The sequence below is a fragment of the Canis lupus genome, chromosome 23 (genome assembly GCF_003254725.2).
Source record: "Canis lupus dingo isolate Sandy chromosome 23, ASM325472v2, whole genome shotgun sequence".
Classification (NCBI taxonomy): Eukaryota; Metazoa; Chordata; class Mammalia; order Carnivora; family Canidae; genus Canis; species Canis lupus.
Genome location: NC_064265.1, coordinates 21,037,840 through 21,109,928, shown reverse-complemented (window position 1 = coordinate 21,109,928; position 72,089 = coordinate 21,037,840).

Genomic DNA, 72,089 nt, shown 5'->3' with positions numbered 1-72,089 from the left:
GGATATTGGTCTGTAATTCTCCTTTTTGGCGGGGTCTTTGTCTGGCTTTGGAATTAAGGTGATGCTGGCTTCATAGAATGAATTTGGAAGTACTCCATCTCTTTCTATCTTTCCAAACAGCTTTAGGAGAATAGGTATGATTTCTTCTTTAAACGTTTGATAAAATTCTCCTGGGAAGCCATCTGGCCCTGGACTCTTGTGTCTTGGGAGGTTTTTGATGACTGCTTCAATTTCCTCCCTGGTTATTGGCCTGTTCAGGTTTTCTATTTCTTCCTGTTCCAGTTTTGGTAGTTTGTGGCTTTCCAGGAATGCGTCCATTTCTTCTAGATTGCCTAATTTATTGGCGTATAGCTGTTCATAATATGTTTTTAAAATCGTTTGTATTTCCTTGGTGTTGGTAGTGAACTCTCCTTTCTCATTCATGATTTTATTAATTTGAGTCTTCTCTCTCTTCTTTTTAATAAGGCTGGCTAATGGTTTATCTATCTTATTAATTCTTTCAAAGAACCAACTCCTGGTTCTGTTGATCTGTTCCACAGTTCTTCTGGTCTCGATTTCGTTGAGTTCTGCTCGAATCTTTATTAACTCCCTTCTTCTCTTGGGTGTAGGATCTATTTGCTGTTTTTTCTCTAGCTCCTTTATGTGTAAGGTTAGCTTTTGTATTTGAGTTCTTTCCAGTTTTTGAATGGATGCTTGTATTGCGATGTATTTCCCCCTTAGGACTGCTTTTGCTGCATCCCAAAGATTTTGAACGGTTGTATCTTCATTCTCATTAGTTTCCATGAATCTTTTTAATTCTTCCTTAATTTCCTGGTTGACCCTTTTATCTTTTAGCAGGATGGTCCTTAACCTCCATGTGTTTGAGGTCCTTCCAAACTTCTTGTTGTGATTTAGTTCTAATTTCAAGGCATTATGGTCCGAGAATATGCAGGGGACAATCCCAATCTTTTGGTATCGGTTCAGACCCGATTTGTGACCCAATATGTGGTCTATTCTGGAGAAAGTTCCATGTGCGCTTGAGAAGAATGTGTATTCAGTTGAGTTTGGATGTAAAGTTCTGTAGATATCTGTGAAATCCATCTGGTCCAGTGTATCATTTAAAGCTCTCGTTTCTTTGGAGATGTTTTGCTTAGAAGACCTATCGAGTATAGAAAGAGCTAGATTGAAGTCACCAAGTATAAGTGTATTATTATCTAAGTATTTCTTCACTTTGGTTAATAATTGATTTATATATTTGGCAGCTCCCACATTTGGAGCATATATATTGAGGATTGTTAAGTCCTCTTGTTGAATAGATCCTTTAAGTATGATATAGTGTCCCTCTTCATCTCTCACTACAGTCTTTGGGGTAAATTTTAGTTTATCTGATATAAGGATGGCTACCCCTGCTTTCTTTTGAGGACCATTCGAATGGTAAATGGTTCTCCAACCTTTTATTTTCAGGCTGTAGGTGTCCTTCTGTCTAAAATGAGTCTCTTGTAGACAGCAAATAGATGGGTCCTGCTTTTTTATCCAGTCTGAAACCCTGCGCCTTTTGATGGGGTCATTAAGCCCGTTCACATTCAGAGTTACTATTGAGAGATATAAGTTTAGTGTCATCATGATATCTATTCAGTCTTTGTTTTTGTGGACTGTTCCACTGAACTTCTTCTTAAAGGGGAATTTTAAGAGGCCCCCTTAAAATTTCTTGCAGAGCTGGTTTGGAGGTCACATATTCTTTCAGTTGCTGCCTGTCTTGGAAGCTCTTTATCTCTCCTTCCATTTTGAATGAGAGCCTTGCTGGATAAAGTATTCTTGGTTGCATGTTCTTCTCATTTAGGACCCTGAATATATCCTGCCAGCCCTTTCTGGCCTGCCAGGTCTCTGTGGAGAGGTCTGCTGTTACCCTAATACTCCTCCCCATAAAAGTCAGGGATTCTTGTCTCTTGCTGCTTTAAGGATCTTCTCCTTATCTTTGGAATTTGCAAGCTTCACAATTAAATGTCGAGGTGTTGAACGGTTTTTATTGATTTTAGGGGGGGATCTCTCTATTTCCTGGATCTGAATGCCTGTTTCCCTTCCCAGATTAGGAAAGTTTTCAGCTAGAATTTGTTCAAATACATATTCTGGCCCTCTGTCCCTTTCGGCGCCCTCGGGAACCCCAATTAAACGTAGGTTTTTCTTCCTCAGGCTGTCGTTTATTTCCCTTAATCTATCTTCATGGTCTTTTAATTGTTTGTCTCTTTTTTCCTCAGTTTCCCTCTTTGCTATCAACTTGTCTTCTAGGTCACTCACTAGTTCTTCCACCTCGTTAACCCTCGTCGTTAGGACTTCTAGTTTGGATTGCATCTCATTCAATTGATTTTTAATTTCTGCCTGATTAGCTCTAAATTCTGCAGTCATGAAGTCTCTTGAGTCCTTTATACTTTTTTCTAGAGCCACCAGTAGCTGTATAATAGTGCTTCTGAATTGGCTTTCTGACATTGAATTGTAATCCAGATTTTGTAACTCTGTGGGAGAGAGGACTGTTTCTGATTCTTTCTTTTGAGGTGATGTTTTCCTTCTAGTCATTTTGCTCAGTGCAGAGTGGCCAAAAGCAAGTTGTATTGGGAAAAAGAGAAAAAGAGAGAGAGAAAGAAGGAAAGAAAAGAGAAAGAGAAAAAAAAGGGAAGAAAAAGAAAAAAAAAAAAACGAAAAAAAAAAAAAAAAGAAGAAAAAGAGGAAGAAAAAGAAAGGAGAAAAAAGGGGGTGGGGGAAGGAAACAAATCAAAAAAGCAAAACAAAACAAAAACAAAAACAAACAAAAAAAGAACCACCGGGGAGTATCTTCTGATTCTGTGTACTTTAAGTCCCTTGGCTTCTCCTGGAAGTTGTCCGTCTAGCTGGTGTTCTGGGGGAGGGCCTGTTGTGCTGATTTTCAGGTGTTAGCAGTTGGGGGAGCTGCTGTGCCCCTGCCTGGTGCAGGGCTCGGTGGGGGTGTTTACCCCGTGAGGCCGCAGGAGGAACAGCCCCAGTGGCGGGGCAGCTCTGGAACCTGGATTCAGCTCCGGCAGGAACTCCGTCTGCAGGGCCTGGAGGCTCCGGGGCGGGGCCGCTGATGTGCTCAGCTGGGGCAGGAGCGTCCTTGCTGTCCTGGGCCCTCCCGGCCTCTGCCTGTCCCGGGGGAGGCGGGATCCTGGGCTGTGTCCCGGCGCCCTGTGCTCCGGAGCCTGCGCTGTTGGGTTCGCGCTCCCGGGCCGCGCAGCCCCCTCCGCGGAGCCGCCGCCCAAGTCCCTCCGAGCTGCTCCTGGAACCGCGCAGCCCCCTCCGCACGGAGCCTCCTCCTCTGCCCGAGCCCCTCCGAGCTGCTCCCGGGGCCGCGCAGCCCCCTCCGCGGAGCCGCCGCCCGAGCCCCTTCAGCTGCTCCGGGTCCCGCCGGGTCCCGCCGTGCGCGCTGCAGCCCTTAGGGAGCTCGGCGCACTCTCCTGGGCGCGCAGTTGCTGTTACTGTCCCCGGGAGCCCGAGGGCATCCCCGCCCTCCTGGGTCCTGCTCCAACTCCCCGCGAGCCCCTTTCCCCCGGGAAGGTCGGTGCAGCTCCTGCTCCTCCGGGACGGGGCTCTCCTGTCCTGGGGACACTCGCCCCGGCCTCAGCCCGGCTCCTCGCGGGGCCCCTCCCCCTTGGAGGCCTTTTTTCCTTTACTTTTTTCCCCGTCTTCCTACCTTGATAGATGCGCGAACTCTTCTCACTGTAGCATTCCAGCTGGTCTCTCTTTAAATCTCAGGCCGAATTCATAGATTTTCAGGATAATTTGAAGGTTTTCTAGGTGGTTTGGTGGAGACAGGTGATTTGGAGACCCTACTCTTCCGCCATCTTGCTCCTCCCCCGAAAAGAATCATTTGAAAGGAATAAATGGAACAGTGCCTGGCACTCACATGGAATAGAAACAGTGCCTGCTTCTGCTCCCAACAGGCAGGTTGGAAAAATTCATCATGTGTAGGTAGCATGTTCAGGAAAGTCTTCCATCAACAGTGGGAAATACCTCATTCTAGTTGAGCATTAATTCAAATACATTTAACAAATCATAAAGCAAACCAGAAAGGATAAGACTGTTTCCAAGTCATTTATCTTAGCCTAGAAAAAAAGCATAAGGGTATTAATAAGAATATAAACATATCCACTCCACAGTCAACTAATCTTCAAAAATCATATCAACTCTATGGTCAACTAATCTTCAACAAAGTAGAAAAGAATATCCAATGGAAAAAAGACAGTCTGTTCAACAAATGGTGTTGGGAAAATTGGGCAGCCACATGCAGAGAAATGAAACTGGACCATTTCCTCACACATACACAAAAGTAAACTCAAAATGTATGAAAGACCTAAGTGTGAGATGGGAATCCATCAAAATCCTAGAAGAGAACATGGCAACTTTTGTGACCTCGGCCACAGTAACTTCTTATTAGACACATCTCCAAAGGCAAGGGAAGCAAAGGCAAAAATGAACTATTGGGACTTTATTGGGATAAAAAGCTTTTGCACAGCAAAGGAAATAGTCAACAAAAACAAAATACAATTGACAGAATAAGATAAGATATTTGCAAATGACATATCAGATAAAGGGCTAATATCCAAAGTCTATAAAGAATTTATCAAACTCAACATCCAAACAACAAATAATCCAGCAAAAATGGGCAAAAGACATGAACAGATATTTCTCCAAAGAAGACACACAAATGAGCCAACTGACACATGAAAAAAGTGCTCAACATCACTTGGCATCAGGGAAATACAAATCAAAGCCACAATGAGATACCATCTCACACTGGTCAGAATGACTAAAATGAACAAGTCAGGAAATTGAAGATGCAGAGAAAAGGGAACCCTCTTACACAGTTGGTGGGAATGCAAGCTGCTACAGAAAACAGTATGGAGGCTCCACGAAAAGTTGAAAACAGAGCTACCCTACAACCCAGCAATTGCACTACTGAATATTGACCCCAAACATACAAATGTAGTGATCTGAAGAGGCACGTGCACCCCAATGTTTATAGCAGCAATGTTCACAATAGCCAAACCATGGAAAGAACCCAGATGTCCACTGAGAGATGAATGGGTAAAGATGTGGTATATATGGAATTCTACTCAGCCATCAAAAAAATGAAATCTTGGCATATGCAAAAACGTGGATGGAACTAGAGGGTATTTTGCTAAACTGAAATAATCAGAGAAAGACAATGATCATATGATCTCACTCATATGTGGAATTTAAGGAAACAGAGATCACAGGGGAAGAGAGGAAAATATTGTTTTATCAGAGAGGAAGATAAACCATAAGAGACTCTTAATCATAGGAAACAAACCCAGAGTTGCTGGAGGGGAGGAAGGTGGGGGGATGGGGTAACTGTGTGATGGACATTCAGAATGGCACATGAGATGTAATGAACACTGGGTATTACACAAGCTAGATGAATCACTGAAACCAATAATACAGTATATGTTAATTAATTGAATTTAAATAAAACTTTAAAAGAGGAAAAAAACAAAAATAACTAAATGCAACAAGTTAAAATTCATAATATCTGCCATCTAATCAAAGACTACTAGGCAGGCAAAGAAGCTGAGACACATGACCCACTGTGAGGGAAGTAAATAAAAATGACTCAGTATTGTCACAAGTGTTATAATTGACAGATGAGATTTAAATATTATAATTGTACTCCCTATGTTCTAAGCATTAAATAAAGAAATGGAAGATATTTTTAAGAAACAAATAGAGCTTCTTGGAGGCACAGACTGCAATATTTGATATAAAACATATATTGGGTGGAATTAACAGCAGGTTAAACATTCCTAAAGAGAACAATAGGAAACTTGGAAACATAGTAATAAAGCTATCTAAACTGAACTGAGAAAAAAAAGAGAAAATTAAAAAAAAAACACGCATGACTTCAACAGAGTGGGGGATAACTTTAAGCAGACTAATTTATATGTAATTGGGAATTCTCAAAGGAGACAAGAACAGAAAAAATATCTGAGGGACTAATGGCTGAAAATTTTCCAAAATTGGTAAATATATATATATAAATGTGAATTTCTAAGGGGTTTGACCAATTCCAAGCAAAAGAAACATAAAAGCTCTTCATAATCATATTGCTCAAGACCAGTGAAAAAGAGAAAAACTTACAAGCAGCTGGAATAAAACAATGTTATGTACATAGGAGAGACAAAGATGTTACACATTTGTCATCAGAAACAACACAAGCAAGAGAAAAGCAATGAAGCAATTTTAAACTACTAAGTACTAAGTAAGAAAAGAGCCTAAAACATCATGCTAACACTAGTCAAGAGAAAGCTGCTGTGGCTGTTCATAAAAGACAAAGCTGATTTGTTGCAAAGTCTGTTATTAGGGATATCAGAAGGTCAATTCATCAAAAGGTCATGGCATTCCTGAATATTTATGTTTTAATAACAGAACTTCAAAACACATGAAACAAAAATGAACTGCAAAAATAGACAAATCTACAGTTATAGTCAGACATTTCAATCTCATCACTCAATAACTGATAGAAAAAGTAGGAAAAAAAGCAATATATACTTGAGCAACATTATCAAGCAACTTAATCTGACTCTAAATAAACTTTCTACCCAACAGCAAAATACATATTTTTTCTGATAAATATGTAACATTTGCCAGCACATTCTGATTCATAATGTCAATTTTACTAAGTCTTAAAAGAGTCAAGCCAAAGGCATGTTCTTTGACTAAAGTGTAACAAATTAGATATCAATAACAAAAAATGATGGGAAAATATCAAATATTTGGAAATTAAAAAACACATTTAAATAACTAATAGGTAAGAAAGGTATTCAAAAAGCAAATTGGAAAACTCTGAAGTGAACAAAAATAAAATACAATATGTCACAATTTGTGGAATGCCACTAAAGCTGTAGAGGAAACCATAAAGCAATAAACCCATATATCCAGAAAGAAAAAAAGAGCTCAGGTGAGTGACCTTATTTTATACCTTAAGGTAGTATAAAAAATAAGAGCAAATGATACTCAAAATGAACAAAAGAAAGAAAATAATGAAGATAAAAGTAGAAATCAGTGAACTAAAAAATTAAAAAAAATAATAACAGAGAAATCAATGAAATTTAAAGCTGGTTCTTTCGGATTGGTAACATTGATAAACCACCAGACATACTAACTAGAGGGACAGGGGGATGCAAATTACCAATATCAGAAATGAGAAAGGTGACAGCTCTCAGATTCTAAAGACATTATTAGAAGGGTAATAAGTAAGTATTTGTAACAACTCCATGCTTACCAATTTGACAATTTAGATGAAATGGACACATCCTTTGGAAGACATAGTTATCACTACTCTCAAGGAGAAACAGATAACTAAATAGTCCTCTATCTACTAAAGAAATTCATATTGTACTCTATTGTATTTAAAGACTTTATTTATTTGAGAGTGAGAGAGCAGAGGGACAAAGGGGGAAGTGAAAGGAACAAGCAGACTCCCAACTCAGCACAGGATCAACCCAGGGCTTAATCTCAGGACCCCGAGATCATGACCTGAGCCAAAATCAAGTCCCATGCTCAACTGACTGAATCACCAGGCCACTCCCAAACTATAATTTAGAAGCCTTCCCAAACACAGAACTCCAGATTAATATGCCTTTATTTAATATGGAAATATTACCAAGTCTATACAATTTTTTTCCAGAAAATTGTAGATTTTCTGGTACATTTCCTAATACATTTTATAAGATCAGCATTACCCTGATATCTGATATCAAAATGAAAGACATTGCAAATAAGATGATAGACCAAAATCCCTCCTGAATATTGACATAAAAATCTTTTAAAAATTTTAGCAATTTGAATGTAACACTCTACAAAATATAACATAACCAAGTGCTGTTTATCTTGAGAATTTATATTAAGTTTCTAACATATAGAAATCAATGAATGTAATTTACCATATTAACAAGATGAAAAAAATCCAAACAAAACATATAATCATCTCTACAAGCTCACAAAAATAAAACACTTGACACATCTCAAATTCTTTCCTGAAAAATAAAAACAAAACTCAGCAAACTAGGAAAGGAGAGAACTGCCTTAATCTGAAAAATGGTTCTACAAAATCCTATGGTTTCCCCCTAATATTAGGCACAAGAAAAAATTTCTACTCTATTTCCATCCAACATTGCACTAGAGGTTCCAGCAAGTGCAGTCACACAAAAAATAAAAATAAGGAGAGTAAATTAAAAGGAGGAAAAAAAGAGAATAGGCCTCCAGATAAGGGGGAAAAAAGATATAAAGCAGACTTTCTTCATAGAAACATGATAATCTACATAGAAAACATAATGGAATCAACCAAAGATCAGTTATATTTTTATATACTATAACAAATAATAAGAAATTCTAATTAGAAAGTATTATTTATAAAGGCCTCAAAAATATTATGGATAAATATTATAAATAAATATTATAAGTCTATGTACTGAAAACTAAAACATTACTGAAAGAATTTAAAGAAGATCTAAATAAGAGTTATACCTTGTTCGTGGGTTAGTAGATCAGTATTGAATCTATAGATTCAATGTAATCCCAATCAAAATTGAAGCAGACTTTTCAAATATAAAACCTAAAGGTATGTGTGGGAACTCAGGAATCTTTAACGTATAAACTCTGGTTCCATGTAGTATATATTTTTCAGACACTGAGTAGAGATGGAGGAGGGTTATGTTTCTGGTTCCTTTTACTCAAAATAACAAATCTCGAGGACTTAAAAATGTTTTTTTTTTTCTTGCACAGAACACAGGTTATCTTAGTCAAGAGTAAGAGAACCAAGGTACAATATATGTGTGTTTTACAGAAATGTATACACACACATAGCAAGAATAGGTAAAAATAGAATATGCCCCCAGAATAAACTTCCTGGTGAAAAAAAGTACTTCCCAAGAACATCATCTATAAGGTAAGTTGTATGGATAACAATCCTGTTATTCAGTTAAGAATCTGTGCACCTATGATCCAGATCCTCAACAAACTCCACTTATCACCATCTTTGAAGCAGTTCTTCACAAATCTTCCATGTAATCTACTTACAAAAATCATTATGGAGGAATGAGAAAGATATCAAAGATTTCACAGGGTACCATAGAAAAGAGTTTACCAAAATGGAGCAAATCCCATACAAAATTCACTTTAGGAGTTATCAGATAAGGCAGGTATCCAAAGTTTCTTCATCACAAACCCTGCCACCTGAGATACTCATTCTCTGCCATTTTAGTGTCCCATGTTTCACCTTGGTTCCACACTCCCACACTTAACCTACCATATTCATATTGTTGTCTAGCAAAACAAATGCCCTCTAATTAATGGAGTATCTCCTCTTTCTTAAAAGATAAGCTATCACTGAGTGAGTTTGCTCTTTCAGAGTTTCACTTCCTACCTCAAATAAGCTAAAGTACTTCTTTTAACCATAAGCAAGTGCCTCCTTCAAAGAATTCTGCATATGTCATTCTATGCAATATAAATAATCCATGTGCTATTTATGTAAATACCCACTGACAAAGACATGCGAGCTTCAATGAGGCATACAGATATAGACAGCTAAATAGATGCCCAGCTATACACTGGAGGGGGTGCAGCACAGAGGTATTGATTCTGTTAGATTCACTCAGAAAGCCTAAATCAGGGAACACCTATGCATACTTTAGATGAACTTTGTAAATGGTAGGATCTTGACCATCTAACTCATAGAAATATCCTAGTTTCATTCTTAGTCCCTTTTGCTCACATCCTGGGCATTACAAGATTACTTATTTATTTCTCCACACAGCACATATACCCTATGGGAGAGCTATGCCCCAGGCTGTGTGTTTCTTAGACCTTGATTAGAGTAACTCACAACATGGACGAAACCCCTGATTCTCAGTTCCAGTTACAAAAGAAGAGAGGAGTTTGGTGATCTCTAAATCAAAAAACTCATACATTTCAATTTTTTAAATATTTCCTCAATTTCTATGTATTTTCCTCAAAATGGAACTAAGTACATATTGATTTTATTTAAATAGTAATTAAATAACTAAGATACTTGACTACTTTCCTTTTCCAAATACAACGAAGAAATAATCCCAAGGGGAAAAAAAAGAGCTTTTATCCAAACTTTGAGTGCATTTGGCATATGTAAGAGCATTAGCCTAGAAAATCATGCTTCTAATCTGAAGCAAACTGTTCCTTATCTGATTTTAACATATAGTCAGTGAAGCTAGTTTTTTATATAGAGAAAAAAAATATTAGAAGTAGAAAAAAGTCTTAACTCTGAATTTACCTCTAATTTTAAAGGATGTGAAACGACAATTAAATGCCCCTGAAAGACATATTATTCTCCCTATATTTATATCATGCTTCTAGTCTTCAAAAGATGATAAAATATGTTTAATAGCACCATTATATTGTTTCAGAAATAATTCATTAAAGTGAATTTTAGCAAGTCAAGATATTACAATAATAGTAGGAGCTCTTCAGGTAAAACCTTTATAATAACATTTATAGGAAGACGATCACTGCTTTCTAAAATAGCCATTTGGATAATAATATTCTATAATTTGATTGCATCTTTTATTCTGATATTTTGATCTTTTATATGCAGTGTTTTTCAATATGTGATAAAAAAATATATTCACTTAAAAAATAATTATATTTCATACATATATAGTTTGGAAATGTAGCTAATTTGGCCAAACTTGAACTCTTCAATTCAGTAGTCCTGATATCAAAATCTGCCTTGTATTTATCCAAGCTATTCACTCAATTATTTATTGACAAAATCCACACAAGCATTAACTTAGCAAATTGATATTGTTAATCTCAGTCACTGGGGGGGAAAACAATATCATTACTGTCAAATTACTGACAGCATGGTGTCTGGTCAAATTAAGTAAGTTTGCTGTTTCATAATAAATCAAGTTAATGGCATGCTATGCAAATGTAACTGTTAAAATTAATCTTTCAATGGTATAAAATCATCTCTTGAAATGACATACCTTAATGACCAAAAAGTATTCATTGGTTTTTACCTAAAATCATGATCTGAGCAAGTTAAAACAGATTATGAATTGTATTACTTAACATTTATACACACACACACATATATATCTGGGTTTAATTAAAATATTTTTTCATAATATGTCAATATATCAATAGTGTGTATATGTGTATAATTACAAGACAAGGGGAAGCAAAAAAGAACATATAACCAAATTCACATCCTCATGTGCATCAATTTGCTTATTGAGTGCTTACCATAGATCAGGAACTTCAAGAGAAGCTAGGGATTTAAAAATAAATGAACATAACAGATACTGTTTCTGCAAGTACAAAATAAAGTCTTTTAGACAATATAGAGATTGGGGAGAATGTTTAGAAAGAGAAAATGTCTTCTCCAGTTTGACCAGCGAGGTGAGTGTAAAAGTGCTGAAGCACTAAAGAGGAAGATGATGGAGAAATTCCTGAAGACAATGATGATGAAGCTGAATCCTTAGGATGAATAGTGTGTAAAGCAGGAAAAGAGTGTCTGGGTAGGACTGGATATGTGATAGGACTTGGGTGACCTTGTCCCAGGCAGGGTGAAGAGTTTGTGCAAAGGTTCCATGATAAACCATCATTGATTTCAAGATTTTTAGTATGGGGGCACCTGGATGGCTCAGTCATGAAAGCCTCTGACTCTTGATTTCAGCTCAAAATGTGATCTCAGGGTTATGAGATCGAACCCTGCATTGGGCTCACATGCAGGGTGTGGAGCCTGCTTAACATTCTCTCTCTCCCTCTGTCCCTCTCTCAATCTAATTAAAAAAAAAAAAAGTATGGAAAGGGCCTTGAGTACAATGAAGACATAGCAGGGAAAAGAAATAAAGCAAGGACTAAGTTTTTATATCCTATTATTATTTTCTACTACTATTTCTCTTACCAATAATTCTCACATTGCTATTAATCTTCAACCTACAGCTGAATGGATCCATGGGGTGGGATCCATCCCAAGTCCTCCAGACAGTCTCTTCATCTTTGGCTGCGTGAAGATCAATGGTTTCTTTGAGAAAGTTTGCATGATCAAAATTGTTTGTTGCCTTTATACTTGAATGCCCATTGGCTAATTATAAACTCTAGAATACATCATGTTTCATTTCCCTAAAGATTTTTAAGACATTTTATCACTATCTTCTTGTGTGGAAAATTTGAGGGCCAGACATATTTGTGTTGTCTGAAATGGTTGGTTGTCTTATCAAATTTTCTACCAAATATCAGGGGAAACTCCTATCGTGCTGGCAGACACTAAATTTATTGATAATATATTTTAAACAAAAGAGTATGAAAAAAGATTAAGGTTTCTAAGAAACAATCTTCAGTCAGAAGAATTTGGCAAAGTTCCACTATCCAGAAACCATAATTTTATGAGACACTACTCAATGTCTCTGTTGCAGTGATGCAAATTTACAAACAACATAAAGTGAAGAGAAAATATATTTCTTCACATTTCCTGAACTAATTTATCTTCTTCTGAACTCTTTATTTACTATTAGGGAAATATAAAGCTTCCAATTAATGATGTTTCTAATTAAATACTGTCCTTGTACCTTACAATTTTCCTTTCAGGAAAATGCTGTCAATTTCCAAAGGTTCACCCACTGTATTTTCCCTTCCTTAACAACACCTGTAAGTACAGCGGTAGGTTATTACATATTTCTGGAGCATGAATATGCTCTTAGATCCTATCATTTTTCATGCAGGTCTTTTGAAGTATCTCCTGTCTCCCTCCACAGGTGAACTTTGCCTTTCTCTCTTGGCCTCTGTTTCCTTAAACCCCAACACCACTGGTTGAAGTCTGGGGACTATAGATCAACAGGCAGAGAATTTACATATATAGGAAAATATATGAAAGGTAAAGAAACTAATCAGAAGTATGTTGTAACAGTCCAGGAAAGCATGGGAGATATTCTTTACTAAGGGAAGTGGTAGTAGGAATCCAGACACAGAAATTACAAATATTGTTTTACTTAACAATAAATGATAATAGGTTCAGAGAGACTTAATAAATTGTGCAAAATCTCAGAGTTGATACATTGATTTACCTGTTAATGAACATGTGCATAAATGAGTTTCTCTACTCGTCAATCCATGGATCAATGAAAGAACAAAAGACATGTGTGCCTGGGAACTCAGTAGAGAAGACCATTAGCATACGTGTGGTACCTGATTCTTGAAGCCCTGGTAGGCGATACCGTCCAGCAAATATTCGCAGAAAGAGCTAAGAACAAATTTTAAAAGGCTAATGTGAAAGGGCATGGGGAATGCTATTAGGATACTCAAATTCAAGCTATTTATATTATCATTTCTAAGCTTTTATTCTAAAGAAATTCTATGAGTGGAGCTTAACTTCAGTTTGTTTACTCATTAATGAGCTACAGGTCAAGATGAGCCTATATTCCCAGTCCTGTGAGAGAATTCAGTCGAATCCTACCATTTTAACCAGTCAGATTGCTTTGACTGTCCAGAGCCAGGTAGTTCTCAAGTGAAGCCTGGGTCTGAATTTTCCTGTCATTTAGTATTCTATTTGTTGGGTTTTAAAACTCTAAACAGTCTTACTGGATGTTTTGGTTTGTTTACTCAGTTTAATGATTTGGCTATTCTCTCCTACTTGTATGTTCAAATTTAATCTGAATTCCACTGCCACGCTTTGATTAAAAGATAATGACTTTAGGACCATGAGAAATTTAAAATGAATCAGGTGTTAACATCCTACAAACTATTTCAACTTTGATACTAAACATGAATGACTCTCAAAGAAAATAACAATTTTAAAAAATCCTTCTTATCTCACATTAAGCCTCTTTGAAGTCAAATTCTCTCTTATCCTAGCTTTTTATACCTATTGAAATCAAGATTTAGAAGGATGTTTGTTTTTATAAATTTCCTCCACTTAGCACTGTCCTAACAAAGTAGTAATCTGTATGTGTGGCTGGCCTATCTCTGTGCATGGCTTTTACATAACTCCCTAACATTGACGTTAAACGGAAGCACTCCTTTTCATAAAAATAATTTGTAACAAAAATTAAAAATACAAAGGAGAATTAACACAACAACGAGACACCACTACATGCTTAAAGGACGGTCAAAATCCAGAACAATAATAGCACCAAATACTGGTGACAACATGGAGCAATAGGAACTCTCATTCATCACTGTTGAAAATTTAAAACAGTACAGCCACTTTGGAAAACAGTTTGATGGTTTCTTAGAAAACTAAACATATTTGTACCATATGATCCAGTAATCATACTCGATATTCACCCTAAAAAGTTGAAAACCTACATCTGCACAAAAACCTGCCCATTTATAGCAGCTTTATTCATAATTTCCAAACTTATAAAGCAACCAAGATGTCTTCAATAGATGAATGTACAAACAAATTGTGGAATTCATACATTGGAATGTTAATCAGCACTAAAAAGAAATAAGATATCAAACCACAAGGAGACATGGAGGAAAATTAAATTACATATTGCTAAGTGAAATAAATCAATCTGAAAAGGCTATGGACTGTAAGATATGACGTTCTGGAAAAGACAAAATTACAGATGGCAAACCTGTGGTTTCAGTTTAGGAGGAGGAAGGGAAGGAGGGATAAGCAGGTGGACCACGTGGGATTTTTATGGCAGTGAAACCATTCTGTATAATATGATAATGATGGACCCATTTCTGTACACACTTTGTAAAACTCATAGAGGGGCACCTGGATGGCTCAGTCAGTAAGTGTCTGCCTTTGGCTCAGGTCATGATCTCAGGGTCTTAGGATCTAGCCCTGTGTCAAGGTCCCTGCTCAGTGGGGAGTCTCTCCCTCTCCTGCTGCCCTTCCCCCTCACTCATGTGCTTTCTCTCTCCCCCAGATAAATAAAATCTTTAAAAAAAACAAACAAACCTTATAGAATGTACCCAAAAAGAGTGAGACCAAATATCAACTATGGACTTTAGTTAATGATAATATATCAAATTTGGTTCATAAATTATAACAAATGCATCCACTACACTAATGCAAAATGCTAATAAGGGAAAATGGAAGAGGGTGACAGGCAACGTGGGAATTCTACTCTCCATTTATTTTTCTGTGAACTTAATACTTCTCTAAAACATAACATCTATTAATTTAAAAAATACATAGAGAAGACCCCATTTCCCATATAATTCCATCCACTAAGTATATCAGTGTTATTATTTTCTTTCAGTAAAGTTTAAAATAAAGATTTCTTTCTCACTCATTTCTTGACAATAGGTAGTTAAGATATGAAAAGAGGGGCAGCCCTGGTAGCTCAGTGGTTTAGCTCCGCCTTCAGCCCAGGGCCTGATCTTGGAGACCTGGGATCAAGTCCCATGTCGGGCTCCCTGCATGGAGCCTGCTTCTCCCTCTGCCTGTGTCTCTGCCTCTCTCTCTCTCTGTGTCTCTCATGAGTAAATAAATAAAATCTTTAAAAAAAAAAGATATGAAAAGAGTATATTGCAATGATTACTCACTAGCGAGATGTGTAACTTCTGTCATTTCTAGGCACTGGGACAGACCGTCCTATAAGACATAGCATAAAGAGTGTCCATGTCCATATGTCCATGGCTATCCACTGCTAAGAAAGTAAGGTAGCAGAACTTTTATGGGGAAAAAAATTTGTCCAACATAATAAAAACATTCCTGATCCAAATTCTCATCTCAGATGAATAGTACTACTCTTAAAAAAAAAACCCATGGTCCTGTAATAGATGTTTTGAGATACAAACATTCATGCCCTAAATATAAAATGAGTAGCAGACACTTTTGTTTAAGCTAAGAGGAAGGAAGGAAAGCCATTTTCTTTATCTTGCATGTTGCATAAATAAATTTTACACAACACTGATGATAATAAACACTAATTGTGTCATATTTTGTCTTCTCTTTTGACATTAAGTCCCACGAATTTTTTATTATATTTAGCAATGGTATGAGATGTCTGTCACACTGGGTGTTTATCTAGCACTTGCTGATGTTTGCAAACATTTTATACTGGAGGCTTTTGTTGATTAATCAAATACACATTGAATCATAGAGCAGAGAAATATATTAGGCTTACTGTTAGAATAATTAAAAGTAGGTTAGTCAAAGACATCATACAAGTTTTTCTTAGATACTGCTGATCCAAAGAGATCTCGACAATCCCAGAATAGGTTCAATTATTATCCAAAAATAGATGGGAAAATATATTTTTCTTTCTTATTCATGGGGCTACTGTATCCAACCCAGAAAGGTAGAAAACAGTTTCTAAATGTTATTTTTGTGAAATATAATTTATTACAAATAATATATAAAATCCAAAACATATGCAAATTACATGTACTATATATTTAAGTTTGATTTCTCTGTCATAGCCAAGTTTCTCTAAATAAATAAAATAATATAATTAATGAGTATTTCCTATATTCTAAGGGTTTCTTATGTACTACCTTGTTTAATCTTCACAAATACCTTATGAGATAGGTATGATTACTTGCTCTGCTTTATAGATGAGGAAACTGATTAACAGGAAGTTAAGTGAAATTTTCAAGGTCATGTCAAGTGACTTGAGAACCAGGATTCAAAACTGGGCAATTGGACTCCAATATTGGTACTCATACCCATTCATTATACTTACCTAAAATCTAAAACAAACAATTTGCAGGCATTCAGAGAACACCACTAAAAGACAGCAAAGTGATTTACAGCAAACTTTGCATAGCAATAGAAGAAATCTTATATTCCCATCAGGTAAAACATGATTTTTTTATCTACTTAAATTTTACGTTTTAAAGTTTTAATTTAAATTCCAGTTAGTTATCATACAGTGTAATATTAATTTCAGGTGTACAATACAGTGACTCAACACTTGCATTAAACACCCAGTGCTCATCACAATAAGTGCCCTCCTTAATCTCCTTCACCTATTTAACCCAATCCCCTCACCACCTTCTTTCTGGTAACCATCAGTTTATTTTCTATAGTTATGAGTCTGTTTCTTGATTTGCCCCTATTTCTTTCTCTCTCATTTCCCCTTTGCTTGTTTGTTTTGTTTCTTAAATTCCACATGAGTAAAATCATATGGTATTTATCTTTCTCTGACTTATTTTGCTTATATAATACTCTCTAGCTCCATCTCTGTCATTGCAAATAGCAAGATTTCATTTTTTATAGTTGAATAATATCCCATTTTGTGGGTATATATATATACCACATAATATTAAAGGGGACTCCGAGTTTAAAGGAGAGACCAAACGTGACAAGGACAAGAAAGGATCCAAGAAAAATCTCCAGAAAAAAATGACAAAACAAGTAATAAAATGGCAATAAGTATGTATCTATCAATAATTATATTTATGCAATTTTAAATTCAGAAGTTTCTAGAATCACTGATTCAAATACTTTGCTAATATGAAAAATATGCTTTTAACCAAGTGTTCCCACGTTGACGTCTACTAATGTAATAGAAATCTCAAGGAGAATATCCCTAAGGTCTTTTGAGATAAAACCCAGATCTCTATTTTCCTTTTTTTGAAGCTAAGTCAATGAAGTTTTCTAAAAAAGGAAACTATAAGAAAAGGAATACTGCTTGTAATTATATCAAATGCTGGTTATCCATTATTATTATTGTTGTTCTTATAAAACCATTATTTGAGCATTTATCATCTAGAGAGATACAGAAAAGAATATATAGAGATGAAGAGATATAGTTACAAGTAGACAGAGATATAGATAATAAGAAACACATAAGTGATAAACAATAGATTTAATAAACAGTTGGATACTCTAAACAACTCTGCGAGGAGGGTTTATCATTTCCACTTTACAGATGAGGAAGCACAGAAAAATAACTAACCTCCTTTGATATTTTTATTGCTAGCAAAGAAATAAAAAGAGGAACAGGCAACAGGTATAATAAAAGACCTAGCTCTTTGCCTCTCTCTTTAAGGTGCTATAGAGAATGATAAAAGTGAACGTGGGCACTCATAGATGCTAATGATGAATCTTTGGGTGTAGGTACACTGAGAATATAAATCAGAACACAGTCAGGCTGGGGATTTGCCTGTGAGAGGAAGCTGAAATAGGTACGCTAGCTTTGGGATAGAGGTGAAGGAACTAACTAGCAGGTGTTAGTGTTTTTCCTTTTCTTTGACACATATAAAAAGACCCCGAGATAAGTCTAAAAGTAAAGAGAGGGATTGAGAATTTAGCTTCAGCATTTGAAATGATTAAAGAAAAGGGAGAAGAAAACTGAAGGCCAACAAGGAATAATAGAATGAAAAGGTACTAACCCCCATGGCCACCCAGTGGAAGGAGAGAATGCCTTTTCATGGCAGAAAATTGACACACATGGTAGAGAGTGACTTTAAAATATTGGTTCTCAACTTGGGATGATTTTGTCCCCATCCCCACCCCCATCAAGAACATTTGAATATGTCTGGAGACATTTTTTGGGGTTGAGAATCAGGGAGGAATACTACTGGTATTTGTGCATAGATGGCAGAAATGCTGCTCAACATCCTACAATGCACTGGACAGCCCTTCAAAATAAAGAATTTTCCACCCCGTAATGTCAATGGTGTCACTGTTGAGGTGTTGTGGACTCTTATGTTAGGGAGTCTGTTACCAGTTTCTTTGCTTAACTAGCTACAGCACTCTCAGAAGGAAGTTTGGGAACTGATGGAAGGAATTAAACGGTATCTGTCCTCTCCCCAGTCTCTCAGATAAGTTTCTAGTTCCTGCATAGAAACTATTTGGGTCTAGAAGCTGAAACAGTGTTATTCTTAGGAGCAATGTGAGCCTGTGAGCCATAGAACTGCTATTTGAAGTTCTAGGAACAAAATGCAACCAAAGATTAGGGAAAGGGTTTTTTCTCCCCCTTCTACTTGGATCCTGATATGGATCTAGCATTTTGAGAATGTTTTTGGCCTATGCATTAGTAGTTTAAACATGGTAATTATCAACATACACAATCCCACAAATGACTTTGTGAAGAGGACAACTTCAGAAGGTAGCTGGGGCTGCAGATGGAAAGCAATGTGGGTGGGCAATACACAGTGATGATCACTGGTAGATGAGTGTATGCACATGTCATTAAACCCTAATCCTCTACCCTGTGACTGCCAGAAATACTTGAGGGGTGAGGGGTGGGGGCGGTGAGCAGTGGAGGTAGCTAGAGGACTTGTGTAAACAGACGGGAACAAAAATGGAATTTGAGTTTTCCAAGTTTTGGGGGCCACATTACCAGCACGCACTAGTAAAGAGTTGAAAACCCTTGTATTACACAAGACATGCAAAAGTGAAACATTGATATGTTGGGAATTTCTCATGTAGGATTTCCTTCAAACATCAAGACTAATGATAGATAAGGATATATATGAACAAAATACTTGTTCACTTAGAATATCAGCTAATAAGTATAGAAGGAAATAAAGAGTAAGAAAATACTTTGCAAACATCACAGTAAAAATTTAGCTTAGAATTTTCAATGGATTCTTAAACTAATGAATAAATTTGGAAAAAAAACCAGAATTTTTACATAGTCTCAAATTACATTCTCCAATAGTTAACAATTACAAAGAGAAAAAAAAAAACAACCCACCTTGTAATGGAGAAATCCAGCAGATAACATCTTTACTAAATGATCAAAATTCAAACTTCCTTCTCCCCATTAATGAGAGAACACAATATAATCTGCTTCCTGAAACAACAATGAGCTAATAAGGATACACCACCACTTCTGTGCCATTTCTGCCAAAAATATCTAAGCTGAAAGGAAGCATTGGAAAATAGCAAATGAAGTCAAATGTTAGGACCTTCTACAAAAGACTGGCAATTTCAGAATTCCTCTGAATTGATGACAAGCTATTTCAAGAATACTGGGGCTAAAAGACTTACCTTAAAGCTGTGCTTACATTTTTGTGGGTAGTTGTGTTGGAAGTGGGCTGAGAGACATTATAGAAAAGCTAATTCTCCCCCACCCTCACCCCCAATCATATCTTAATCTATAATTTTCTCTTTTAATTTCCATTTTGTAAATCTTTAATTGAGATATAGTCGACATATAATATTAGTTTCAGGTACTATAATGATTTGATAATTATATACATTTACAAAATGCTTACCATAATAAGTGTAGTTACCATCTGTCACTATACAAAGTTACTACAATCTTACTGACTGTATTCCCTATACTCTACTTTTTAACCTCATGATTTATTTATTTATAACTGGAAGTTTGTACCTTTTAAAGGAGGTTCCAAGTGCTAAAAGCATTCATTCTGAAATTAAGAAGAATAAACTGAAAAATACCTAATCGTCTCCCAGGATGGAGCTTTGGTTATCATTACTAAAATCTCTTTATAGCTAGAGATTTGATGGAAACTTCCTAACATTATTTCAGTGATATGAGGCCAAATTCAGTGCCCTTTTAAAATTCATAGTCTACTATTTAATAATCATCTTTCAAAACCTGACCCACTGAGTATTATATTTCTTTAGCTCATAAAGGATAACAGTTCTACAACTGCCATCTTTTCAAAAACTCCTTGGTACAAATTTAACATTATTAAAAAAATAATTTTCAAAATGTCCTTAGTAGTTTTTTCTTATGCTAATAAGTAAATTATTAAGTGAAGTCAACAGCTAGTATGGAGTAGTTTACTGTTTTATTATTTTCATGGAAATGATTATTGTTGGTTCAAAAATTTTAATCTTGACCACAGAGATATTCAAACTTTTCTATTGTTAATTTGTTTGACCATCATTGTATTGATAGCAGAAGATAAAAGAAATGGGATAATATTCCTTTAAGTTTTATTTGGAAGAACTCTTACCTTTAAACCTCAATAAATAGAGAAATGTAATTTTACATGCGCACACACACACACATTATACTAAGTGACAACTAAACTCTAGAGAGTATAGTCTGGGAATTTAAACTCTGGAAATGGTGAGTGAAATTGTAAGTATCATAAAATAATCTGACCTTTTTGGTAGGCGTAAAATTGCAAAGATATGTCTATTAGTCAAAGTTCTTATTTGCCAATAAAAAAAAAAAAATCTCTGGTGGCCTTAAGCAAAAAAAGGAATTGACTAGTTAGGAATTGGTTGACTCACAGAATCGGGAAACAACTGACTATGAGATTCAAAGTAGGCAGCAAATCCTTCAGTTAAAGATCATAGATTGAATATGTGTATATGCACATATGCATTTAACTATAATCTCACTTGAAACATTTCTAAAATTACAGGAAAGTACCTATACACACAACGAAAGCCTATAAATCCTAAGAAAATGATGGGAATAAATAATAGCAATCATATTTGGGAAGCCTAAATTCAGATGGATAAGCTGGTAACAAACTTCCTCTCAATAGATGCAGAAAAAAACATTTGGCAAAACAGAGCATTCTTTCTTGATTAAAAACCCTTCACCTTGCAGGAAATAGAGGGGAAATAATTCAAGATCATAAAAGCTGTACATGAACAACCATAATGAATATCATTTTCAGTGGGGGAAAACTGAGAGCTTTTCCCCTAAGATCAGGAACACAACAGGGATGTCCATGCTCAATCCTATTGTACAACATAGTGCTAGAAGTCCTAGCCTCTACAATAAGACAACAAAAATAAATAAAATACATCCAAACTGGAAAAGAAGTCAAACTTTCACTCTCTACAAGCAACATGATGTTCTATGTAGAAAAACTAAAAGACCACCAAAAAATTGCAAGAACTGATACAGGAATTTAGCAGAGCAGCATATAAAATCAATGCACAAAAGTCAGTTTCATTTCTAAACCCTAACAATGAAACAGCAGAAAGAGAAATCAAGGGATTGATGCCATTTACAATTGTACCAAAAACAGTAATATACCTAGGAACAAACCTAACCAAAGAGGTAAAAGATCTGTACTCTGAAAACTGTAGAACACTCATGAAAGAAATTGAAGAAGACACAAAGAAATGGAAAAACATTCCAAGCTCAGGGACTGGAAGAACAAATATTGTTAAAATGTCTAGTTACCCAAAGCAATCTACACATTCAATGCAATTCCTATTAAAATACAATCAGCATTTTTTATAGAGCTGGAACAATCTTAAAATTTGTATGGAACCACAAAAGACCCCAAACCAAAGGAATGTTGAAAAAGAATACCAAAGCTAGAGGCATCGCAATTCCAGAATTTGAGCTGTATTTCACCTTTAAGACAGTATGGCACAAAAACAGACACATATCAATGGAACAGAATACAGAGCCCAGAAATGGACCCTCAACTCTATGATCAACTAATCTTCGACAAAACAGGAAAGACTATCCAATGGAAAAAAGAGTCTTTTCAAAAAATGGTATTGGGAAAATTGGACAGCCACATGAAAAAGAATGAAACTGGATCACTTTCTTTTATCATACACAAAAATAAACTCAAAATGGATGAAAGACTTAAATGTGAAACAGGAATCCATCAAAATCCCCTAGAGGAAAACACAGGCAGCAACCTCTGTGACCTGGGTCGAAGCAACTTCTTGCTAGACACATCTACAAAGGCAAAGTAAACAAAAGCAAAAATGAACTATTGGGACTTCATCAAGATAAACTTTTGCACAGCAAAGGGAACAATCAATGAAACTAAAAGGTAACCTATAGAATGGGAGAAGTATTTGCAAATGACATATCAGATAAAAAGCTAATAACAAAAATGTATAATGTATCAAACTCAACACCCCCCAAAACAACAAAGAATCCAGTTAAGTGGGTAAAAGACATGAACAGACATTTCTCAAAAAAAAAAAAAAAAAAAACACACACGCAAATAGCTAAGAGACACACGAATAAATGTTCAACATCACTCAGCAACAGAGAAATACAAATCAAGACCACAATGAGATACCACTTTACACTGGTTAGAATGGCTAGAGCTAACAATAGAGAAAACAACAGATGTTGGTGAGGATGCAGGCAAAGGGGAACCCTCTTACACTGTTGGTGGGAATGCAAACTGGTACAGCCACTCTGGAAAATAGTATGAGTGTTTCTCAAAAAGTCAGAAGTAGAACTACCCTACAACACAGCCATTTACTATTAGGCATTTACCTGAAGGATACAAAAATAGTGATTTGAAGAGGCCCATGCATCCCAATGTTTATAACTTTGATGTCTACAAAACCAAACTATGGAAAGAGCCCAGGTGTCCATTGACAGATGAATGGATAAATAAAGTGTGTGTGTGTGTGTGTGTGTGTGTGTGTGTAAATAACAGAATATTACTCAGCCATCAAAAAGAATGAAACCTTGTCACTTGCAATGATGTGGTTAGAACTAGAGTGTATGATGCTAAGTGAAATAAGTCAGAAAAAGACAAACACCATATGATTTCACTCATATGTGGAATTTAAGCAATGAAACATTTGAACACAGGAAGGAAGGAAAAATAAAGTAAGATTAAAACAGAGACAAATATAACTGATTCTTAACTATAGGAAACAAACTAAGGGTCGTTGGAGGGGAGGAAGGGGGATAAGGTAACAGGGTAAGGGGTGATGGGCATTAAGGAAGGCACTTGATGTAATGAGCACTGGGTGTTATATACAACCGATGAATCACTAAGTTCTACCCCTAAAACTAATAATACACTATATGTTAACTAAATTGAATTTTAATGAAACAAAAATTGGGGGGCAGCCCTGGTGGCCCAGCAGTTTAGCCCCACCTTCGGCCCAGGGCGTGATCCTGGAGACCCAGGATCGAGTCAGGCTCCCTGCATGGAGCCTGCTTCTCCCTCTGCTTGTGGCTCTGCCTCTCTCTATGTGTGTCTCTCATGAATAAATATAAATCTTTAAAAGATTTTTTTAAATATCCCAAAGATTTTTCATCATGGATAACATATGATAACATATCTACTCATAAATATAGACAGGCAGGTTGATTACACATTTGAGAAAAATTTGAACATAAAAGGCAGGCACAAAGAAGAGAGAGAAAGAGAGAGATAAAGAAACAAAGATGAGCAACATAGGTAAAATAAAGACTTTACAGAGAGAAAAAAAAACTTCAAATAAAAATAGGATTAATTTAAAACTGAACAGAAATTTGTGTATTTGAAATTTTATTTGAAATTTGAAATTTGAAAAACATTCAACTAAAGAATTAGAAGATATTTTTGAGTTATATCCAGACTATAGGAAAAAAGTCAGAGATGAAAAATGGAGAAAAGATAAAATATTTCTGTATATTTCTACAGAAATATATCAGGAGACCCAAAACCAAGAGTCAGATGCTCAACCAACTAAGCCATCCAGGTCCCCTAGCACAAATATTTTTAATAACTATGTTTCTTAAACAAAACAAGTTTATTGAGAATAATACTATTTTACATTTAAAAAACTCTCTTCCATGTCTGACTTCATTAAAGACAGCTGGATTCTCTTGGCTTCTGCAGCAGTCTGCTGCAATATCACATCATGTGAACTCTAGAAAATTCCACTGTATGCTCATGATAAAAGCAGTGGGAAATAGGCAAATAACATGCTAATGCTAGTGTTATTATGAAATTAGTTTTGGTATTGTGAATCCTGTGATAGGGTTTTAGAGACCCACAGAGATTCTTGAACAATGCTCTGAGAACTCTCCTCTAGACCATTCCTATTTTTTATATTCTCATTCCTCAATTAAATTCCAGGCAAGAACATTTGTTTGGCTGACCTCTAGATGCCAGAGATCAAGAAAAGTAGGCATCTCACCTTTTTGTTTTTCAGGTAGAAATGGGAGGTAGAATTCTGCTTCCTATCATAATTTATGTAACTGTAGTTTTGCCATACACAAGAAAAGACTTCAGATGCTGGTCAGTCAAAAAAAAAAAATCATTGCAATATTGAGTTTTACCAGAATTCATCTGCCAGCCATGTCTGGCATTGTAAGGTTACACACAGAACTATTACTCATCTAACAGGGCACACTAGGTAAAAAGAAATCATGGCTGGTGAGGATCATTACATTACAATGATTCTTAATGTGGCAAAGAATTGGAGATATTCAAAACTAGGCCACTAAAACACCACCCATTATTCTCAGAATAACTGGTGGACAAATACATTTGCCATAAATCCTAATGTGAATATAAGACAATAGATGCTTCATTGAAGGGGAAAAGTTTTCTTACCCAAATATGAAGACTGAAGTTGTATTTTCTCATTCTCATCAGGATAAGAAATTCATTGATCACAACCTATCTACTTCATTACCTGTTTACAATTTTTCTTCTTTGAGAATGATCTAGAGACATATTTCTTTTTTAAGATTTTATTTATTTATTCATGAGAAACACAGAGAAAGAGGTGGAGACATAGGCAGAAGGAGAAGCAGGCTCCCTGTGGGGAGCCTGATGCAGGACTCGATTCCACGACCCTGGGATTATGACATAAGCCAAAGGCAGATGCTTGACCACTGAGCCATCCACACAGGTTCCCCCTAGAGACATATTTCATATGCATTTGTAGCACAGCTTATATTTTCAATGAGTTTAGAGCCTACTTTTAAAATGGTACACATTATACCGGATGTTTTTTGTATGTGAACTAGTTTTTCAAACAACTATTTCTTTTCTGACATGTCAGAGTTTGGTTAATACTGTTTATGCACTTCACTGTGTGGTAGTTAGAAGCTATCCTCAGATGCTATTGACAAAGTGCCTGAGATTTAATAGCATCTTAAATACTGGTGGTGCTATTTTAATGGAGTTATTGTTATAATTCTGAGCATCAGGTGAGTCAGGAAGAAACTTGGTCACAGAGCCACAGGATCAAGCAATTTTCCTTCAGGTATGTGGAGGTCACCCTAAAGAAGAATGCAAACTAGTAGAAAGCTTAATTTATGAGCTCTGTAAGTACAAAGCTATGGAAGTAATGGACTTAAAAATTGGACTCCTTTATACATTGTTTCATCAGCTAGCAACACTGTGCAAAAGAGCAGAAGGAAAAGACAAGACTATCTTTGGGAGAAAATAATGTGACATGTCACTGTATGACTACCTAATGATGAGAATCATATTTCACATGTAATGCCAAAAAAGAGGAAATGTGGGTGTTGAGCTACCTATTCTCTTTGGTATTTGTGCAGATATTAAATAGTAAACAGTATGCCATCTCTCAATTCAAAAACAAATTAGATAAAGAAAGCTCAACACAATGTTAGAAATTATAATATGCTGTATAATATGATGATAAAATATTGTTCTTCAGTGAAGATCATGTTTTGTCCACTTCATTTCTTGGATAATCACCCCATTTTAATAACTGAAAGACCTGAGGGGTCAGATTCTATGTCCTACAGGTGAATTAATTTTCCTTAGGCATTATAATTCTCTTACGTCAGTGTTAGTGTCTTAATAAAGAATATATTCCAGTCAAAACTTTGCTGTATGATCACAACAAGCCACTGAGGACCCAATATGGCACTGCTTTGCCTTCTCTGCAATTCCAGTGTCAGGTGATCTCCCAAAGCATTGGATTCAGTTCACAATATCTACCTGTGAAACTTACCTGCCAAAATTCTAGAAGTCTACAAAGATTCATATTCAGAAGATAAAATCTATAACAGATCATCAAGACAGAAATTTTAAAAAACAGAAAATTCCACAGAAGGGAATAAATGACAAGTAATGGTAAAAATCAGCTTGAACCAATTATGTCTACTTATAGAATTTCTTTTGTTCTGTGAACTAAGTTAGGAGCAGCTATATTCAGGAGTGATATGGGATGCACAAAAATATAATTCACATTTTCAAACAAATAGTTCAGGATAACAGGAGGAAAACAGAGGAGCATAAGGCAAGTCAGATCTCTGAAGAATATAGGATTATGTTGAAAGGCTAACTTCTAGAAACAGCTATAGAGCATAAGGAATGATCTTTGCAAAACACTACTATTTTCACCCATTTAACAGAATATCAGGTGGTGACTCTTAAGAGAGAACATGTGATGATAAAATGGAAGGGAAGGCAAGGATCTTCACTATACTAGGAGCTGCATATCTTTACTTTGGCTTTCATATGAAATCATAGCTCTTCAAGGTGAGGTCCATGTCCACATGTTCCTGACCACATGAATCCATGACACAAAGGTTTCAATAAATATGTTCTGGAACTAAAAAACTATCTTAAATGAGTCTTATGCACACATTTTTAATCTGCAACATAATTGCCCTTTCAAAGGCTATTTGTTTCTGGGAAGCCATAGAGAACAGAAACATTAATTTCTAGAAAAGTCATTAAATATAAACAAACAGTAACAGTTATTATCAAATAAAATTTACAGGTACAGGAGATATTTAATTTGAAATGTCAATTCATATAACAGGATTCACACGATGAAATCCTGCAGCTCATAAATTTGTTTTCAGTTTATAGGTTGGGCTCTGGAAGGCTCTGAAATTAGGTAGCTTGCAATTCATGCCAAGGACTGTCAGTGCAATCCAACAAAATAGGAACCACCCAAGTCTTAAGTCTCAAATATTCTAATACATGAATTCTTAATTACACTTTCCCTTTTGAAGTAAGACTCCACCAATAACAGTCATTTGGTGTTCACTTAAATAGATATTGGAGGGGCATCTGGATGACTCAGTGGTTGAGCGTCTACCTTTGGTTCATGTTGTGATCCTGGGGTCCTGCATCAGGCTCCCCACAAAGAGCCTGCTTTTCCCTCTGCCTATGTCTCTGCCTCTTTCTCTGTGTCTCTCATGAATAAATTAAAATTAAAAAAATATATATTGGAAAGCAGATAACGCAGGTATACCTGGGCACTTCTGAGTAGCCTGCTGTGCTTCTCCATTCTAACCTTAACCCAACACTGATTTTGCCTGGCTTAACTAGAGTACACTTTTTACTCACCCTAATCTTCTCATTTTGCCATTTGGGACTTGACTATGTCCTTCAAGGTCCCAAACAGCAAAGAATGGAAAACCCTCCACCAATGTTCCACTGCAGCCTTCTCTCCTGCACTCCAGGCCAAATTAGAACTTATCATGGGAAAAGATCCTTTTGCCTATCTGAGCTTTCTGTTCCTCCTTCTTAGGAGCCACAAAGTTAAAATAAGTAACTGGGAGCAAACATGCTGACCTATCTGACTCCATGATAACTGTCCCCCAAAAAGAAAACTCTTAGAATTGCTTTACTGATTCATTTTGGAGCACAGGTTTATTTGATTTATCCACATTCTACAAGGTAAACTGAAGCTAACACTCCTGTGTTAGATTCTAGCATTTAATTTTAAAAAATACAGCGTAAAAGAACATAGTAAGGGTCTACAGTATTTATTTTTCTAAAACATGGATATGAAGAAGCTTCCCCCACTGAATCACATATTTCTTCTAGAAATCAGAATAGAACTTCACTATCAACCTTGCCCTCAAGTGCCATTTGAAGCAACTCTCCTACTAGACAAGGTCTTAGATCCTCAGCCCCAATTCAGATACAATCCTTATCACTCTGTCACTTTTGATGCATCTAATGCTGTAAACAGTTCCTACCTACAGGTGTACATTAGGACATTAGGATTACTTACTGTCTGAATTGCCTCTAGCTAGGTGTATGGACCATGCTTGTTACAAAAAAATTTTTTTTAATTAATTTCAGGATAGCTCTTTCACTAAAGGGAGAAAAGTCTAAAATATTTTAGAACTCTAAAATATTCATAAGTACTGAAATATGCTCTGCTAAAATGAGAGAGAATTATAGCCCAGATAGATTTAATGTGAAACTACTTTTAAAGGTCAGTTGTCTCCGGTTTCACCTTGATTAGTCACATGATTTAATCAAAGTAGAGGGACCATGCAATGGGACACTTATAATTAATAGACCAAACATGTTCATCATTTTATGACAGCTAAATATTTTACAGCTTAACCCAGAAATCTTGAGCACAGATTACTCCAAACTATTACGTTTTGGTCTAAAAAAGTCTTACAGAATAACCACAAAGAAGAGTACCTCAAACTTTTCCACTCCTGAATTAATAACCATTTACCATTAGTTTGTGGGGGTGATTCCCATAGATAAATAACTGCACAGCTTCTGTTTGGTTGATCTTATCATATTAGCAAGCCTGTAGTAACAAACAGAAATAAGAATTAACTTTATAAAAGGAAAGCAACAAAAATTCTACAACAAAAACTCAGGCCTATTAAAGAAGATTTTCCTTTTATTTTTTTATTTTTTTATTTTTTTATTTTCTACCCTGACTTTGAATAGGCCTTGGGTTTGTTAGCCTGGCAAAAATGAACATGTCAGCTTTCATTGCAAATCACTGCCCAGCTAAAATGGGATTTTGAAAAGATGTGCCACCTGCTTCATTAATAATAACATCAAATTCTTTTTTTCCTGGTTTGCTTTATAGACATATCCTTCTCAGTTCCACAAATCATTTCTTTATGTGACTGTGGATCTAAAAAAAAAAAAAAAAAAAAAAAGACTGAAGAAGACTGAATTTTTTTCTGTCACCATGAATCACATAAATGTAAGATATAGCAAAATCTTTCTGCCTTAAATACCAGGAAATCTCTTTCAAAAATCTGCTTCCAAGAAAGCAAAAGAGAAAAAGAAAAGGAAGCAAGCAAACAAGGAAGAAAGGAAGGAGGGAAGAAAAGTGGGAGAGAGGAAGAGATGAAGACCCTCTATATGAATAAATCTAAACTTATAAAAGAAGTATTGGAAGCACGTATACCAAAAGACTTGATTTGCAAGGAAAACAAGTTGTTAATGTGAGCTGTTAATTTACAAGCACTTTTATTACTGATAATGCATGATTCAGAAATCAGAATAATATTAAAGCATAAAGATTTATGATTTTGCAATATGCCATGATGGGAAGTTGGTGCACTGTGGTACTTGCAAGGCACAGATGGGATGAACTTTAGTGTAACCCCAATAACAATTAGTTTATCTTATGATATGTGAGTTATCTATGGTTATTATGGATTGCCTTTTTTTTTCTCCATCAGCATATGTCTGCTGTTTACATGGACCGATTAATATACGGCATTTGTATTCACAGGCACAGTCATCAGACTGTCACTTCTCCCGCTAGGTAAACATATACGGTTTGAGGCAATTGTTCTTTATAATTTCCATACCAACCTCTGATTGATGGAATGCCAGAGCCATAAAATGTTTTAGTAAAACAGAAACGTGGCCCAGGTGTTTGTGATTTTTTATGATTTTGACTTTCAAGGTCAAAGCACTACCTTTGTAGTCATGCTTCATCACAGCTTAAGGGAAAAGTGGTGAAGTCCAATGGAAAATACCAGTCTGTCTTCTCAACTCATGAACCACAGAGCAACAGCCTCAGACCCCCTGCTAGACTAACAAAATCTCAGGCTGAGTCCCAGACCTGCCATATCAGAATCAATACGTTAGCAATTTCCAGGGATTCAGGATATATTTTAATGTTTAAAAAGTTGACTAGAAAGATTGCCCCCTAGTGTGCAGTATATTCCAGCAGTTCAAAGCCCTACAGGTGGACTTTAAGAATAGCCCCTCCCAACCTGAATCTTAGTTAAATGGTTTTAACTATTTCATTTGTACTGATGGATTAAATCTCTCATACACAATCCAATACAAAATGACTTTCTTGTGTGTGTGATTCTTAGAACTAGTCTGTCAGTTCATTATCCAGCCTGATTTTGATTTTGAAATTCTTTGACTTAATTTATAAAAATAACACTTTCACATTCAGAATATCTCATGAGCCAGCATATGTGGAAATAAAAACACTAATTAGGTGTGCCTTAAAGTAACTTAAAGGTATTATTATTTAATTATGTGTGCATTTAAATGAGGAGTTTACAATTTTTTCCTGTAAAGGGCCAGATGGTAAATATTTTAGGCTTTATGGGCCAAGCCAACAAGCAATATAACTTCATTTGTATCTAAATTTTGTATTCCTGCCATCAAAGTATAGAAGTCATTCTTAGGTCTTGGCCATACAGAAAAAGGTAGTGGTCAGGATTTGGCTTATAGGCTGTGGTTTGCAGATCCATTAGTTAAGTCAGCTATCTAAAATGTTGAGAATGGGTATCTTATAGCTAAGAGATACCATTCTGGAACAGGATCCAGGATCCATTCCTGTACTTCTTCTGTAAATACAGCAAGTCTAGTTGTCTTCGTGGCCCTAAGTCCTACTGAGGCTTTGGTTTGGTGAGGCCAAAACGCAATGTGACATATTTCCGATTCTGAAGAGAAAGGATAAGACAGATTTAGTTATCATGTATTATTGCATTAGAAATGTGTACCACTTTGATACTCAAAGGAAGTAAGGTTCACTAAACAAAAGAAAATGCTTCCTCTAGAACAGAGAGTAAACTTACTGGATTCTCTGCAATATGAAGTAACAAGGATGATTTTTTTAAAACACCACTTTAAATAATGGATAGAATAAAAGTGTCAAAGATCAGTGATTGAAATTTTGTTCAGTATTATAGCTAAGAAATTCATAATTTTGCATTTTCTTTTCTCCTAGGAAATGTTCTGCAACTTAACTAAAGAGACATCTTAAACAGGTTATGTTCAAGGTTCAAAGCGAGTGCTTTGCAACCACCCTTTATTATTTTTTAAAAGTTATTTTGTGTGTGCATGCACTTTTAACAATGCTGCTGTTTTATTACTACCAGCAGGATTATCTTTCATGGGGTGGTGGGGTGCTGGGCCCAGGCTGCGTTTGCAGTGAGGAGTAGAGGATGATTGGAAGGCTAGAAGGAAAGGAGATGGATGGTCTGGAGGCCAGGCCCAAGAGCCCCTCAGATTTACTTCCAGAAATGGACAGATATCATGAAGGAGTTCTGGTAAGCTATGGCCATGCCACCAATAAGATTAAGAAATTCTTAGAAACCCATCTCTCCATCAGAGTTAAGGTCCAGTTTCTTTATCATATAGTCAAGGACACTGGGATCCTTCTGGTTCTTTGTGAAGGCAACCAGTTGTGTATCATGAAGGTTAAGAACTTGCTCTTAAAGAGTTGGTAGCTGTTAACTTTCTATCCAGCATACTTCTGGAAGACAGCAGAGACTCGATGCCCCAGTCAGTCTCTGCATGGCTGAACATTTTTGCCAAGATGGGTCCCAACGGAGTGGGACACAGAATCTGTGACCTGAGACTGGCAATGTAATCTCTGTCCTTTAACTTTAGGTATTAGTTTTAGGGGCTACTGAAACTCACTTCCCCACCCATACCCCTGGCAAATATCGTTAATCCATTGCAGCAGCACAAACCCCTGAGTCAAAGTGCTCTCAGACTACAAATCAATTGATAAGCGATCAAGAGGAAGCCTATGGCCATCCTTACCTGTAGATATACTTTACCAAGCATGGAGCTTAGTACTGAAAGTAAAGACAATATGGTGGGCATTAGGAATGTGAATCAACTCTCCTGTCCTTTGTGTCAGTGATTTAAGATGAGTATAGGAGGAAACTACTATAATACCACAGATAATAATCCAGCTAAGAATGACCCAGCTTCCTCAGAAAATCCTGCCTTACGCTCCTGGGGTCCAGTGGTGTCCAGATGTCAGTACATGCTACTTCTAGCTTGTATTGCCTAATATCTGCTGAGAAGCAGTAAGTAGAGCCTATTCTAAAAGTACAGCATTATGTACAAAAACCTAATTTTTGCAAAAACTTTAGGTTCTATTAAGGTGTTCATTGCTTAAATAATCTTGGGAAAATTCCATTAGCAGATTTCTTGGCACTTAGTCTAAAAATTATTAATACCAAGATATATAACTTTGATATAAAGGAACAGGGCTCTCTTTTCCTACATATCTGAACTTACAAGCCTATTAATGGAATCTTTAGGTTTCATAGTGGAAGGAGATACAGAGAGGATGAATAAAAAAGGTTTAGGTTCTATTAAAATAAACCAACCTTCAAGTTTTTCAGGGGAGGTGGCAAGAAAAATGTCTGTGTTGGCTGTTATTTCAGTGAGGATAACATATTTTTTTCTTTCTGCTAGTCAAGATACTTTTTATTTGTTTAAGTCAATTTCTATGCATCTGATGTGAACATACAAAGTTGTACAGGAAACACACTAAAGTGCATTTTGCCTTTGCCTCAGAATTCCAGAGTCAGCTATTCTTCCCCTGGCCCAAATTATCTTCCCAACTCTGTCTTGTTGATAGTTGATTCCTAGATGTTCACCCAGTTTTGACTCTGTGCTTAGGTAGCTACTTCATTTCTAGCTGCTTGAATATTGTGATCTGGCTTTGGACTGTCTATTCTGTCTTCAACTGACATCCTTCAGAAAATTATTTTTAATGTTCTCAACAGCTCAAGTACCAATGTCCCAAAACCTATGCAAAAAAGTAACCACCTGGACCTCATTGCTAATCCCTTAACCAGACAGATGAGAAATGAAGGACATGAAGTACTAGAGGCTTTTGACTGAGTCCCTGAGTTCAGCGTCACCTCCATGAATCTCGGAAGGCTTCCAACACTTTCACTTCCAACACAAATGGAAAGGTTTCAGATTTCACTTTTTACTAGTAGAGCTAGGTAATTTCTACACTCAAGTGGATGGTGTCTTTCACAACTCCATTGCCATCTTTGGTTCTAAAACTTAAACAAGAATTATGGCCAATCTCTGGTTTCTTTGCAGATCTGCACTGAAACCCAGGTGTGAAGTCACAATACCTTGCCTGAACTCACTCAACAAAGGAAGTTCACCAACAAAATCCAGCTACCAGCAATGAGCACCAAGAAGGGGACTCTGCCATTAATGGGAAGTAAAGGCAGAGGAAATTATGTGTCAACAGATCCCTATGGCTCAAAGACAGATTTGGGATGATGGAAGCAAAGGAAAAACTCCTCAAATTGCCTTTCAGCTTTCTCTAAAAAAAGATAATGTTATTCAAAATCCAAGTTATATAAAAGAAAACAAACTGAACAGCTGTTCCTTCTCATTGCATAAAGATATCATTGTCAGTTATCTCAACCCCTAGCAGCAGGTAACACATACATTTCTAATACAATTTTGATCACCCTCAGATTTTGAAGATTATTTACTTTGGGCAGAATCCTCATACTTTTTGTACTTTTGTCTCCATTTTGAAACTAAAAATTTCATGACTACTTGGAAATTCAGTTATGCCTTCTAGGCAGTATTGTCCCAAGTAAGGTTATTAATATATTAAACTTGACAAATACTTATCAAGCTCTTACTATGTGCCAGGTATTATTCTAGATATATGGTATTTGCAATGAATAAAACAAATATCTCTGCCTGCATGAAGCTTAAATTCAAGTCAGAGGGAGGAAGAATGGAGATAGTAGAAAAAAAACTATAACCAGGAGAAATAATAAATTAATAACAAATGCAGGATGTTATAAGACAATCCAGACCAGAGTCAGGGTAAGAAGAGTACAAATGGTGGAGAAAAAGGCTTACAATGTTGGAAATTGTAGGAACCCATCGTTCCTCTGAACTCATTGTACCTTGCAGCTCTTATTTCTACCTACCTTACATTCCCCCCGCCCCCAAAATCCTTATTAAGTCAGTTAAGCAAGTAGCTAAGCACCTGAATTTGTAGTCAAACCTGTAATCAAATCCTTGGCCCACTATTTATTAGCTGTGAACTAATAAACTTGCCAACTAATTTTGGCAAGTTACTTAGCACGTCTAAACTGTAGCTTCTGTTAATCAGTTATGGGTTTTAAGAGAAGTAAAGGAAATTTTTAAAATTTGACCTAACATAATGCCTAGATATAATAAAAACTAAATACATGGTGTATAGTATTGCCTTCTGCATACAAAGTATTCTGCACTTTTAATATTTGTCCACCTGCCACTTCTTTCCTCCTCTCATAGATCCACAGAGTTCCTGAGAACAGGTCTGTATCCACTTCACCTAGCAATAGAAACCTGAGTTCATAAAAGAAGACACACATTCTAGCTCAAAATCTGGGTTTCAGATTTCTTAATCAGTAAAATGAAAACTTTATAATAAATATTTAACAAACTGATAAAACAAATTAAGGTATTAAAATTCTGTTATGTAAGATCCTTAAGAAATGTTTCCTGAATTGAGTCAGTAAAGACTCAATGACTACAATGGATTTGACTGGAGAGTATTTTCCTGATAAACAGCTAGAATTTGTTGAGTGTAGAGAAAAGAGGATTAGACATCGATAGTCTTCTCATCTTCTCTAGGATGACAGTGATTCTTTAAAGAAGTCTCTACGATAAGTCTTTGAAAGTGGCTCTTTTGCTACAGGGTATGGATATAAGTTGCCCTGTAATTTTCAGTAAAAGAGAAAGGAATAAGATGAATGCCCTTGCCAAAGTTCCTTTTCTCTAAACCCAAGGTTAGGCTCCAGGATGCTATGAGGTGCTAATTCCCCTTTGGGATTTTCAGAGAGAAAAGTGTTTGTATAAATATCAGTCTTTGCTCATATAATATTTCAAAATAAGATGGGATTTTATGGGTAACAGTGCTTCCTGTATGACTCTCTCTCCCCCTTTCCCTGGTAAACTAACTCTTTCTCTGCCTCCCAGATGGTACCTCTTGACTGTGTGTGTCTAAAAGCTACTTCCAGATAGACCTCCACAGTTCTTACCACTGCAACTGCTATTACTGGCTCACTGCTGCTGGCAAGTCAGAAAATAAAGATATGTTATAGAAGTTAATAATAGTCTGTCACTGTCCTAGTCGAGTAACAGCTGTGTAACATATCCAATAATGGACTAAAAGAGTACAAGCAGCTTTGTTGTCATGTAATTGAAAGGAAACAACATAGACAGGGCCAGAAATACATATCCAACCAGAAAAAATTCACAGGAAAAAATCACTATAGAACATGTAATTTAAAAATTGTTTTTTTTCCAGAGTGAGGCTGTAGTTTTGATTCTATTTGGGGGGAATACCAAAGTTTCCAATTAATATGTATCATTATGTATGGCTAATATTTTTAGCTGATGACCCAACTGTATATCTTGGTTTAATTCTTTGTTTTTATCATGCTTCCTAAGAGGACTCTTCATACATTTTCTGGTTTACCTTCTTTCCAGACATATGGAGGGATTGCATTTTCTTGACCCCTTTGAAGTTAGGCATGGCCATGGGACATGTTTGGTCAATGAAATATAAGCAAAAGTAATACATGTTACTTGTGAGAAGTTGTAGAAGCAAGCACAGGATTTTCTTGTTCCCTTTACCCCCTAGAGTAATCATGAAGACATATGTGAGACAAATTCTGTCATCCTTGGTTCCTGCATATTAACAATGAATGAGCTCTATCAATAGACATATAATAAGCTTGAGAAATAAGCTGTATTTAGTATTTGACCACTGAGATTTTGGGGTTGTGATCACAGCATGAGGTAATGAATACTGATTGATATAGAGGCTTAATCATTACTTTTTAAATGATTAATTTCAAAGCATTTAATGTGCATTTGATGACAGTCTGGGCACCAAGTGTTTTAAAGTTGAAAGTCTCCAGTAAAAGATTAGGATAGCAGAGATAGTTTTGAAGCATACATAACACGTGATGAGATAAAAACCTATTTCTGTAAATGGGGAGGAATAAAGAGCATTCCCTCATCTGATAGTGGTTTTTTTAGTTAAGGACACATGTCTTAACCATATCAATTCTGTTAAATTGAGTTTAAAATCTTTGGTGAAGGACAAGAACTAATCAGAATTAATTAGTAAAGCCCCTTTGTTGAGGCTGTTTAATGGGAAGAGACAATACTGAGTGTGTGTTTGGTTCCAGGTTCCTCAGGTAGAGACATGACTGGCAATGATGTATAAAATGAAAGAAACACAGCTCGTTGAAGTGTACACAAGGACGGGTAAATTTGTAGTTGATTAGACATCAATTGGATCTTTAAGAAAAGGCAAGAAAGCAAAGGAAAGGGCAGGAATAAAGAAAAAAAGATTTAAAAAATAATTCAATTGTAATAATACCAGCTTAAAAAAACACACATTACCTCTTCTCATATGAATAGATGGAATAAAATTTCTATTATGAGTTTAAAGAGAGGAAGTAATTATCTCACACATAAGCAAGATTAATAGAACTTAGGATGGCATAAATACTAGTTATCAAAAGAACATCTTCCTTGAGGAAGTTTGCAATTTTGTACTTACTTTTATGTAAATATTTGTTATATGAATTACACAACTCTTATAAAACCTTATGTCTTTTCATTATATCTAATTTCAACTCTCAACTTCACATTATAGAATAATTCCTTAAAAGTGCTTTTTTTAAAGATATATAAATTTGCACATTGATTTGTAGTTCAGAAGTCTATCTGCCATATTTAAAAAAAAAAAAAAAACTTCTAATTGTCTGCATGGCTAAATAGAATTTAAAATGAACCCCCCAAAATATCAGGTACCTTTGTCCAAAATAGTATGTGCTAGAAGTTGTCAGCTATTCATAGGAAAATAGTTTAAAATTATAGATTTTATATTAAATAATAATACCACCAAGCTTTAATGGGCCCAAATTATTTGCTAAAATTTTTGTGCTATGAAGGATCTTAGAATTCAATTAGCACAAACTTCCATACATTTGACTTGATGATCTAGACTTAGGATATGCATCACACATAATTTCTTCCACTAATGAAATAATAAGTATGCATTACACCTGGTAGAAGTCTTTTAATGAAGTGTGTGACTTCCTGACATGCTTTGAGTGTGTGCTTTACAAATATGGAAGAACACATTGTAAACTCCTCTAGCAGTCTTTAGTCAAAAGGAGGTAATCAAAATTTTAAAGGCTTATCTGGTACAGCATACTGTTATAAAATTAATAGTGACAGCCCTAATGAAATCTTTTAATGTAATGATTAAAAAGATCCTATGAAATAAAGTACACATATCATCTAAAAATGCATTCTTAGCCCTGGAGAAATGAAGGTTAGACAAATGATCTGAGTTCTTCAAACTTCTTGTCAGTTATAATAGCTCACATCTGTGTAGGCATTTTAACTTTTACTAGGCACTTTCATAACTTCCACCTATTTGTATCCTTACACCATCTCTGTCAATTAGTCATGGGGGGAATAACCATTCCCATTTGTCATTGTGGAAACTGCTTCCAAAAGAAAATATTAAGGGACTTACTCAAGGCTGAGAAAATCAGTGGAGGACAAGTCCTGGAAACCCTATTATGTAACTTCAAACCCAGACCTCTTCTATACAAACAAACCAACACCAGTGAGTAATAATATCTCCTGCTGGAGATAATCATTCTCATAAAGAAAATTGTATTCTGTTCTGAGAACTAGCACTTAAATAAAGAGGAAACTTGAAGATGGTTTACAGACAAATAATAAAAATGATTCATATTTGAGAAATATGCATGAAGAAGAGAATACCTTGAAACTGATTTATTGGGAAATTTTAGTTTTGTGTGCAAAAGACTAAGCAAGGACTTACTATCATTCACAAACAACATAGAGCATTTTCTGCTTAAAATTTAAGACAGAATGGCAAATATATAAGGACTTACTATCATTCACAAACAACATAGAGCATTTTCTGCTTAAAATTTAAGACAGAATGGCAAATATATAACATCAGAAGATAAGGTCATGTTGGGTTGCTAAGAATATCCTAGGATGAGAATTACCAGATGCCAGGTGGTACTACCAGGTGGTTTATGCCAATCTGTTCTTGAAAGACTATCAAAGCTGGGTAGAGAGTGCTGCCAATTTGGGTGTAAGAGACTTCAAAGTCAAAAGAATGAATTTGGTAATTCTCTACCCTTTGATGGTTCACCTCCATCATCTCTAAAAGACTTGAGTCTAAATGGAATGGAGCCTATCTTGAGTTACACTGAGGTTTGGTCACTCTACTATGCATACAGTCATTCATTCAGAATTTCCAGAAGTCTCAGAACTAACCAAAACCAACAGGGAAAAAAAACCAGCAGGAACATGTACAATTTGCACAGATTCATATCCATGCATGTGTACATAAGATAAGCAAGAGAAAAGTTGATAGTACTGAACCAGTTCTCTAAATTTGCAATCGATCTGGGAGCATAGTATGGCAGCCGTGTACATGTTTATAGCATTCACATAAGTTTCAAATGCTTTTAAGTATAGTGACCAATAATTCCAAAGGGTGTATTTTGTATGAAGGAAATTTTAAAAAGATGGTGACAATTTATTCTGAAAACAAAATACAAAAAAAGCAAAAACAACTCATACAATTTTCTAACTAAATATTATCATCTTGACTAATTGCCAAAAAGCAGCCAGTAAATTCAGGCATCATTGTATACAACCCATATAATATATATAATGATAGATTATGTGAGTAACAATTTGAAGATCTCAATAGATATGTTGAAAATGACCAATATATTCTTTGGAATAACTACTGTAAGGCAGTGTATCATACAAGTGATTATATAAAATAACCTTAAAATAGCTTTGAAATCAATTTCTAGTTCTTTACTATAGAACTTGTGCACCCCCTTAACTATATGCCCCCCAAAAATAAATTTGGCTGTAAGATATTTCTGTATGCTGTAACTAAGATCTTAACTTCTGACAATTTACTCAGTCCCAAGGAAAGGTACAAATGTTGTTTAACAGATTGACTTGCTAAGCCCAGCAATGACTATGACGTGGCTCTCTATTCTCTAACTTGAGCATTCTTCATATTCTCTATCTATAGCAAGGGCATATTAAATCAAGTTAGAAAAAAAATAAATCAAGTTAGAAAATGTTCTACAAAGTACTTTCCCCCCACTCAAATATGCTATAAATTCTAAGATTCAGCAGCACCAGCTTAGTCAATAGTTGATTTGGTTTTGGTTTTTTTGTTTGGGGGATGGGCACTGTCACAGTAAATATGGACATAGTGTCAGGTTCATCCTAGTATCAGAACTGCTTAAAAGTATCCTAGGTATTTCAAGAATTAAAGAACCACAGTAGTTCCTGCTCAGAATTGAGTGAAAATAAATCATTCACTCTGTTATACCCCATTGTTTCTTATATTAGATGCAAACCTCTATCCCAATACAGGAGCTCAGTAAATGGCTGATACCCCATTGTATATTCAATATTGTAATCACTGCACAGGGCTAAGTAGAGACCATGCAGCATTTTTGTAATAACTGAATGGAAATCTACTTTTCCTATTATTTCTATTCCTAGAGCCTCTTCTCTTATTTCCACACATGTCTCTTTCACTTAAAGATCAAGCTTTGGCCAATAAAGGTTTGTCAGGAGGCAGGCAGAGGCAAAAATATATTGTCATTTTATCAGTAATGATGCAGACAACTTATTGTACTGTGATGATACTTACCTGAGAAAAATATGAGGATTAAATAAGAGTGCATGAGCATCTAACATTGACCTAGACATTTCATAAACCGTACGTTGTATAACTATTAGTTTTCCTCACATTCTACAGCTCCTCCAAAATCTCCTATAGAAAGTTCTTATATTTCCCTGGGGAGCCTATGATTTGTTCAAGAAATCTGTATAACAAATGCCCCCAAAGAGCTGGTCTGGCAATGGCAGAGCCCTCCGTGGAAAGCAAGGGAGAAGAAGAAAGTAATGGAGCAATGCCAGAATCTTCTTTCATAGATGGGTGAAGGAAAGAATAAGTACACCCAAGCACTTGTACACCATGTCTGTTCTATCCCTGGGAGGGCTGGTCTTCTGTAAGCCATGCAGACTGTGATGATAAACCCAATAACTATTCCTCAGAGCTCAGACTCTAGGCTGTGATAATTACTAAGTATGATGAGTCGACAGGATGCAATATAATTTAGTCCATGTTTGTGTGTGATGGTGGAAAAGATTGGCATTGGTGGTCAAGGAAAGCTGTTCTGAGCAAGATTTATGCTGGGATTTGAGAGAGACTTAATTGGATGGCAGGGTGCAAACTATCCCAGACAGAGGAGACACCATGTATGACCATAAGTTTCAAATGACCTTCAAAGAACTGAGTGCCAGTGTAGATGTTCACAAATGTTTATCTACTGAGAAATGAACTACTTTTGTAGGCAAGAAATCTGTTACTCATACAGGGATGCCTTGGCTATTAGTACCCCTATTAAGTAACTGTCTTTGAGTCTGATTTTCAGGCTTCTTAAGCTTCTCTCTCCCTGTTGCACTTTTGCTCCATTTATACTGGCCTTGGGCTCTGTTCTCTAGCAGCACCTGTGACAACCCTTGTAACAATCATAGCAATTCAAGTAGGCTACTAGCATGGCCAAATGGTCCATACCAAATGCATGATAGATATAACATAAAATCTGTGGAGTCAACCAGGCCTACATTCAATCCAGGTTCTACAAGGGGGTGGAGAACGAATTAGAAGAGCAAAGAAAGTACAGGAGTTGGGATGTGGGAAGATGAAACAAAAGTGGCAAAATATTTATATTTACTGAAACTCTGAGTGAGGGGACACCAGGTTCTTAATATTACTCTACTTTTGTGTGTTTGAATATTTCCAAAATAAAAAAAGATTTTTAGAAATTTACCTTCCATCACTTGTAAGTAGTTTAATCCTAGGTAAGTTCTTTAAGTCTTCTGAATCCCAATTCTTTGATTTAATAAATAAGAGAAATGTTTACCTCACAAAGTTGATGTAAAGATTAAATGAAACAATAGAAGAAAAGGACTGGGGACAAAGTCTGTATGAGGAGGGAGCTCTTAACAGACATTAGTGCCCTTCAAGTTTACCAGTTAAGGATCCAGCATCAAGGCCAAAATTTGAGCCCTTTATCCCTGGCCTTGGGTCCTAGAATGTTTCTAATCTTAATGAGCACCTGAAACACCCGAAGACCTTGTTAAAATACAGAAGTACAGATTCTAATTCAGTTAATCTTGGAGAGTCCCAAGATACTGCATTTCTAATAAGCATCTAAGTAATGCTAAAGCCGCTAGACCACAGATCATACTCTGTGAAGCAAACCCTGACTTCTGCTTTATTTCTGTGACTAAGTTTCCAATTGTATCCTCTTCCAATTATTGGATTTATCATACTCTCCTGTTCTGAGTCCCTGGCTAGGTAATTTCCCCAGAATTCTAATCCATCCAAGACTGAGGTCCCAGATACATGCTAACAATTACTCTCAGAGTCTGCAAACTTGTTCCTAAATTTAGGAATAAAAGTTACTGGACAGCCTGGGTGGCTCAGCGGTTTAGCACCGCCTTCAGCCCAGGGTGTGATCCTGGAGTCCCGGGATCAGGTCCCAGGTCGGGCTCCCTGCATGGAGCCTGCTTCTCCCTCTGCCTGTGTCTCTGCCTCTCTCTCTGTGTGTGTCTCTCTTGAATAAATAAAGTCTAAACAAAAAAAGGAATAGAGGTTACTCTCAACAAGGCCACAGACTCTGATTTCTTCTGTGGATCCCTGAATCTACTGTTGCTATGTTGCCTCAATTGCTTCATTATCCTTACATGTACCCCTCTTCCTTAGACTAAAGTGGGCACCAAATATTTCCCTGGAAATGTTTCCTTACCACCACCATTTTCTGGCAGCTAATGCTTTCACACCTGTCTGTGGCAAGAGAAACCATTTCAATATTGGTAGAGGAGAAAGATGCTTAAATCCATCATAGGTATGCCATCAGTAATGTGTTTATTCACAAGCAGATGCTTTAATCGAAAGCAGTTTTCAATATGTGAACATGAAACTTACATAAACTAGTTTATGCAGAAATCCAGAACAAGGCTTAGAATTATTTTTTCTAATCCATCCATTATAACCACCCTTGTAACTTTCAGACGAGCTGCATGTATAAATTCTGAAAACTTGCTTAGGAAAGAAACCCATCAGCTCTGTTACTTGTAAGTAGATTATAAGATTACATTCTAGCAAGGTTAATGGAAAGTGTCATCTGCTCTATATACATATTTTCCATCCCCCCAGGAACAATCACAAAAGCTATTAAAAATCATGACAAAAATCAAACATTGAGAATAATGCACTCATGTTTAAACATGACTCTTCTAACTGACAGGAGTAACCTTGACAAGCTGCCACCCATCAATGCTTTCTAAACTGATAGGGGTATTCCACATCTTTCCTGCAACATTAAAAGACAGTTTTCAAAATTATCAATTCACAGTGAGCTTGAAAGGAAGTTTCTCATCCTAATAAAACAGTACCTCTTAAGGTTCATGGAAACTCAATGTTCATGAATAGTTAAAAGTGCTTTGCATATAACTCACACCTGCTCTTGAGACTTAGTTCTGTGCATATTTTCCCTCTTTTAAGCTTTCTTTTAACTGTTAGAGTTTATTTCTTACATTTTTTTCTTGCTTTATTTTCCTTTCAGCACCCTAGGGCATATAACATATCACATGATGTAAGCTATAAGTTTATGGCAACTGCTTTCTGAAAAGTAAATTCTATATTCAAGTAGTAATGATGAATATTCACTGGGTTTTAGCTCTCCTGCATTCATTTCCTCATATTCATGGAAGAAAGAAATTTTCACTTACACTCTAAGAAAAGGCTGCCTCTGATCCCATTTATGGAGATAACTTTTGGGGCCTAGCTACTATTGACTCTACTCCTAGCTGAATTCTGATTAGGCTTGACTTGGCCACAGAGACTGATCCAGAACCAGTGAGAAAAGAGACTTCTACTGAGCTACAAAGAGAAAGGTAAGTGCTCTTTCCAGATCTTGACCATGAGAGAATATAAGCTAAAACTATTCCAGCCATCTTCCCATCAGACAGGAATTGCAAATCAGAAATTTCGACCAAAGCAGACAAAGTATAAGTGAGAGGTAGAGAGGAAGCTTGAGAGTTGCTCCTAGCTCCTAGTCTGAGGCAAGCCCTATGGCTGATTCTTTAATTACCTGGATCAATAAATCCCATTTTTGCTTAAGCCAGCTTAAGTTGGGTTTTCTGCCACATATAGTCAAGAGGAATACTAATTAACACAGTTTGTTAAGTGAAGCTGGAATGAAGAGATTGAGAATATACAAAAATACAATTCTTCCTGTAATGTACAAAACCTAGGCAAAACCCTCAATTACCAGTGTGTAGAGAACATGGAAAAATAATATAATTAAATGTGAATTTTTTCTTTTTCACAATTTTACCTCTACGAGCCAAAGGTCTTTTCAATTATTTAAAAGGCAAGCTAATTGTTTTGGTATCATTCAGACATATACACGTTAGTTATGAAAACAGTGTGTGGAAGTCACATCAACAGACTATATAGGCACATTTTTTGGAGAGAAATTACAACTTTAAAGATTTTATCCATAATCAAAAGAGAGTTGGTCTAGTGTCAACTTTTTTAATACTAGCTCTCTCACAATTATTCTTTTTTTACTTTGTAATAACATATCATATCTGATAGCCAGTAAGCTTTCATCAAGATGTTTTATATTATATTGTTTGACACTTTTTTGAGAGAGAGAGTGGGGGTGTGAGCAGAGGGAAAGGAAGAGAAAGTTCCAGACAGGCACACATAGCATGGAGCCTGATGGGGGCTTGATCTCACAATCATGAGATCATGATTTGAGCCAAAATTAAGAGTCAGATGCTTAACCAACTAGGTACCCAGGCACCCTGTTTGAGATTTTTAAAAACTAAGCAATGGACATTATATACACTCCACATCAATAGTCCTGTTCACCCCATTCTACTCAAGTTCTACTTCCCAAATTCTAGAATTGTAGACAATGATATTCAGCATATTTTAGCAAAATATGCATATAAACTGAATGTTAGATGGGAAATAACTTACCTTATGGGATAAGGCCACTACTTACTATAAATAATATGTCATATTATTTCAGGTCTGTAATATGGATTCAAAGAAATATTCAAGGTGATGGAGTTATATTTAGTACTGGCATAATTCTGCTGTGGTGTATCATCATGAATTTGGAACTAAACTACAAAGCTATTACTTGGTTAAAGATAACATCATAATTTCAGGTGGATATTAGCCAGGTGGTCACATCCTTAGCAAGAAAGGAAGAGCTCAGCCTTTGGTCTGACAGCTAAGAATCTGGCCATACCCATTTACTATTGTATGACTTTGACCAAGTTAATTCTCTAAGACTTTATCTCCTTGTGATAATAATAGGAAAATCACAATTACTAACTCCAGAGTTACTGCTATGATTATATAAGATAGGTAATGTAAGAAGCATAGATCAGTGCCTGAATATGGGACTCCCCTCTCTGGACCAGCACATAGGCCTCTCTCCACTGCTTTTGGCAGTTCATGACTCTCAGCTGAGCCACTTTCTGGGACCTGGCCTCAGAGAGCTATCTCTTCCCATGGATATCCTACCTCCAATGCTTGGTCAATTACATCTATGCTATCATTTCACGACAATTCTGAAAAGCCAGGTCCTGAGCTACCTATGAGTAGCAGAGAGGGACTATATAGTCCAACTTCTTTCTGGTCTAATCCTGCTTTCCTCATTCTCTTACAGGTGTTGATCACAATACCATTTCCCAACCTACTTCATGCACACTCATCTTCATCTTAGAGTCCACTTCACGGGAAAGCTAACCTAAGACACTGTTACCCAGGAAAGGCTTGATCAACATTAGCTTTGATGATGCCTATGTTGTGAAGCTGAAGAGGGTATAGATACATGAAGCTGATTGTTTTGTTTTGATAAATTTGATCTTGCATGAACATGCATGGAGACTGTTTCCTTAAATTATATTCCCTAATAGTGCAGGACAAGTTCCATGTTAAAAGTAGAACTGCTGACAATTATGACTGGCTACTCTTCACTAACAATCAGCTTAATTAGTAGATTGTATCTAAATTGACACTTCCATTTTCAACTGAGTGACTGTGTAGCTATTTCTATTTTGGAGCTTTTATCACACTAGATAAGTGTTGATCCAAATTTTTAAAAAGTAAATTCCCATAAACAACAGCTTCCTCTAAAGGCCCCCTACACTATAATATTCTATGATTCTGTAATTTTGATGATGGCAATATCTGAATAATACATTTTCTGGGAAACAAAGTAATTTAAAGACCAAAATTGTCCTTGAAAACAATACTTTATAAATTATGAAAAGCAGTGGTAAGTATGAATCAAATAATTCAAGTGGCAACATGAAAATGGAAATTGAAGAGTAAAGTTTCCGGGGGGGCAGGTAGGGAGGGGATACAATCCTAGGTTTTATCCTAATGGAACCATAGGAGCAATGATGCAAAGTATGGCCTAGCTTTGGATGTTGGAATAATCATGACAGATTAGTGCAGGACAAGATACTACAGATCATTAGGTCAAATCTTCTCTCTTCATTGATAAATGAACTGAGGGCCACTAGAACTAAATTACTTTCTCATGACCATACAACTAGTGAGAGACTGGGCCCATTCTCAAAGTCAGTTCTTCTCAATTCACCTTGACTCCAGGCACCTGTTCTTTCTCTCAGACCCTTGGCCAATCTGAGAAAATTCCTTCCCCATCTTTCTCTTCATTCCCATAAACTATTTCATGTTCTCTGCCTGAATCATACAGATCTTCTTTTCTCTAACATTTCTTTATAAAATTTCCATCTGAGAAATTCTCCAAGATATATCTTTTGCCTTTCATATCTGAAATAACTTAAGCTATTATTAAATAACATAGGATACCATAATACACATATGCATGTGCTCTTAATAAATCCGTTTTCTATGTGATTTTTGCTAATGGTAACAATATTACAAATGTAGTGAGCTTAAAATAACTTCCATTTACAGATTACTACAGTCTTGGAACAAAGACTAGAGGAAAATATTTGCCTTGTTCACAACACACTGTTTTAACGTAAATGTAGGTCCTCACTAGTCGCAATCAACATGATAGCAGGCTTTGGATATGCTTTCCTTAAGCATTTTAAAAGTTCTGATAAGTAACACTCTAAACTTTGGATTAAAATGGTCTCAAAAACCCTTAGTAGACACTATTAAAACGTACCAAGAAAACGAATTTAGAAGAGACTGAATATTAGTTTCTTTAATAATTATTTTTAGGGCATGCTGATAAAAATGATCTTGAATGGTTTTGTGGATGAGGCTTTCAAGTCAGAAACAGGATCATCGTAACAAACTGAAATTAAGTTAAATGTTCCTGAGTAGTGTGTTTCCAAAGGAACTGAAAAATAAGACACATTTTAAGTTAATCTATAAAACCTCTAAACATATATTATTTATCTACACTGAAGATGTCCTGTGAGGCACAAACATAATTTAGTCTAGTGTTTTTGTGAAGGCAGATGTTTCTTAATGGGCTGACACTAAGCACAATCATTACATGTGCAGCAAATTACACATAATACATATACTACCCCAGTCTGATCCTTCTGAATTACTCATAAACTAGCTCTTTTGAGTGTTTCATATGCTTCTATCTTTATTTTGTAATTAAAAAACACATGCATGCTACAAATGAGAAGTACATTTCATATTTTCAAATATTCTGGGAGGGACCACTCGTTATCGTTTTCTAATCATTTCATTCCAAAATGTTTTCCAATTTTCCTACCTTGAGAAGGATAAAAGGTGGAGAGGATGAGAATCTATCCTATGTTTAATTATTTTTTTATTTTTTAAATTTATTAAGCTTTTCATTCCAGTAGAGTTGACATACAGTGTTATATTAGTTTCATGTGTACAACATAGTGATTCAACAATTCTATACATTACTCAGTGCTCATTGTGGTAAGTGTACTCTTAATCTCTTTCACCTATTTCACCCATCCCCCGACACACCTCTCTGGTAACTGTAAATTTATTCTCTAGAGTTAAGAGTCTGTTTCTTGGTTTGTCTTTTTTCCTCTCCTTGTTTGTTTCTTAAATTCCACATATAAGTGAAATCATATGGTATTTATCTTCCTCTGATTGACTTAATATGCTTAGCTTATACTCTTTAGCTCTATCCATGCTATTGTAAATGATGAGATTTCATTCTTCTTATGGCTGAATAATATTCTCTATATGTGTATACCACATCTTCTTTATCTATTCATCTACTGGTGGATACTGGGGTTGCTTCTATAATTTGCCCATTGTAAATAGTGCTGGAATAAGCATAGAGGTGTCTGTATCACTTTGAATTAGTATTTTTGTATTTGGAGGGCAAATACCCAGAAGTGCAATTACTGGATCATAGGGTAGTTTTATTTTTAACTTTCTGAGAAAACTCCATGCTGTTTTCCACATTGGCTGCACCAGTTTGCATTTCACCAATAATATACAAGGGTTCCTTTTTATCCATACCCTTGCCAACACTTGTTGTTTCTTGTTCATGTTTAGTTCTTCACATTCACTCATATACTGCCCAGAATATGTTCTCTTTTCTGATTTAGAAGGTTCCCTACTATATACCATTTCTAAAAACATATGAAGAAATAAACCCTTATGGCCAATATTTTTAAAACCATGCACGTTGGTATATTCCTGTGGCTAGGTAACTAGCAGAACATGTGTACTATGTGCTAAGCCTCAATCAATAAGGAATCAAAAAAAATCATCATTGGTCAAATGATTTATATCTATGGTGGGGGAAAAGTGGTTAAAATTTTTAAAAATCAATCAGGTTCAATCTTTTGACTTATTCAGTTAATTCTGTCAAAAAAGTCAAGAATTTACCCCATCAACAGAATTAATAGTCACCTGGGTAAACTACTTAGTATGTATGCTTTAAAATCCTAGCATTTGTTATCCTAAATTTTATGACTGCCACTTATCAGGTTCTAGCTTAGCCCTGTAAATTTATAATCTTATGAAAATCTCCACAGCAGTGTTACAAGGTATGTGGTGCCATTCTCATTTCACAAAAGAGTAAACTGAGACTTAGAAAGAGAAGCTTGGCCAGTGACAGATGAGGAGCAAAAGCTGAGCTATAGCTGAAGCCCTTGGCTATGGGGCACCAAAGCTTTTGCAATTTTTTTCCTGCTATGTTGCATTTCTTTATATGTCATGCGCAAGGATTACAACAAGAATATAAAAGTACATACCACAACAAATCTGCCTTTCCCCCCAACCCAGTACCTCCCTCACAGTTGTTCCCAGCCCCAACAGCAGGTAAAGATGGAACAATTGGAGGCCAAGTTGACTGCGTGTGCGTGCACACACACGTGTAACATGCATATACTTAATCTCTAGGGATATATTCACCATAATTCAAAACATTGCACAGCACAAAAGAGGATGGGGGGCACTGAGCTTTCCAGTGTAAATTTTCCTAAAAGCTTAGTCAAAGCCTTAGCCATCTCTTCCTAAGCCCAAGCCACACCTCCTTGGGCAACACTGTACCCCAAGCTACTCAAGTACTATACTCTGAAGCAGGGCACTGTTCCTTTACCTCTTTGAAAAATATACAAGCACTTTAAGAATTTCCCAGGAACTTGCAGAATCCTGGGAAACTATGACAGATATGCCGTGAAACAAAACCCAAGGATGCCCCAAAACCCCAAGCAAGGTAAAAAGGAAAAAGGTAAGCAAAATTAACAGAGATGGAGAAGGCATCCTGATTCTGTTATTATACTTCATACTTATGCTGGTCATTGCTGAAAGAGCAAATGGCTTGCTGACAGTTTTCTATTTGAATACCAGTGTCAGTGCTGTAGAATGACTAGCGCCTACGTGCCAGTTGTGCAAATCACAGGCTGTGTTTTTTGTTGATGAACTTAGGTATCTTTGTGTGTGAGGGTTCCCACAATCCGTTGCTAAAATGAATCTCTATACTCTGATTAACGATTTTGCCATTCCTCTTTACCACTGAATCCAATAACAAGGACAGCAAAACAGGAATCAAAAATATGCTGCTCATTTGCCCCTACATGCAGAAGCAAATACTCAGTGGTGGAAACATGCTTTGCTCAAAGTTTACTCATTGAAAGAGAGGCTGGATATGTAAAACTCAGATTAATTACCCCCAAATGACTGGTGAGGTTGAATAAAATATACATTCATTAGCATTCAACAGTGTTGCCTAGAAGAGAAAGGAGAAAGAAAAATTAAAGTTAGATGAGAACAAGTATATTTTCAGTATCTCAGTTGAGTTTTTCAAAGAGAAATTCTTCCTCTACTCCAAGCCAAATTCTGTTGATAAGTTACGTATGAAAATGCAGACTTGAGTGACAGATTCTTTGGGTTTGAATTCTAGCTTTACCAGCTGCATAACTTAAATTACTTAATATCTCTGTGTCTCAATTTCTTCATCTGTAAAATAAAGGTAGTGACACTGTCCAGGGTTGTATTGATCAAGAAATGACTTTAAACTCATAGGATTGTTTTGATAAGGAAATGGCTTAAAACTCATATACAGTATGTAACAGTGCCTAAAACAGAACTATTTGTAAATTAGTGCAGTCCTGATTTAAAGAACCATCCTATCACATGGGAAGAAGGGTTCACAGACCTTATTTCTCAATAATTTCAGATACATTTAGTTGTGTTTTCATTTCCAGGCCATTTTGTATTTATCTTTTTACTGTGAAAGGTTTTTATTGTTACTGCTGTTCTTTTGAGAGCTGGAAAACATCCCTTTGGATCACATAAAATACCATAGTGGAAGTATTTTGAAAAGCATTAAGTTATATAAGAGTACGAAAAAAGACTAGTAACAAAGGAGGGAAAGTGCTCATGTCTTTTTAGCAAATAATTACTTTTACTAAGATGACAAAAAAGATTATACCACCTGTTTGTCTAACCAAAAGATAGTTTCTAAGCCACCGCTGGGTTATCTCTAAACAAACCATTTCTGGAAAAATATATGCTATCTACCTTAATAAAAGATTAAAAAAATTCTGGTTATCTTCATTCCCCATTTTCCAATGAATAACTCATGATTTCAAAAAATCAATTTAATTTAAATGCTGCATTCTCTTGCTAAGGCTGATAACACAACTGACGATGTGTGGGTGTGTGCTTGGGAGAGTTGTCTGGAGCCTATTTTGCATTCTTTGAACAATCTGTTCATTTAGTTGACAATAGCTAAAGATACTAGATAAGAGACAAGGAGAGACGTGAGAACTGTAACATAACACAAAGAATGGAAGGTAATTATTAATTATGACTAATGACTACATGTAGCCAGTGCATCATTTTAGTGCCCAAACATGAGTGTTCATTTATCATTATCAGAGACCACTTCCTATTATTTGCATATTAAGCCCACATAGTTGACATAAGCCTTTAGTCCATATCTTCATCTGTTTGGGTTACTATAACTACCACAGACTGGGTAACTTATCAATAACAGAAATTTATTTCTCACAGTTCTTCGCAGAGGCTGGAAAGTTCAATGTCAAGGCACCAGGAGATTCATTGTCTGGTGAGGGCCTCCTCTTGGTTCATAGATGGCTATCTTTCTGCTGTGTCCTTACATGGTGAAGGGATAAAGTGTCTCTTTCTCCAGGTCACTAACCCCATTCGTGAGTGTACTACCCACATGACCTAATACCTCCCAAAATCATCACACTGAGCATGAAATCAAAGGGGACACATCCAGTCAATAGAAGCCTGCAAAATTAAAAAATCAAATAGTGCAACAAAAAGTAAGAAGTTCTCTGGGCTTTAAGGTTCCTGAGATGAATGAGTACCATGAGTACCATGTCTTTGAATGGGTAATTCTGTACGAACTGTACCTGCACCAAGTGAAGCTGTCCTGTATTGAAATAAATCTCACTGAAAAGCTCTGCCCAGCTGGCATCATAACACACAATGAAGAGCAAAGTACAGAGTCAGCAATATTTTCAATTTAAAATGCTGGGACATATCCAAGTGAATACTATAAGTCTGAGATATTCTTGTGATTACTTACATTCTAGGCCTTATTTGCTAGGCAATTATTTTATATATATATAATCTCCCTTCTTTCCATAAAAAGAAAAAAATATATATATACATATGTATATAATCTCCCTTCTTTTCATACTCCTCCTACTTTCCCCCAACATACATCCCTGTTGGGAGCCAAGAAAATCTATTGTAGATATTTTTCTGTTGCTACTAATAGACCAACAGACAATTAGACCTATGCAGAAAGAATTTAACAACCTATACAACATACTAATTGCAATGGGATTTTATCTGTATTACCCTTCAAAGATGGGATCTTATACTTTTAAATTTATGACAGTGTTATTTTGTACACTCGACAGTTTCAGTTGTGCCAAGCAATAATTCAGAGCTTCAGAATACTGACGTAATTAACACTTGAAAATGTTATAATTCCTGCAGAGGTATAATTGCAGCCCTCACCTTTGTAAGGCCTGTATGTAGGAGATTATGGGCAGTGGCCTCTGCACTCATTCTCGTTTCCTTTATTAAAGTCATTTTCCTTTCCTATCAGTATTGCTGGCAGACATCCTATTTAAAGTCATACAAGAGTCTTCCTGGTAAGGCAGCTTTTTGTAAGATGGTTTATAGGGATAGGATGGAAGGAGAAAAGGATGTTAAAATTCTTGCTTTCATTTCCTACAAATTTGCATATGTCTCTGAGTTTTAGTTTCTTTATCAAGCAAAATATCACCAGTTACAATGGTCTACTAGATTGGCTATGGAGAGAGCTATAGGAAATCAAATATATAGCCATAAGATTTACTACAAGCATAAGAGATGGTTCTTTTCCTACCTCTCCCCCATTCTTTTTTTTTTTTTTTTTTCAGAAATACAGGGGCATTATCACAAGACTTGGCTGAAAATAACAAGGGTAACTGAATGAATACTTGGTGGGATTATTAAATAAGGCACCAAGAGTGTATGATTCCATTCAGGAAAGACAACGGGCACGGAAAAATACAGGAGATACAGGGTTCTTCATGTTGTTCAAATCCATTCTTTTCCTTTTTCATTTTTGTTACTTCATCTTTTAATGAATAAATTTGATGTGTAACATTGCATAAGTTTAAGGAATACAGGATGTTACCTTGATATGTTTATATATTATGATTACCAATGTAGTGATACTTATCATATATGTAGTGATATTTAAAATATTATCTATGTTCATTATGTTGTGTTTTAAATCTCTGTGGCTTATTCATTACTTGTCACAAGCTTGTACCATTAGATAAAATTCAAGCTTGCCAAAGCTATTTCCCACTCCAGATCAGGGAGGAGTAGTATAGATGTTCTCAGGATTAGGGAGGATGAAAAGACTGAGAAGCCATACAAATAGTAGGATTTTTCCTAAAAGTGTTTAGCAACTAGAGCAGGCATTTTAAAAATGTGTGTTAAAGATGGAATCATCTTAAATTCTACAAGTACACATCTACACAGTAGTTGGAAAGGTAAAAATGCAGTTGTTGAAAACTCTGTGTTTAACACTAGACTTTTCAGAGACTGAAAATTCTCTGGTACTGACAAGAAACATCTTGATACATACTTATTACACTGGATATACAGAAAGCTTCTATAGCCTTCAATTCTTACTGAGTATTTACTATAAAGTCCAAAGTTGATGAGAGAGAGAAATAGTAGATAATATAAAGTCTAGTTGACTGATGGAAATGACAAACTAATTGGATAAGCAAGCAGCACCTCTTACAGAATGGTGTCTTACCAAAAGCACCATCTACTTCTGCTACGAGTTATATATCCTATGTGGAAAGTCGTTTCTTGACAAAACAATGCATAGATTGCAATGAGAATTTACCTGCACCACTATTCAAAGACAGGACCTTATGCCCTTAAATTTATGGCAAGGTTGTATCTATACTCTACAACTCCAATTGTGCTAAGAAGCATCAAAAGGTAGACATTTTGGGTTGTATATACAAGGCTGGTCACACCTTGATTACCCAGAGCTCCCATCTGGCTATCATACAGAGCCATGCTACAAAACTCTACCAAATAGTCCATGTTTGTAGCTATCTAGCCCAGGTGGCAAATGAAATCTATGCCTCAAAAGTAGGAAGTTATAACCAATTGTGCTAATGGCTCCCACTACTAAAATTTAGCAAAGGAGTACCATGACATTCTTTAATCATAATAGGTCATGATTTATAAGGGCTACAAGTTTATTCCTTCTGAGGTATTTATAGTAAGTCTGATTTTTCACATCTCTTTTATCCATTTGCTAATTTAAATAATTTTTTACTTGAAAAGATCACATTATTATTTTGCTTTCTTAGGTACAATCAACCCTCTTTTGTCCATTTATTTTATAACTTTAAGTATAGGAATCCTTGGGTGGCTCAGCGGTTTAGCACCTGCCTTCAGCCCAGGGCATGATCCTGAAGTCCCAGGATCAAGTCCCATGTCAGGCTCCCTGCATAGAGCCTGCTTCCCCCTCTGCCTGTGTCCCTGCCCACCCACCCCCCGCCCCCGTGTGTCTCTCATGAATGAATAAATAAAATCTTTTTAAAAATTAAAAAAATAACTTTAAGTATACACCGAACACATACCTATATATTCAGTGTGTCATGGCAGGACAAATAAAATATTCCAATGATATGAGGCACCTGAGTGGCTCAGTGGTTGAGCATCTGCCTTTAGCTCAGGTCATGATCCTGGAGTCCTGGGATTGAGTCCCACATCAGGCTCCCTGTGGGGAGCCTGCTTCTCCTTCTGCCTGTGTCTCTGCCTCTCTTTCTGTGTCTCTCATGAATAAATAAATAAAACCTTTTAAAAATATATTCCAATGATCTACTTAGAGCAAGAAGTTTTTCTAATCATATTTTTCCTGAACACTTGCTTTCCTCTGACAATCTGATTTCCTTTTAAATTATATGTGATGGCTTCTTTCCCTTGATTCCTCAATGTGTATCTCATTTTTGATCCACTCGCTGGCCTTCCTATGGTTTTTTTCAACTCAATATATCCAACAGAGGCATTTTATTATCAGGCAAAAATAATATTTCTCCACCTCTATTTGCTTGGTACTTCCAGCTTAACTGACAGGATACCTGATAGAAATGAACCTCAGAAGAAGAATTAGGGAATCCAAAAACCTCATCAGAATACATATACTCTTGAAATTAGATTAAGAGGAAAACAATAAAACCTACTGGGTCTTGGTAACAATATAGCCAACAACTTGGGTATCTTCCAAGAATCTTTTTGAAAATTTTCATTTAAAAACTCTCCTTATGGACAGAATGTAGAAGGAAGAGGGAGTCTTCATTTTTATCTTTAAATCACATATCATTTTCAAAGCACCTTTTCCATCCAGTGCAACATGGAACACCTGTGATTCTAAGCCTGGCTGCTCAAATATTGAGACGGCTTTAAAGCAAAACATGGGGGTCTGAGGACTTATTTTTATTATTTTAGAGACTTAATATATATTGCTAATTTTTCCAAGCTGAGAATAGGCAGACTAACTAAAAGTGTCACCAGCTATCATACTTTAACATAAGATCATTATTCACTTTTCCTCACGGTATTAGAAACTCTCACTTCTATTTTATGTGTCCACAAATTTAACATAAAGAGGGAAAAAAGTGAATTACTATTTTATTAACTTTTTTGTTCCATAGGTACCATTTCTCAACATATCATGCCCATAATACACACAAGAATTATGTATTTATTCATAAAAACATAATTCAATGCTTCTTTATTGATAGAAAATGTGGAATATTATGAATCCCTGAGAGTCTGGTCATTTAACCTTTCTTTGAAATTTCTTTAATTATATACATTTAAAATATGTTCCAGAAGTCTCTTGCTTTGCTCCCCAGACATACCGTATATAGACTTCACTCAAAATCATAAGATAATGTATTAATAACTCCTTTTTATATCCCTTATGTGAACACTCTAGAGTTCAATACTTTCCAACAGTAACTACCCATCAATAAAAACAAATTCACTTCTTAAAAATTCCAAGAAAAAAAGAGCAGTAATAGTATATGAATCAATATGCTGCTACTTTACCATATTCTATTATACTCTGACTCAGCTACTTCTTTGCCTCCTATCTGTATTAATAATCTATTCAGTTTATTTATTTATTTATTTATTTTTTTTTTTTTTTTTTTCATGATAATCACACAGAGAGAGAGAGAGAGAGAGAGAGGCAGAGAAACAGGCAGAGGGAGAAGCAGGCTCCATGCAGGGAGCCCGATGTGGGATTCGATCCCGGGTCTCCAGGATCACGCCCTGGGCCAAAAGCAGGCACCAAACCACTGCGCCCCACCCAGGGATCCCTAATCTATTCAGTTTAAACCACAACACATACTCTTGAATTTTATTTATTGTCCCTAATCAGTTCGTTGGCAGAAATATATTTTCATTTCTGTCCTTTCTCCCAACTACTTCATCATAAACTGTAGATATTTTGCCCATCAGTGTCATGATCATCTTTTTCTAATCTATACTTAATACTCAAATTTTTTCTCTCTAGGACTGATAGTATTTCTTCATTCTTAAATGAAATTGTACAATAAGTAACTTCCTATTTGTATGTCCCGAGTTTCCTCAAATTTACCCTCAGAAGTTTTAATTTCTTAATTTTTATGGCAATTTTCTGACCATGGCTATACATTGCCCTTGTGGAATATATATACACAGCAGCAGCTGACAAAGCAGGATTCTGCAAAGTGTGAAGAATTCTAAAATTAAGAGAATGACACTACCAAAGCACCTTGCTCCCACTGAAATGTCTGAAACACAGCTATGAAGGAAGGAAGGAAGGAAGGAAGGAAGGAACGAAGGAAGGAAGGAAGGAAGGAAGGAAGGAAGGAAGGAACGAAGGAAGGAAGGAAGGAAGGAAGGAAGGAAGGAAGGAAGGAAGGAAGGAGAGAAGGAAGGAAGGAACGAAGGAAGGAAGAAAGGAAGGAAGGAAGGAAGGAAGGAAGGAAGGAAGGAAGGAAGGAAGGAAGGAGAGAAGGAAGGCAGACCAATCAAGAAAGAAATCCACCTCTAACGTCAGAACTTATTGATGTCAAGAGAAAGCTTTTCTTTGGGAGGGATCGGGAAAAGGGCAAAAGATTAATCCCAGAAGCTGGAAGTAGCCAGAGTGTAACTGTAACCACATCAAAAATGCTATAATATTATGATAGTTTTCAAGTGGTTTTTAAAATGATAAAGCAAGATTCGAGATATGAATATGTAAACAAAACAAAATATCAAATATATGAAGATCTTAAGTCCTAAATGCTTAGTGAGGGTTGTGAAACCTATCAGTCAACTACTCAGAAGGTAGAGAGGGAGATCTGGCACATAGTTGGAGCTTACAATCTTAGAACCAACACATTCAGGGATGAGTTAGCAGATGCTACATGGTGCACAGATCCTGAAAATTGGACTCTCAGGAACTAAGGGAAAATCGGTAAGCATCACCTTAAAAATCTATACAAAGGAACAGAGAAGAGTGCCAGAAAGATAGGTTAGATAATATGTAACTACTTGCAATCATCTGAATAGGCAGCTCTGATCATTTTAACAGTAGGAACTAGTTGGTAAACCTCAAGATGACTGGCCAAGAAGAAGTAGGATGATTCAAGTGTTTGCAACACCTTTTGCACCCAGGCCATTACTGGCACACAACCATCAGACTCACAAAGTATCCTGTAGGCAAACAAGCCTTTGTGGCACCACCAAAGTACACACTTTGGAAAGAGCTCTGGGCTACCAAACCAGGAGTCCTCACACCAGATACCCACTTCCTCCCATATACTAAAATCTTTTATCTCTTCACTGGTTTAATGCTCAGATCAGGTCTCATCCACCTCAAAATAAAACTGAAATCCTTGTCTGAATTCTTGTGTTTTTCATTCCTGCCCTGGTGCTTTTTCCTTTCAGTGTTAAATTTTTCAACAATTCATCTAAGTCCAGCTTCATTTTAACACTGACACACAGTCTTCCTGGCTCCAATCAACAGCACTAAAACAGCTTTAAATCATGGCGCTTACTTCAATTTCTCTCTCGTTTGACCATGGTTATTCAGCACCTTAAAATTTATTAAGTCCTACTTTATTCTTTTTCCAAATATAACTTTCTGACTCAAGCTGTTCTCATCAGGAAACCCCTATTTCTTCGCTTTATACTATACTTATGGAAACAGTCTTCTTTGATTCCCGGGCTCTGGTTTCTGATCTATTCCAGTTCATTATTCACACATGGCTGCCAAAATAATTTTCGCCAACATTTTCCATTTCATACCTTTAATCAAATATTACAGAGGTGATTTCTCTGGTTAAACCCAGCAAATTGAATACATGTGTTTATCTCCATTATTTCCTGAAACCCCATTAAAATGACAGTAGAGACATTTCAAAAAATGTAGCCAGCAAGGACCATGAAAACAGGAGGAAAAAAAAAGCAGAGATGTCCATTAGGGTGGGAACATTGGGCAGCAGAGAGAGGAGTGACATCTAACTTAGCAGAGCACTGAAGATAAAGTATTGAGGGTTGTGGGAGACAGATGCCACCCAAACCTTAGAGTCTCCCTGACTACTAAGAGGAAAAAGCAGGGATGGGTGATTGACTGAGTTGAAATAAGAGGACTATCTTAGTCTGTTCGACAGCTATAACAAAAATACCATAGACTCGGGGGCTTGAATAATATTTATTTCTCATGGTTCTGGAGGCTGCAAGTCAAATCAGGTATTGGTAGTATCCAGTGAGAGTCTACTTCCTAGTTCATGCTAGGCCATCTTCTCCCTGTGTCTTCACATGATGGAAAGGGCAAGACAGCTCTCTGGGGATCTTTCGGAAAGGTGCTAATCTGATTCATGTAGGCTACACTATCATGACCTAACCACCTCCCAAAGGCCTCACCTCCTAATACCATCACATTAGGAGTTAGAACTTCAACATATCAATTTGTGTGAGGCACAGCACAAAAATAAAGTCGCTACCAATGACTTATTAAAAACTGACAGAAGGAATTCCCCTAGGTCACTTCTCCTCTTCCAACTAAGCCAACTGACAAGGTGAAAAGATGATAAGAAGTTAAAAAAAACAAAAAAAACAAAAAAAAAAACAGAAAAGACCCATTATAGAAAATTCACTTTAAAAATAAATATGTGCCATTGCAGTTTTAAATTTTTTTTAATTTTTTTTATTTATTTATGATAGTCACAGAGAGAGAGAGAGAGGCAGAGACACAGGCAGAGGGAGAAGCAGGCTCCATGCACCGGGAGCCTGATGTGGGATTTGATCCCAGGTCTCCAGGATCGCGCCCTGGGCCAAAGGCAGGCGCCAAACCGCTGCGCCACCCAGGGATCCCCATTGCAGTTTTAAATATATTACAATCCATTAGAGCAGAACAGAATCTTTATTATTATCTACTCCAACACTTCTGTATAAGGATGAAGAAGTTTAGGCCTATCTATGGAAGTGTCTTGCTCAAATACACTGTCAAATCATTGACAAAACTGACATTTGATATGGGCCTCAAAACTCTCAACCCAGTGCCCTGAAATGGCTTTGCAACTACAAACTTCAAGATTGTCACACATGAGGAAAAAATGAACAAATGATAATGTCATCCTGGTGTTAAAAAGGAGAGCAGCAGAGGGCAAGAATGAATGAATGTTTATCCTGTAGCAGCTGTAGGAGATGAGATTTTTAAATGACAGGCTGCATGTCCTTAGATAGTTCTAGAGTTTAGGATAGTATTTCATCAACTTACTTTGGCAAGAAAGGATATCAATTCTCTTTGATGAGATTTAATATGTGAGAAAATCATTCGTCTTATCTCCGGAGCTGAAATAACTTCTAGCACTGATGCTTGCCATCTCCCTACCACAATCTCCACTGTTCTTCCCTCACCCACCTGGCCCCACTAGTTCTCAGGTGAAGCAAATTTCCTACTGTAAAATAACTCTGAATTATGAGTCCTTCTCTTGTGATTTTGTTAGTATGAATCAACGCGCTAGAGACTAATTATGTCTTGGTGTATTCATGGAATTGAATGACTTATTGTGTAAAGCTAAGTAACAGACAGATGAACCTACCAAAAACATACCAAGTATGCTCTGAAATAGTGAGAAAGTTCCCTTCATCTCTCAATACCTACTGCATCAGCCCTAAAGTTTTTCAGCAGCTCCAGATGCCCATTTCCCAAAAAGACCCCTCTGAACAGACCCACTCATTTCCTGCCTTAATCTTGCTTATACTACTGTTCCTTTAACTTTGCTAAAGTTATTCTACAATTCTCTTCAGGTTAAGTTCAAATTCCTTTTTTCAAGTAGCAGTGTCTGCTCATTCTAATTATTTATAGAACTTCCCTCCAGAGTTGGAAGCCTGGTGTCTAAATCCCAGCTTTGCCCTTTACCTATTTGGACCAATCACTTCATCAATTATCTGAGCTCAGTTTCCTCATCTATAAAACTAGAACAATTTTATATACTCAGAGTACATTTTAAAATTAATGAAATAATGAAACTGAAGTAAGGCACATTACTAATAAATATTTGCTCCTATAGCTGGGAATATAATATGTCAAAATAGAATGGTGAAAATTGCATAGAAATTGGAATTAGAAGACTAAGTTCTAGAACAGACATTATTTACTGTGTAAAGTATTCAAGATAAGTAATTCAACTTCTCTGAACTCTATTAATATCATTTGAAAATTCATTCACTTAACAAATATTTATTGGGAGGCTTTTCTAACCCAGATAGTAATGCTAGAGTCTTGAAGACAGTAATAAACAAAACAAAAAAGGATCACTATCCTCATGGGATAGGAATGACCATAAAACTAACATCACAGCATTACTGTGAAGAATGAGATGCTTCAAGGCAAAAGTACTTTCCAAACAGAGTTGAGTCATTGCCTACACTCATAAAAGCATAAGATGGAGTGAATAGTACATAAGATTTCATCAAACAATGTCATTCTGGCAGTGAAGAAACAGAGACTCAGCTGTGACATCTATATTCACACAGCCATTGAGTTGACACCAAAATCTGAATCTCCTATCTAGCATAGTATCTTTTCCCTACCACAACAGTGCCTCCATACATTGAGGTACCAAGTGCACAGGGTGGGTAAGCAAAAATTACAAGAGGGAGCACTGTGGAGATTTAAAGATGATAAAGCCAACTGGAATCAATATGCTTTATGGACTCAAACATATTTTACAACAATTCATAGCACCATTGTTTCCAATAATCAAAACGTGGAAACAACCCAAATGTCCATCAACAGAGAAATGATAAACAAAAGGTGGCATATACATACAATGGAACGTTATTTAGCCTTAAAAAGGAATGAAATTCTGATACATGCTACAACATGGATAAAACTTGAAGACAATATGCTAAGTGAAATAGGCCAGACATGAAAGCATAAATACTGCATGATTACACTTATATGAGGCACCTGGAGTATTCAAATTCACAGAGACAGCAGAATGGTGATTGCAAGGAGCTGGAGGAAGGAGGAATGGAAGGTTATTGCTTAATGGGTACAGAGCTTCAGTTTGAGGATGAAAAAGTTCTAATGATGAATAATGGTGATACTGCACAGCACTGTAAGTGTACTTAATCCCCTGAACTATACATTTAAATGGTTAAAATGGAGGGCACCTGGGTGGCTCAGTGGTTGAGCATCTGCCTTTGGCTCAGGTTGTGATCCCGGGGTCCTGGGATCAAGTCCCATATCATGCTCCCTGCAGGGAGCCTGCTTCTACCTCTGCCTAGGTCTCTGCCTCTGTGTCTTTTATAAATATATAAATAAAATCTTTTAAAAAATGGTTAAGACAGTAAATTTTATGTAATGTAGATTTTGCTCCAATGAAAGAATGGGAAAAAATTGCTGTTTTTTATTATCATTGTACTGCGGCAATTTTGAACAATATCAGCAAAATACTCTATCCTCCCCAAATGTCTTTAAGTTCTAAAAAAAAAAATGCTACAGGTACTGATGAGATTTAACTAGACAGATAGATAATAGATATATGTATATAAGCATATATACTTACATAATATTTCCTATGTAACAATAACACACATACATATTTATGTGTGTATGCTTAAAATTAGTAACATTTTATTATCTTCCAATAAGCCTTATAGTCTACATGGAATTTGGAGAAATCTCAGTTATATTGTCCGGCCTCAACATATGTGGACTCAGCTACCTGTGAGCATTTTAAGAGTAACTTCATAGCAGTTAGGAATATGTGAACACATTTCAGGCACAGTCCGTGCCTCCACTTCCTGTGGTACTAATATGACTGCATTTAAACATTAGATCTGAAATTACCAATCACATAGCGGTTGTGAAGATGAAGAAATGGAACTTGGGTTAGTTCGATTCTATCATTCCATATGACTACTTGGATTTTTACTTTTGTTTAGATTTTAGAAGAATAAAGTAGAATGTCAACTGCATTCTGTAATATTTTTGTTTGGTAATTGCAAGCGTCAGTTACATGTATTTATTTGTTTCACTTCATCATTATTACTGCATATGACACTGAAATATATGGTGTGTGGGGGGGGAGCTGTTGAAAATGGTTTGCTCCATATATCAAATATGTTAGATACAGCAAGACCTTAATAAATGTCTAATGAATGCAATGAATGAATGAATGAATAATAAACTCAAAATGCAAATAACAATGTCAAAAACATATCTAATCCTCATTTGAAATAAATAAATCATGTACTTTTGGAGGAAATTACTTTAAAATATTCAGAAAGATTCTATCAAATGACAAGATCTTTGGGGCTGTAGGAATAGATGCCACATACAGAAACACCACAGGGAAGTAACAATTGAATGATTTTTTTTTCTTTCCCATAGTCAGGTAATATATGTTCTGAAGTATCAGGTTTGTTTATGAATTTTCCTGCAAGACTCCATACCAAGGTGCCAGTATCATCCTGCTGGCAGCATTGATGTTTTAATACCAATTCCATTTTCCATCTTGGAGAAAACAATAAAGTTATCTTTCCTGGAAAGACTTGGATCAATTCTTTCCCTTCAAAATTACAGGAAAATTGGACTACCATGGATAGATCAAATAGACTTCAAATCTCATGCTACACAAACTCCTCATACATACACTCCAGAACAATTTGTAATCAGTTAAAACAATCCGTAAAGTGAATGACTGTCTTTCATTTCATCCTCTTAAACCACACAGTATATAAACTCTAATTGTTTTTTCTTCTTTTCTGAGACTACTCAAAGGCTATTCAGAGGTGGAGCTGAGCTGCATACAGATCACATAACTGGTTTATTTAGTTCTCTTTAATAACCAGTTATTTACTTACAGGAACAAGCTCAGACCAGATAACATCTCTCAGGGGATCAAAAGAAACACTATGAATTGCACACAATAACCTCCATGCTATCACTCCACCAGGAGCCGCATCTCCTTCATTCATAAAACAGTATGGATACTTACCTTACGCTGCTGGAGAGGAAATGGGCAGCCACAAACCCCCAGCATTGCTGAGTCTGGTATCGATTGGAAGAACAATATGTTAGGCAGTGTTTGTTTTTGGCCTGGGAGAGAATTTCTTCAATTTGTAACCCACTGTGTCCCAAACACTGAATTATGGAATGGTTTGTTTTGTTTGGATCTGTTTTATTCTCCAAGAAACACAAATGACATTTTTTAAAATGTAAAATTAAATGTACTCACAGTTCCTATGGTGCAATTTAAATATGTTTTCAGTATTTCCTCCAGAAATTCACATAGAGTGTAAAATGATTTGCACAGCTTGAGTTTCTTTTTTTATTGACATAGAATTAACTCTGCTGACTTGATAAAACAAAACTAAATTAAGCCAGAATTACATTAATTTTGTCTTAAAAAAAAGATAGCTGCTTCAGTTAAGATAGCCTTAGTGGAAATATCCATTTTATGCTTTACTTAACTCTGTGGAGTTTCTCTCTCATTTAAGTCTAAGTATTAAACTGCTTCATTTGGATTTTTTGTTTACTTACTAGTTTGGCAAAGCAGCAGTGTGGCTGATACTTTGTTTTCTTTTAATGAATTCCAAACCTTTCAAAATGTGAAGATCATTTGGACTGACTAGGCCACACATAAAAAGCTTGTAATAGAAGTGAAATTCTAATAAATTCCATTTCCCCTTGAATGTAAACTATTCTCATAAATATAAAATCAATAATACAGATAAATAATCCAACTCTCCCATCTCTTTTCCTTAACAAGAGTAACTTCTGTCAGAACCTACCTTAGAATCTTGCTCCATCATTAAATCTCATAACGTATCAGATTTTTCTCACCATTCTAAGAGAACATTTCAAGAAAAAAAAAACATGACATCCATCCAGCTGTCCCCTGACCTCCACATCAGATACGCATCGCCACAGTGTTGCATCAACCATCACCAACAAAACATCAGAGGCATAGACAACTATGTATTGCTCATGCATGTGAGGTGGTTGGCTGGGGTTGTGGGCTGCTGATGGTGGCTGGGCACGCTCACATACTTTGGGATTATACAGCTGTCAGCTCATCTATGCTGCCCTCAGTTGGGAAAAGAGGGTAACTCACCCCTCTTCTATCATAGCCCTGTGTATTAGTTTTCTATAGTTGTCTCTGCAATTACCGCAAATTTAGCATCTTAAAACAATTCAATTTATTATCCCATGATTCTATAGTTCAGAAGTCTGGGTTGTCTTAGCTGTTTTTCAGGGGGCTTTGTTTTTGTTTGTTTGTTTGTTTGTTTTGAGTGACAGAGCAAGCAAGAACAGAGGACAGGGAGATGTAGGAGAGAGAATCTTAAGCAGGCTCCATCCTCAACAGAGCCTGACGTGGGGCTTGATCTGAGAACACTGAAATCATGGCCCGAGCTGAGATCAAGAGTCAGATGCTTAACTGATTGAGCCACCCAGGCACCTCTTAGCTGGGTTTTCTGTTCCGGATTTTACAACACTGAATTAAGCTGTCAGCTAGCTAGGCTCTCAGTGTGAGGCTCCGGGAAGAATCCACTTCAAAGCTCATTCAGGTTATTAGCTCAATCTATTTCTTTAAAACTATAGAACTGCAGTCCCATCTCCTTGCTGGCTGTAGCTCCCAGAGGTTTTTCTCTGGTCCTCACATGAGACCCCCTAAGTATCAGAGCCAATTGCAGGACATTGAACCCTTCCATGCTTGGAATCTCTTATTTCCCCTTCTGCTGTGTCAATATTTTGCCTCTTCTTCCCATCTTCTGACCCCTAAGAAAGTTCTTTGCCATTATATTACATTGATCCTCCCCTCAAAATCTAGGTAATCTTGCTATTTTAACCTGATTACATAGGCAAAATCTTTTGCCATGCATCCTAACACATCTACAGGTTCTGGAGATTAGGATGTGGATATCTTTGAGGATTATTCTACCTACTACACCTAAAAGCACTTTCTTGCAATGACAGAGGAGACATGATAAGCCCATTTAAAATATTTTTTAACAACAAAATGGCCAAATCCAGTTACACTGTAAAGCCCAGTGTCAGAGTAGGAGGGTAACACACAGTTATATGACAAAGGATGTGGATGCAAGGAAGGTGAAGAATTGAGGTCACAGCCTCCTAAAGACAAAAGAAATATTTATTAAGAGTAGTGACACTGTTAGGCATGTTAACCATCTACAACATCTAACCATGTGGTAGACAAGAGTAAGCATCTTCACAAAAGAAGTGGTCTGCAAGGCAGAGTCACATATATAATTACTATCAGCCTCAATATATCATGAATAACTACTAGTAAAAAATATTGTTCCTAATATTTGACATACATCAGACATTCAAAATAAAAATAGTATTATGACTAACACTCTATCCCAGGAACTTTATGTGCTAAACAGCAAACGTGTTAATCAAGAACAATTTTATGAAGTAGGTATATCTCCTGTACATATACATTCCACAGATGACAAAACTGAGGCAAGATGAGATTATGAAATTTTCGTATACAACTAGGACATGATAGAACCAGGATTCAGAACTAGAAAGTAAGTAAATATTTGATAAAAAGGAAGATCTGAGATAGATCTTAAAACCCCTTTCAAGTGTAGGATGACTTTGTGTGAATTTCACACACAAAAAAAACCCTGCAATGAAAATTTGAGATTAAAAAAAATTTAATTGCAAAAAAAAAAGCTTAATTTCAAAAACAGAGTTCACCATTTATAAGTACAATAAAACAGGGTCACTATAAATTCAGATTAGCGATAGGTATATTAACAAAATTACAACTTTTCCAGAAAGTCATAGGCAAATGAGTGACTTGTTTCACCAGGAATATTTAATTGGTTTGAAATAAGGAAAGGAATCCTTTTCTAAATGTTGAAGCAAAAACTATGAGACCTGTTACTGTTTAAAGAAATCTGACAACTGATATTTCATTCTGAAGCCCTTAGGATTCTAGAATATCCCAGTGATGGCTGAATCTTCTCTATCATAGAAACAAAACCAAAACTTAAAATTCTTACAACACTTACCCTAAAGGTTACAATCATTGGTTAACAGCCATGCTGATGGGTAACATCCATCAAGGATGGATTCAATTGATCATCAATCATTTGTTGAATGAATTCTGTGAGCAAACTCCTGCCTAATACTGTGAAGTTATAAAGTATATCATTGCCCTTAAGACCACTACAATACATTAGGCTACAAATACACGAGAGGATGCAGGGCATTTTCTCAATAAATGGGTTAGTTGGATAAGACATATACACAAAAGTGACTAACGATACCAGAGCATCAGTGCAAGATGTGTGGAGGTAACTCTAGCTAAAGGGCTAAATGATCAAGAACACTATCACACAGAAGCTGAAATGTGAGTGCAGATGTAAAGTAGGTCTGGAAAGGAAACAATGTCTCTGTGAGGGTCCATTTAATGACAGGCTTTGGCATTTTATACTGAAAATAATGCATATCAAGACCTATGTTGGGACACCTGCGTGACTCAGTAGTTGAGCATCTGCCTTCCATTCAGGGCTTGATCCCAGGGTCTGGGATCCAGTCCGGTATAGGGCTCCCCATGGGGAGCCTGCTTCTCCCTCTGCCTATGTCTCTGCCTCTCTCTGTGTCTCTCATGAATAAATGAAATCTTAAAAAAAAAAAAAAAAGACCTGTGCATTTGTTCTTTATTCTTCCTTTATTCACATGAAACACACTTACTCTCAGGTATCAGATATCTTGAGGATATAATGAAAAATGACTCAGCCCTCATAGAAAGTTTATTTTAGGGATCCCTGGGTGGCGCAGCGGTTTGGCGCCTGCCTTTGGCCCAGGGCGCGATCCTGGAGACCCGGGATCGAGTCCCACGTCGGGCTCCCGGTGCATGGAGCCTGCTTCTCCCTCTGCCTGTGTCTCTGCCTCTCTCTCTCTCTCTCTGTGACTATCATAAATAATAAATAAAAATTAAAAAAAAAAGAAGGTTTATTTTAGCGCAGGGACAAACAGACACATCAAATAATTACAGATGGTACTAAGTGCTGTGTAGGAAATTAATAGGATTCAGGAATAGAGAATAACTGGGCTGGCAGGATTTTAAATGATGTGGTTATCCAGGCCCAAATGAGAGGGTCAGATAAGCTGAAATCTAAAACATGGGAAAGAGTTGGCCATGGGAAGAGCCAAGGTAAAAGTCCTCTCCAAGCAAGAGAACAGAAACTGCAAAGGTCTAGAAAAGGAGAGAACCAGGAGTAGTTTAAATAATATCTCAAGATGAATATGGCCAAAGCACAAGGAAAGAAAAAGAGAAGGATCACCAATGACACTGCAGAAGGGGAGAGGAGGCCAATCAGGTCCTTTGCCCATTAAAAGAAATATGGATTTCTAAGCAAAGAATTATCAAGATTTTATTTATATTTTAAGATCTCTCAGTGCTATGTAGGGAATGGATTTGCATACAGCAGGAATGCTATTTGGAGGCCAGACAGCAGGCTTTGTGCTAATGAAATCACCATGATCCTCACCAAGATGATGGTAGTTGCCATAGGGAGAAATGGACAGATTTGAAATATATTTTAGTGATAGAATCAGTAATATTGGTCAGTGAATCAGATGGGTGGGAAGTGGGAAATATAATGATCAGATTTTTTTCCTTGGACAGAGGTGAATGGCGATACTAAAGAATGATAGTATTAAAGAATCATGTAAGCAAAGCTGGACTGGAGGAACAGGGCTGTGTGTGTATGGGGGGATTTAGTATTTCTGATTATACAGTGATACATATTATAAATAATAATGTATATGATTATGTTATGTAATATCTCAGTACAGAAGAGAAGGTATTGAATTTGCAAACCTGTAGCTCAGAGAAATCCATATGAGATCTAAACTTGGAGGTTATCCAATATAGATATCATTTGAACCTTGGAACTGGATGAAATCACCCTGGTTGAGAGTACAAAGAAGGAAAGGAAAAGGCAAAGTTCCAAAACCCATACAATACCAATATTTAAAGATGAGGTAGAGAAGGTGAGGCCAGAGAAGGCGACTGAAGATGAAAACAGAACAATGTTATGTCATGAAAATCAAGAAGGTAAATTTCTTTAGAAAGGATAAGATTGATGGAAACATCCTGATAAAGGACTGAGTTAGATTTATAAAGATATGTGCTCACTAATTTTGACATTGAGATTCTGGTTGACCTAGAAAAGGACAGTTTCTGTGGAGTGGTAGGGACTGAGATCAGGTTAAAAGCTATGTGGGAGGTGAAGACAGTGTGGACAACATGTTGGAGTAGTTTCATCATAGATGGGGACAGGAAAATGGGCAGTGATTATAGGAAAATGGGGAGCCAAGTTTCTTTAAGTGTGTTACACTAGGGTAGTGGTTCTCAGAATTTATACCTTACATAAGAATTAATTGATGGGCTTATTAAAAAAACAATCAGGGGCCCAGAGTTTTTTTTTTTATTGGAGTTCAATTTGCCGACATATAGCATAATACCCAGTGCTCATCCCATCAAGTGCACCCCTCAGTGCCCATCACCCAGTCACCCCACTCCCCCGCCCACCTCCCTTTCCACCACCCCTTGTTCATTTCCCAGTTAGGAGTCTCTCATGTTCTGTCACCCTCACTGATATTTCCCACTCATTTTCTCTCCTTTCCCCTTCATTCCCTTTCACTATTTTTTATATTCCCTAAATGAATGAGACCATATGTTTGTCCTTCTCCTATTGACTTATTTCACTCAGCATAAAACCCTCCAGTTCCAACTATCGAAGCAAATGGTGGGTATTCATCATTTCTAATGGCTGAGTAATATTCCATTATATATATATATATAGATATAGACCACATCTTCTTTATCCATTCGTCTTTCGATGGACACCGAGGCTCCTTCCACAGTTTGGCTATTGTGGCCATTGCTGCTATAAACGTCGGGGTGCAGGTGTCCCGGCGTTTCATTGCATCTGTATCTTTGGGGTAAATCCCCAACAGTGCAATTGCTGGGTCGTAGGGCAGCTCTATTTTTAACTCTTTGAGGAACCTCCACACAGTTTTCCAGAGTGGCTGCACCAGTTCACATTCCCACCAACAGTGCAAGAGGGTCCCCTTTCTCCACATCCTCTCCAACATGTGTTGTTCCCTGCCTTGTTAATTTTCCCCATTCTCACTGGTGTGAGGTGGTATCTCATTGTGGTTTTGATTTGTATTTCCCTGATGGCCGTGATGCAGAGCATTTTCTCATGTGCTTGGGGGCCCAGAGTTTCTAATTCAGTAGGTTTTGGTGGAACATGAGAATTCCCATTTCTAACAAGTTCCCAGGTGCTGCTGCTGATGATGATCCAGGAACCACACTTAAGAACCACTGCCCCAGAGTATGTGTTTGTGCTACAGAAAATGTGCCTGTATAAAGAAAGACATTGGTGACAAAAGGCGGGAAGAACTTTAGGAGTCAAGTTTTTGAAAATATGTGAGGGCCTGGGATCCAAAGAACAAATGCTTTTGGTTATAGTAGGGACATTTCTTCTATGGAAAAGGAAGAAAGAAGAAGTTGGTGCCACCTCATCGTTTGCCCTTGCTCTCCACATTGAGGGTCCCTTAGCACCTCTCTGTAGGCTCCCTCTGCTCCCAGGTCTAAGTCCAATCTGCAGCAGTCAGATGGGGTTTAAAAGCCTGATCTGGTTCATCCCACCGGGGTCACAGTGCAACACTGGTCAGTTGCTCTTACTGCTACCACTTATTCGACCTCCTGCCTCCTGCCCTCCTCCGTGCCTTGCCCCAGCTTTAGCACCTGTACATCTGCCATGTTCCTTTAAACTAAGACTATATTTTTACTCAGTGGAACCCTGTGGATATTGAGAAATTACTCTGGGGGTTGCTACTCTATAACAAGAAGCGGTGCAGGCCATGGTTACTTCAATTAGAGATGCTCTGCTGTCTTCTAGCTTATATATTAAGGCTCTGGATATTTCCTTTGAAACAACAGCAAAAAATTTAAAAAACTAGTGCCTTGTAGATGACTATGTGTCACTAAGTTTCAGCTGTCTTCTAAAACATGAATTCTTACCTTCTTAACCTGTCATAACTTTGCTCCAACACTGATACCTTCCCTTCCACATTGATCAGTGACTGGAGTCTCCTCCTAGATCCCAGTTTTCTATTTGGCACTCTGCTTCCTGCTGCTATTCCTAGCCAATGCTCTTACATTCTTAGGCCTATGGTCTGTCTAACTGGAAAGAGACCCCTATCTCTTTTGGTTGAGCCTTTTCAATTCCAACTGCTTATCTGGGTGAATGCCACATTCTGTCTACAATTACTCTCTTGGGTCACATATAGTTTAAGCTTATTCCTGGACTTTTCTTCCCAGTGTTTTCTCAGCTACAGTGGATGAAGTTGGTTTAGGATTCAACTTCTGCACTTGGTCCCAACCACATTTAACCCTCAGTGCCATGCCACATTAGGAGATGGACTAGTAGGAAAGAATGGGTGATTTGGGACAGAGATTGAAGAAACCTCTTTGGTTTAGGGAAGTTTATTTTGTGATTAGGGCAAGATGAACAGGATTAGGATATGGTAAAGAAGATGTCTATGGATGGCGCTGCTTTAAGTGAGAGGTTAAAAAAGCCTCACCAGCCAAGTGACAGGAAAGAAAAGGAAGAATTAGAGAATGCAGAGCCCTGTAGGAAACATTACTTTCTGGAACACAGGATGGTTGTACTTAACTGCCCTTTGAAGATAAATATATGTTAAGTGTAGGATTTACTTCAACTAAAGAAATGTGGGTAAAAAGGGATTTTGTAACTTCCTGGTAACAAACATTCAGAGTTTGTGGGAGTTTTCCATGTCCTCTCTGCCCTCATCAACCTGGAGGCATATATTATTTACAGGAACCATAGAAGCAAAACAGCCTGAAATACTGATCCTCCAGGAGAATTGCCTGGAGAGCAACTCAGACTCCCAATGAACACTGTGTGTTATGGCAAACCTCTTTCTGGAGAAGATAAGAGGGAAGAGAGGATTCTGGGGAAGAGAGGACTCTGGGGAAGAGAGGATTCTGTAGCATAACCTAGCCTAGCCTGTATAATGCAAATTTTATAAAAATTATTTTACTTCTTGCTTTTTTATTATGTAGAAATTTAAGTCTAATACAAAAATCTAGTGTTAATACACAAAATGTTGAAAATGGATTAACATTGTTATATAATAATTTTAAAGCAAAATTTTAAATCCCAAACTTTGAAGTTATACTCAATATAATTATTTTATGCATAAGTAAAATAACCATACTAATAATTTCTTGGAAATAAAAATCACTTTACTTTTATTTTTTTTTCAAATGTAATCATGTGTGTCGACTATACTCAAAGTATGACCTGAAGTATAAATACCACCCTCTCCACCACCAGTCTCTCCTTTGGTCAAGCATTGCCTATTTCTTTTCATAAAACTGAGTACATATTTTTGTGATGTTTTTGCAATTCTCTAGATAACAAAAGCCTTTTTAAATACTGGATGTTTTAATATCACGTAGTATGAGTTTCCCTATTTTTCTTCATATATCTCTCATTTCTGATATAAGGTAGTCTTTAAACATTTCCAGGATCAGACCTACTAAAAAGAGAGAAAAGCTTATTTTCATGCTTCCTTTTCTTTTTCCAGTTTCTTCAAACTATAGTTCAAAGTTTGGCCTGGCAATTTTATAACAGATTTTGTCTTTCCCTTGGGCAATTAGTGACCTGAGATCTTTTG